The sequence below is a fragment of the Cucurbita moschata genome, unplaced genomic scaffold (genome assembly GCF_002738365.1).
Source record: "Cucurbita moschata cultivar Rifu unplaced genomic scaffold, Cmos_1.0 Cmo_Scf00076, whole genome shotgun sequence".
Taxonomy (NCBI): Eukaryota; Viridiplantae; Streptophyta; class Magnoliopsida; order Cucurbitales; family Cucurbitaceae; genus Cucurbita; species Cucurbita moschata.
This window is the reverse complement of record NW_019268592.1, coordinates 642,630-714,718: the sequence shown is the minus strand read 5'-3', so window position 1 is coordinate 714,718 and position 72,089 is coordinate 642,630. Positions and strand designations below refer to the sequence as shown.

The window sequence follows — 72,089 nt, the reverse complement described above, 5'->3', positions numbered from 1 at the left end:
TAAGGGGTTGATCATGGATTTATAAGTAAATAATACATCTCCATTGGTATGAGGCCTTTTGGGGAAACCAAAAGAAAAGGCCACGAGAGCTTATGCTCAAAAGAACAATATCATACCATTATGGAGAGTCTTAGTTCTTAATTAGGTTCATATTAGCAAGAACAACGGCTTCTTTTGAAACCAAAAGAAAAAACGCGAGAATTACCTGATTGTTATTTGGAGTGTCTATTATTTTCTTTAACAACTCTAAATCGTAATCAATGAACATGCCTTCACTGAACATTGATGGGAACCATTTCTGCTTGGTCCACCAATAGTATATCCAAGGTGTGTAATGCGCAATTCCATATGTGAACTGGAATAATAGAGGAAGCTTCCTAAATGACTGTTTTGCTAGAGCCGATGGAATGGAAGGCCACCAATAATTCACGAAAGGAACTACCAGGCAAGCTCCTACGAGTCTGTAAATTATATAACCAATTAGCTCACCCAAAAACAATAATTCATGATCCTTTTGAAAACAACATATTAAAATACCTGTGTGGAATGTATTTTAGACAGCTCCAAATTGGGTACGCTCCCAATGAAAATCCGATTACGTAAAATTTGCTGTCGAGCTCTAATTTATCGGCTAATTCTTCAATGTCAAATGCTTCGGTCTTTGCGGAGCGTGATGGATATGGATCGCTCTCTCCGTAACCAGCTCGATCGTATAATATTATGCATGCGTTGAGCTCCTCCATAAGTTCCTATAACACAACATGATTGAATACAATTTTTTTAAAAAAGAATGAAAGTTGAAGAAGAAGAATAACAATGTCGTACTTGAGAAGCAGCTAAGTACATATGTCGGGAGTCATAATAGCCATGAGAAAGAATGATCTTGTGTTGAGCCTTTTCCTTAGGAACTCCGAACTCTCTGTAGGCCAAATGTCTTCCATCATTGAGTTTGACTCTACGCGAAGTCAGTGGAGGACCATTTGGGGATCCACATATCTTTGGAGGCGGCGGTTTCAGTGCTTGATAAACCCAGCCAACTAAACCGGCTGCAAAAGCTACCACTATTGGTGTAATCATTGTCTGAAAAAAAAAAAACGTTTAACATGGTTGGAGTCCCATATTGGCTAATTAAGAAAAAGATCATGGATATACAAGTAAAGGACGCTATCTCCATTGACATGGATTTATGAGAGAACCAAAAGCAAAAATATGATGAGAGCTTATGCTCAAATGGATAATATCGTACCAATGTAGAGGTTCATTGTTCTTATCAGTGGTATTAGATCCATTCTCTTGTCTTCAATTAGTCATGTTAAGAAAATCTTCAAGTGTCGAACAAAAAAGTTGTGAGTCTTGAAAGTGTAGTCACATTGACTCAGTGTCAAATAAAGAAGTTTCGAGTTGCAAAAGTATAGTCATAGTAAAGATCTATGGTACTCTACTCTAGGTAAGAAGAGTAGTCTAAGTAATATCAAACAAATAGATATGACTGGTTAAGAGGAGTCTCGATGTGTAATTTGTTCGAGGACTCTAGAGAAGAATGTCCCTTCAATATTTTCTTCGAAAAGAGGATTGTTTGAGAATCATTCAAGTCCAACATTGATTAATTATGGAGAAGTTCATTAGTATACAAGTAAGAAATCCTATCTCCATTAACATATTATATGTGTATAACAATGACCCATAATCAAAACGCTCAGAAAACTTAAATAATCAAAAGAAGAAAATGAATAAGATTAAAAAGGAATAAAAGGAGGGAATTGAAACGCACCCGGACGAAGTGAGGAACGTGGAAGGGCAGCGCGATCTGTGTGGAGTGACAACCAATGGTTTGGTTCCTTTATAGCCTGAATGGCATAATCCATATCATATTCTCCATTCATTACCAAGAACTCAATAGCAAATCCTAATAAAGGCAATTCCATGTATGCCAATTTAAGAGAGTAAAGTATATACTAAAAGTATATAAGCAATTAGTTACGTATTTATGCAAACAATATTTCTTTCCTCTAAGTGTTGTTTTCGTTACTTACCTTGGCGTTTGCCATTTATGGGAAAGGAAAACATTTATTTTGCATGTAACACATTTTTTGAAATCGGATTGGTATGTGATTTGTACCTATATTTCAACATGACCCTCAATTACGACCCATTGAAGATAATAATTGGAAAAGTAACGAGAACATTGAATTCAATAATAAATCATGTAAGATAAGTGTAATACTTCAAAAACAAAAACAAAAAAGAGTTGGTCAGTCATTAGACCCAAAATATAAATCGAGTTTGACATAAATACTTGGTGTCCTTGATTGTAATGTCTGACGGTCACGCAACGTCTTCGACACTAATTTTCGGCGAGCACACCGCGATTCCAATGTCGACAACGTTACTTCTACTCGGTTCTTCCTTCGAAAACCACGATTCTAACGTTCTGAGAAACCCTCCAAAATACCAAATGAATCGACCCACTCAATTTTCTTTCGAAGGCTATCGGTTTTCAGCTCTCTCAGACACACTTGAATGCGAAGATAAATTCGGGAGAAAATTGTTTCAAGGGTTGCAGCAAAGTTGTGCATGGAAGAATATAAAAGATTTGTGAACGTTTTTCATTAAAATAATAATTGTCTCGTCGGATTCACGTATATATCCCGACGAGAATAAATGCTCCTGTCATTTTTTGAAATAAAAATAAAATCTTAAAAATAAAGAAAATGTGAATCAATTCCTACACATTCATAATACGATTTTCAACAAGTTCAAGACCTTGAAAAGGCTTAAAAATGGCTAAAATATATTTACCAATTTGAGTTTTGATAGTTCCAAGGTCCAAAAAGGAACTTTGTTGAATGCCTCTAGATAAGGAGAATTTGAGGAAATTTGAAATCGGGCAAGTTGAATTTGGGGAGAAATCAATGATTTTGGTTCAAACCAATTTCTTTAATTTGGTGGTGACTAAAGGATAGATTTTTTTTCAATAAGGAAATTGGGGGATTAGGAGACCTAGAACGTCCTAACCATTTGCACAAAATTCGTCCTAGACCCAGGGACTCAAGATTTTGTCCCTCAAATTGGAGAGTGAGGCACATATTTGTTCCTTAAGGCCTATCTAGATAGTTCAAGGGGAAGAACAGAAAGATCTCTAGAAATACCTACACTGAGCAACCGAGGTCTCAAACCCAACTGAGCAAGATCTTTCCTTAAAAATTACTTGTAAGGTGTTTTTCGGGAGAATCACAAGTTATAAAGTTAACCTACTAAATGGCATTTCCTAACTATGAAATTTTAATGGATGCTTAATACCATAAAATAAGGTGTATGCAAAGTTTTACAAACCTAGGAGCATATATAAGCCCTGAACCAAACATAAGGAAAAAATGACCAAAATGACCCAATGCCAGTATGTACATGACCAAGATGGTCTCCAAATTACTAAAAATTTATATGAGCCCTATTTATAAGATTATGGATGACTACACTTGATTTTAAAGTCATTGGAGTATGTTTACTCGATAGAAAAAAACTAAAATATCTACTATGTTCTTATAATATTTGGATATAAAATTTTATATGAGACTTATTTATGCTATTATGAATGACAATGCATCGTTTAAAAGGTATTTGATTATGTTTAAGGTATAAACCAATATTAGAGTAGAAAATTAAAAAAAAAAAAAAAAAAAACCTAATGAATCTTGTATGAAAATTCATAGTTGTGACGAATTCCAAATGACATTATATTTTTCATGACACTCATTCATTATGGATTTATAATGTTTCTATAGGGTTAAGAACTAAATAAAGTAGGCTAGTTCCTAAAAATGCACACCCGTACGACTCTATTCAAACCTATCTTATCCTAAGTCACCCTAAATGTAATAACAACCAACAAAAAAAAATAAATAAATAAATAAAATTAGAAAACAAAATAGGAAAATGAAAATTTTCTCTCATATTACTTAAAGCTGAGAGGTTGATTTCTATTATAAAAGGGAGGTCCCTCGCTTTATTTTATCATCTAATTTCTACGGTTTGAAGCCAGTCTAAGAATACATTGTCTGACAACTCTAAGTTAGCATTTTATTAGGTTTGGTTAGATTATATTATATTAGGTGAGCTAATTCACATAGTAGAATGTCAATCTATCATCGTGGAACTCCTTAGGTATAATTAAATTTCAGATAGAAGCTAGCATCAAAGGGTCGTAGTAGCTTTATCCTAAGCCAACCAAGTAAGTAGCCCTACCATTGATTTGGTTATAATTGTATGCTGAATGATGAAATGTGCCCGTGGCTTCGCACGTGTCATATACTCATATAAACTATTATGATATGATATGTGTATCTGAATATTATGTTGTATGTGATGAATTGATATGGTTACAATGTAATATATTTGAAGACATGCTCAAGTTATGTTATGTGACTGTTATGATATATGATATGATATATGTATAATATATGATATGATTGACATGAATGATATATGATATGATTGACATGAATGATATATGATATGATTAGCATGCAAAATAACGAATTAGCATGAGATACAACACTGATATATGCCTGGAAGATACGATAAAAATGATATAATAAATGATAAGATATGAAGGAAAAAGCAAGAGGGGTTGTGATACATGATAACGAAAAAGAAAAAAATGTTGGGACCTCATGCATTGTTGTGTGTTCATGCATCGGAGGATACCCCTTACTCTATTACGATAGTACGAACGCGTATGTTACGAGGCAAGGAAATGATCATTATGTTTCATGTGTAGTAAATTAAATACACATCCAATTGTTGGCTTATGATAGTCGTCGTAGGAAAATAGGTAGATATAATAAGTCTCATTCATGAATTGTATGTGCTTGCAATTAACCCCAATAGGGGGTTGCTTACTGAATATTTCTTAAAATACTCAAATCATGTGTTACTCTTATTTTCAGGTAAAGCCAAGACTCCTCTATATGGCTGATGGTGGCATCGCAACCTAGGAGACCGTGACACATGCATATGGTAGTTGTACTTATTTTCTTAGACTTAGGTTAGAATAGACTGTTTTAATTTTAACGCTTATTCATTTCATTTACTATTTCGTTGTGTTGTTTTAAAAATATTTTCGAATGCGTAAGTCCATGACAGTATTTTAAGATGAAGTTTATGTTTTATTATAAAGTTTAAACGCTTATTTGTGCACAAAATGATTGCATTATTGTTGGGATTTATGCCCTAAAGCTTCGCAATTAATTATTTAGTTGTTAACAATAATCTACACTATTTTATTTGTAATTTAATTGTTATCCATTGTATGAAAATCCAAGGTTATTAATGTAATCTTGAACAGTATGTGGTTGACATACAAGAGGATCGTGTTCAAGTAATAACCTAAAGAGTCTATAGTATATGGATAAGGTTGGGTGCCTTATCCTGGTAACACTATTGATACGGTCCACTTTGTAATCGTTACAAATGATTTGATTCAAATCATTCATGTGGAGACATGTAAGTGGGGGTATCCTAGACAATGAGCTTATATAAGACTGAATCAAAAAATATTTATACAATGAGCTTATATAAGACTGAATCAAGAAATATTTAATCTCTCTTTATAAATCCGTTAATTAAGAAGATTAATATTTCACATGATGATCATATGCGACTCGATCTTAATCCTGAGTGAGTTATGAACTCCTTACTGTGAGAGCTTGTCTTTAATTTACATGGGTGAGAATGGCTCTTTTAGCCGATTCAATATGCCTACTATTTTGGGGACTGGACCAAATAGAGAGTTGGGGACATAATATCATGAGATAAATTCACTCCTTTAAGAAAAGTAGATGAGTTGTTCTCTTAAGTACTGATTTCGGGATTTGAACAATGAGGCCCCACCCTCTCATTGGTCCGAGAGGGACTTGGTTTTTGATTGAATCATAGACAAATTGTTCATTAGAGAATCAGTGATACTTTAGATGAAAGATGTAATTACAAGGGTAAAATGGACTTTTGACCCAGCTGTAATTATGAACAACTCGTGAAGGATTGACTAGCTTGTAATGGTTCTGTCAATGGACATAATTTGTCCTACAGTGCATAAGAGTGCAACTCTAGGTCTATAGTGTAGTGACCTATAGTTAATGAATGAAAATTGATTAACTAAAGAGTTTAATTAATTAATTTTATATTATTGGAGCTTATAATTAGTAGGTTCCTAAGGTCATCTTGCTAATTCATAGTAACACTAAAAAGTTCAATTTATTTGAAAGAAAATTTGAAGGGTTCAAATTCATATTTAATATATTTGATATATTAAATATAAAAGAGAAAATAAATTTAATTTGAGATGTTAAATTAATATTTAATATATTAGATATATTAAATAAATAGAGAAAATATATATAATGGAAGTGTTCAAATTAATATTTAATATATTAGATATGTTAAATATAAATGGAGAAAAATATATTAATTTGAAGGATTCAAATTATTATTTAATATATATATATATATATTTATTTATTTTATTTGATACAATTAAATATTAAATCAATTAATGTATTATGATACCTTAAATAAAAATATATTTGAAAGTTGAATTAGATTCAAATTAATTAAATATATATTATGATATTTTGTAATATCTAAATATGATTTGTATAAGATATTATTTTATAATATATTAAATATGCAAATATATTATTTGGCAAAGATTCTCCAAGAGTCCCCGTAAATAAGACCCTCAGGGTTGAATCAAAATATATCACTCTCTCCCACTTTCTCTCGAGAATGAAATTACATCTCCAAAAAATTCTCGAAACTATTCTTCTCCAATCCTTTAGGATTTTCATTCAAGAGGCTCCCACAAGCCTTGAACTTGTGTTCGAGTCATAGCAAGAAAGATCTCGTGGAATGTTGAAGAGCTTTTGCATGGTTGGAAATCTTTAAGGACTTGAAAGCTAGGGTTTCTACAAAGGTAGAGTTTTTACTCTCGTATTTATTACTTTTGTTTTAATTCATAATAAAAATCAAAACAGTTCCTAATGTTTTCGTTACGTGGATGAAGAATTCATTCCCTTCCGTTGTGATGATTGTAGCCCCACCAGGTAAATAGAAATCTAGGGTCCCAACACTAGACCTCTAGATATACGGTACAACATGATCATATATTTTTCCTCACCAAGGTAAGGTATCTTACGTAACCATCGTAAAAATAAATTATAATAATAATTAAGAAAAGGGTAACTTATCCAACCTTTCACATCTCCCCAGAATCCCTACAATAGTAGAACGATCAACAATTAGTTAATTTTGGATTAGAGATTAAATAAAAAGAATTTTGCATCAGATTGACCAAAAGTAACTGTGAAAACGAAACAAAGGGAGATAAACAGAAGATTGTGAGTATAGTTAAAAGAAAGAGAAAAAAATGAAATACACAATAAGAGAAAAGAAAATACATGGAAAATGTAAAAAAGGTATTAATTGGTTTGTATGAAAATAATAATATAACAAACATATATAAACATTTCAAGACTTCACTCATCCAAAGACTCTAATCGTTAGCATGAAGTATAACACATGGACCAATGTAAATCTGAGAAACAATTTTATAAAAGTGAGAACTTGAAACTGATGTCATGAGCTCACATAGATTGACTTGGATTTCAATGAACGGAATCGAACTTTCATTGAGGATAAATTCGTGACAACAACGTAAGCTAATTAGGTAAGTGCTCTTACCATCGACATGCTTATATTTGATGATGACACGTGCTTTGTAGTTCCACACGTGTCATAAATTTGATATGTGTGAATTGTTATGAATCGATATGACTATGATATGTTATGTATGTATTATGATATGTGAATAATATGATAACTCTTACATTATAATGTGTTCAATGATATGTTTGAGATAAGATACGAGAAGGATGAAATAAACATAATATAATGATATGACTAAGATATAATTGATATAACGATATGGTTTTGTTATGTATAAAAAAGAATATGATTATGATAGATTGATAGAATAATATGGTTAGGATACGTTCTTGTAATGGTATGACTAGGATACATTCATAAAACGATATGGTTAGGATGCGTTCATATAATAGTAAGACTAGGACACATTCATGACATGATATGATTTAGGAACGTTGGAAGACGATATGACTAAGGATATGCATATAGAACGATATGACTGCAAGGATATGGTCATGATAGACTGATAAAACGATACGATAAGGTTATGTATAGAAAATGTTATGGTTATGATAAATTGATAGAAAAATGTTAGTTCATGATAGACTGATAAAACGATACAATAAGATTATGTATAGAAAACGTTATGGTTATGATAAATTGATAAAACGATACATAAGGTTATGTATAGAAAATGTTATGGTTATGATAAATTGATAAAACGATACGATAAGGTTATGTATAGAAAACGTTGTGGTTATGATAAATTGATAAAATGATACGCAAGGTTATGTATAGAAAAATGTTATGGTTATGATAGATTGATAATACGATACGGTAAGGTCAAGTATTGCAAAGGATTTGATTATGATGAACTGATGAAACAATATGGATAGGATAAGTTTAGGAAACAATATGACTAAGGTACGTTCAGATATGACTATGGTATGTATAAGAACGTTAAGACTATGATAAGTTAGAGATCGATATGACCACGAAGTATTTATGAAATGATATGATTATGATAGGTCATGGGAATGACGAATATATATATATATAGTAAAATGGTATGAGGATGATATGATATAGTTTATGGTACATAATATGTGATTATTGAAATGTTTATGATATGACACAATGTGAATTGATATGTTAGGAATATGTTACGTGATGTTATGATATACGATATGATATGATACGTGCATGTTGAGAATTGTTATCTTAGGAAGTATGAAAACGTTATGATATGATATATGTGCGACATAAATGGTATGATATGATTGACATACAAAACGACGAACTAGCATGAAATATAACCCCGACGTATGAATGAAAGATATGATAAATGATATGATAAACGATATGAGACATGATATGAAAGATGATATAATATGTACGAAACGCTAGCGGTGTTGTATTAAATGATAATGAAAATGGAAAAATGTAGGGACATCATGCATTATTGTGTGCTCATGCATTGGGGGATACCCCTTATCCTTCACGATAGTACGGACGCGTACATTACGAGGCAGGAAAACGATCATTATGCTTATCATAATGTTGCAATAACCAAGCAGGAAACTGATCATTATGTTTATCATAATGCTGCGATGGTCAAACAGGAAAACGATTATTATGTTTAACATAATGTTGCCGTGACGGCCGCTACTTCTAATGGGTATCCAACATCAAGAGCTACCAGAGAATGCTCGCCCAACAAGAAAAGGGGCCGAGGAGGTGTACGAACCAACTGGTGGGTCCATACTTGCATGTGTGGGCCGTGTGTAGGTACACATCCAATCTGTCCATTAAGATAGCAGGTGTAGGAAAATTGACTATTATGATAGATCACATTCATTAAATTGTATGGGTTTGCATTTAACCCCAATAGTGGGATCAAATACTTCTTATACTTAGCTAGTTCTAATTGAGGTGAAGGCAAGACATTCCTTTCCGACTGACAATGGTATCGCAACTCAAGACCATTATATATGCATACGGTAGTCGCATTTATTATTTTTAGATTTAGGCTAGAATACGATGTTTTTAATTTAATTATTCATTTATTTTATTTCATCCTTTGTTGTGTAGTTTTAAACATTTTTTCAAACAAGTAAGTTATGGGTGTGTTGTGAAATGAAAGTTATATCTTATGAAAGTTTAAATAAGGTAATTCCACATTCAATATTAATTATATATATTCGCTTCAATTGAGTAGAAAATTTAGGATCTATTACATCCTATTTCATAAAATTTCAGACTTAGACTACTGGAGATGCCAATGAATACTAGGGTCAACAAATGCAAAACTTGATATTGAATCTTGATTTGAATTTCAAGAATGAAAAATTTTAATTGTGTCGTAGGAGATGCGGTGAAATGTCGAAGAATTATGGGTCGAATCCTTGAGATGCGGTGAAATGTCGAAGAATTATGAGTTGAATCCTTGTCTGAATCTCAAATATAGGTTTCCATTCATGTTGTTTACCCCGTACCCTCTTCCAAGAGAGTTATTTAGGGGTAGGACTAGAAGTGGACAATTAGATGGGATGAAAAGTCATGACATGTTTTAGGGTTCGGATTAGAGTATGGTATCCCAACATCTATTATTGAGTTTTATACTCACTCTCTTTTTACATGTTTTTAGGTAATGACTAGATGCTAGTCGAGGATGGGAGCAAATGTAAAGCAGGTTCCATAGAGAGTCAAAACCTAGGGTCGAGAGCCTCCACCATTTTGTATCAGTTTTTGTCTCGATTGTTTTATGTCCCACTCCCCTATGTATTTAAACTTGTATTTGTAAGAATATACGTTGTATGTTGTATTTTTCAAAATCTTACAAAGTCTCTTGTTTTAAAAGCGAATTTTTTTTAACATATTTTTACTCTATCGTGTTAGCCCATGTCACGATTAGTGCTTCACGGAAATTTAAAAAATGGGTTGTGACATTGATTGATTAGAAAATTCAGAAGATCTAAAGACATCGGGAGAAAAACCTGAGCTTAAATCCATCCTCGCCAAAGATATTTTTAAATTGAAATTCGTAGATATCTAGAGATTTTTTTAATCCAGGAATTTTACTCAATAGGAAGTGAACCAGAGTTCTATTTTCTTCCATCCTCTAATTTAATCAGTTTAAGGGTCAAATACACTATAAGTGGAGCTAAAAACCATATGATTGAAGGAGAGAACAAGGGCATGCTCTATTTTCTTAAGGAAAAAGACAAAGCTAATATGGTCGGTCCACTTAAATTAGCCCCGAACCATGATTTACGGTCTTATTTGGTTGAATTAACTCGATACTATAACATTAACAAATATGTGTTTATCAAATCAAGTCACTAAAATTTATATGCTAAGCGTGTAACGATGGAAATGGACTTTTCAAAATTTTCTTTAGACTAAATTTAAGTGTTATCATGATAATATAAGCTCCAATAACATAAAATTAATTAGCTCAACTCTTTAACTAATCAATTTTTATTCATCAACTATAAGTCACACCACTATAGACTTATTGTTGAAATCTTATGCCGTGTATGTCAAGCATGTTCGTAGATATAATCACTACATACAGTAGTTTCTTCCTGAGTTGTTCATAGTAAATTGGTGAAAATTTTGTTTTACTCCTATAATCTTATCATATTTATTAAGTGTCGTTAATTCCCTAACGAACAATTTTTTTATATGATCTAACTATAAACTAAGTTTCTTAGGAAAGTGAGAGGGTGAGACTCTAATGCTCAAGTCCCATGATCAACACTTTTCACAATCCAATTTTTTAAACTTCAAATCACGAATCTCGATGTGGACTGACAGACAAGTACAATAAATTTTCACAAGTTTAAAAACAACACATCATTTAAACGATGAAAACAAAAACATTTGTTAAAGAACAGTTCTATATTTATAAAAAAAAAAATGGTATTAAAGAACGTTCATGCCCTAGTAAGCTACTAATGAGTTCAATTTGGCTAGGATGTTCAGACCTAAGCTATGCAGCTATCTAAGGTTCTAGGAACCTTGAAGTTTTTGAGGTAGTTCTCATGCATCATAAACCCAATTAGGTTTGGAGGTTGTTCACCTATTTTAATACCGATGTATCTCTTAAAAGGCTTAACAGAGTTCTGGAGTGAATCAACATTTTTATTCTTCTTAGCTAGCATACATTGGCTAGAGAGTGAATCATTAGTATCTTGAGTATGAGAGATGCGACTTCATCATAAATCCTGAATATGATTTGTATAAGGTTAGCTGACAACCTTTCCACAGGACCATAAGTCACGATAAATCTAGGAGAGCGACACCTTGTACTAGCCAACTCCTTCAGAAGGATTTTATTATTGAGGATTGCAGTGCCCTCATCATTCTGAACTACAACTTTAAACTCCTCAAATTTCTTTCTTTTTGTCGTGATGTCCTTCAAAAACTAATATAATTGGGCATTTGTTGTAGTGCGGCCACAAGCAAAATAGTGGTATGTATCTCGTTCAAAATGTCCATAAAGTTTCAATATTGGGTTTTTATTTTTCCCTTTGCCCGAGAATGGTGGTACACGATCTACTCACCTTTTAATTTTTTTTCTCTTTGTTATTATAGGATCCTTATCCTTATTAGACCTTTCCTCATCTTGTTCCGTTGCATACTAATTCTTAAGAAAATATATAATATGGGGAAAGCCTCTTTCTTTTTCTTTCTTTCTCCGCCATATTATTAAAAGCTTGTTGGTTTTCGAATTAAGGTAATTTCATTTTCCTGACGAGGGATAATACGAATGGTGGGTAATAAACAATGTATATTACACAGAATAAAGTAGATCCGCCACACCAAAAAGACCAAAGGTGCCCCACTCCAAAAAGAGGATATGCCACTCCAAAAGCATGAATCGGTGCTGTACACCACTCCATAAGCCAGATTCGTCGCAGCTATCTTACTCAGTTCCGGTTCTATAACCCTTGTTCTATGGTTCAATCAATTACAATTGAACCTATGGTGTAAAGAAAGAAAAGAGGTTCTCAATCTTTTCCTTTTCTTTCTCTACGAAGTCTCCGAAGGTCGATAACTCACCTGTGTGATTCTCATCATTCTCATCCAATGGAAGGTAAAGCCAAAGACAAAGAGGATAACTCCCTGTGTCATTCGCATCCAATGGAAGATAAAGACGATAAGTCACGCGGACAGAATTTAAGCCCTGGTGTAAAACCATGTGTGATCCTGTCTCATACCTCCAGCATTTAAGCCCAGGTGTAAAACCTACTCTGATCAAATGCTGGAGGTATGAGACAGGATCACACATGGTTTTACACCTGGGCTTAAATTCTGTCCGCGTGACTTATCGTCTTTATCTTCCATTGGATGCGAATGACACAGGGAGTTATCCTCTTTGTCTTCGGCTTTACCTTCCATTGGATGAGAATGATGAGAATCACACGGGTGAGTTATCGACCTTCGGAGACTTCGTAGAGAAAGAAAAGGAAAAGATTGAGAACCTCTTTTCTTTCTTTACACCATAGGTTCAATTGTAATTGATTGAACCATAGAACAAGGGTTATAGAACTGGAACTGAGTGAGATAGCTGCGGCGAATCTGGCTTATGGAGTGGTGTACAGCACCGATTCATGCTTTTGGAGTGGCGTATCCTCTTTTTGGAGTGGGGCACCTTCGGTCTTTTTGGTGTGGCGGATCTACTTTATTCTGTGTAATATACATTGTTTATTACCCACAATTCGTATTACCCCTCATCAGGAAAATGAAATTGCCTTAGTTCGAAAACCAACAAGCTTTTAATAATATGACGGAGAAAGAAAGAAAAAGAAAGAGGCTAATTCTGAAGAAAATATATAATATGGAGAAATACCTTCTTTGTTCTCTTCTTGGCAGTGTCTATTGCTAGCTTCTTTGGCCTTTGCTAGCAAGTCTAGTTCTTAATTCATATGCCAACTGACCTGCTTGCACCTCCAAAGTAGTAAAGATGTTTGCTGACTTTTGAATTACTACATAATGTTTCGACATTTATTCTTTTATCAAGCTTTTTAATGATGACCTGTACATTAGACTACGCTTCATAAGCCTCATTATAAGCTTTTGATAGGATTGCTCTACTTGCAAATGCATCTACAACTTGTTTGGTTGCGTTGCTCACTTTATTGTAGAATGTTTATATTTGCAAACATTTTGTGTGCAATGAGGTGTATCGGGATGAGGATATTTTTTCAGTAATTCCTTGAACATTTCTCATTCCTCACTCAAAGGTCTCATCATCAAATTGTTCGGAATGCTACTAGTTCATATATGAATTTAACATTCTTGTGAGTGAGAAGTACTTAAATTAACAATTTCTCAGCCAATGTGTTCCACCAGTTGATTGTTCTAGTAGGCACAATGTTTAACCAAGATTTTGTTGCATTAATAAATAGTGATATACTTAATCTTATTACTTTCTTGTCAATTATTTGAAATCTAAAGGAGTCACTTACACCCAGAAATGATTTTAAGTGTAAACGAGGATCCTCATAAGACAACACATGAAATTGTCTAATTGTTTGATCATTTAGAACATTACTAGTTTTAATTCGAACATGGTATCTGGCGTGATTATGCATAGATTCAATTCTTTCACTATTATAAATTTCCGCTCTCAATTCCTTCATCAAAGTTACTCAACGTGACCCTCTGAAGCTTAGGGAATTTTCAATTTGAAGGAAAAGAGACTGTAGATAGGAATTCGTCAATTATCCCCAATTTAAGTCCAAAATCGATTTTCTTAAAAATTAAGGTCCCACGCTCAACGTCGTTCCTACAAACAAATTTCTATAGCTTGAGGAAAGGATATCGAAGAGGTGACATGAAGGAATCAGGCCTTCCCAATAAGAAATCCTCTATTTTAGCTCCGGCGAGAAAATTAATTTTGGACAAACTTTGGAAGCAAATATTTTAGGCTATGATTCACAATAAGGTATGAAATCAATTCGAAGCTCTTCCTTGTAATACTATCTTTAAGTTTCATGAAGAAATCAAGGGGAGAAACTAAGCGATCAGAGCTGTGGAGGGTCATTTTCAGATGGCAGTGGCAACAATTGTTGGTGTTAATATAACACATGCGGAAGCAATTTGGATCTTAGGCACTTTTAGAACATCAATTATAGTAACTAACTAGCATGTTCATAAGTATTAAAACTTAATGAGTTTAAATACTAAACTTTTGTAGTTCAAACTCCTTTTTCCTCACGAATCGGTCTCGAACCACCACTAATGTCTTCTCCACTATCCTCCGGCCTTAGAATGGTTTTGTGGAATCCGGTGAGTGACTAAACTTGGGAGGGTTTTTGTATATGTGAATAGAGTGTTTGTGAGAGGTTTTTCTCAAGGTTTTTCACAAAGAAGAAGAAGACCTTCCATGTACCATAATCACTCTATTTAAAGAGTCATGTTTGCATGTTCATGCAAATATGAGATCACCAAATTTTGACACTTAAAATTCCACTCAAATGTTTCTGATTATGTGGCAAGCATGCATGTTTGAGTTAACCAAATTTTGACACTCAAAATTCCACTCAAACTTGTGGGGTTTATTTGCATGTTTGGTTAAACCAAATTTTGACACCTCAAAATTCCACTAACATTGATTTTTCCATTAAATGAAGTCACATTTTGACTTTCTTCATTTTAATTCAACAATTAACTTGAATAATGAATTTCAAATTAAGGTAACATTAAATGATTAATTAAACTATTTAATTAATATTTAATATTAATTCAAATGCCAATCCCAATCAATTCCGACACATAATTGATTAAGATATTTAAATCTTATTTAAATTTCTCAGATTCTCTCTTTTTGTTTAATTCGTAAATAAAACAAAAATGCGGTTAAATATATCGTATATATGTAGTGCATATTCCCAAATTTGAATTCGAACACTTCGAACTCACTCGTCACACTGTTCTATGGTTTAGTCTGATATGAGCTAGCAGAGGGACCTAATGGACCTATAGATCATGGGCTCCAATGATCCAAGATTAACTGGCTAAACTCATTAACCTTGTTAACCAACATTCGTTAACTACTAGGACACTTCACTATAGCCTAGTAGTTGCACTCCCCTCACTATAGATATATTTCTGTCCATTTGATATAACCATGATTAGTAAGTCGATCCTTCACAGGTTGTTCGTAACTAGAGCTGGGTCAATTTACCGTTTTACCCCTAAAGTTACTTCTTGTTCCTTATGTCTCACTGATCCTCTAATGAACAATTGGTTTGTGGTCCAACCAATAAACTGAATCCCTCTCAGGCCAATAAGAGGGTGGGGCCCCTTGTTCAAGACCTAGAGTCAGTGCTTAAGGGAACTACCTCTCTTCTATCCCTAAAAGTGGGTAGGAGTGAATTCCATCTTGCACCCCATGTCCCAGCCATTCACCCAGTCTTACCCCTGAAATGGGAGGCCTATTGAGTCGGCGAACTAGAGCCACTCTCACCCATGCAAATCTAAGGATAATTCCGAATAAACAGGAATTCATGGTTAGCTTAGAATTAAAACCGAGTTACCTAGGTTATCGAATGAAAAGAAAATCAGTCTCAACAGTAAACGACATTATAAAGTGAGAGTGGTTTTCTTCATTGTCCGATCTTATGCAATACTCATTGCATAGGACGCCCTCACTCACATGTCTTCACATGTACAATTTAGTGATCACATTGTTTATATCATATACAAGAGTGGGCCGCATCCATAGTGTCCCCAGAATAAGGTACTGAGCCTTATCCTTATACTATAGATCATTTTGACTATATACTTGAACTTGATCCACTCTTATGTCTCTACATATAGTTCAAGTAATCATACTATAGCAAGAGTATTCTTAGTTTATTAGATTTAGATTAATGATCGTAAAGTTCACTTTATTCAATAACAATCTTTACTGAATAAACAACAATTGTAATACCCGAAGAAAGAGAAATAGAAATAGAAAAAGAAAAAAAAAATAGGAAAAGTCGAGAGAGGGGCCAACCACCTAAGGGGTCCAAATGAAACCCCATCCAGAGTCCTGCAAAAGAGAGATAGTGAGAGAAAGGAGTGGAGAGAACCTAGAGAGAGGAGAAGGGATGAACCGCCGGAAGACTCACCGAAAACTACCATCGGAGTCTATTCTGGTGAAGATCATAATGCATAGAGACGTTTTTGGAAGGGAAAAGAGAATGTGGATGGCCGGAGTCTCATTTTCATCAAGAAATCGGAAAATTAGCAAGGTAAGGATCTTCAACGTTTTATCAGATCTACGGTTTTCCTTTGTGAATCAAGATCTGAAATCTTGATATATTTATCTAGGAACAACTCTACGTATGATCCGTGAAGAAGTTTGGCCTAGATCTCAACATGAAGGCGGAGGTCCGAGAATCGTCCGAGAACGGTGAGCGAACTTCCGATGTTCTTAACTAGTCCAGTAGTCATGCAAAAATTACAAAAAAAATACTAAGACGTAGGCCGTAACACGATCTAAAACTTTGCCGAAGGAATCATGTCGATCCGATCTACGGATCAAAAGATATGAAAATCGGAAAAGAGAATTGTGTTTCGGTTTTCAGAGGGAAAAGAAGAAAGAAGAAAGAAACAGTCGGCCGCCAAGCGGCGAAGGGTGGCGACAGGCGCCGGACATGTGTCAACCATCCGTTGGAGCAACGCAGCTCCAGCGAGGCATCAACACGTGTCGCTTGCATGCTGGGCCGAACCGCAACGCGAGCCGAGCCGACTGGACCGGCCAGCCCGCAACTACGCAGAAGCGGGCGCGCGTGCAGCCTGCGACTAGCGCCTTCCCACGCGCGTGACCACGCATTCCCAGCGCGCATGGGACGGCCAATTTGTCCCAGTTGCTTTCTGTTTGCTCGATTTGTGTCCCGATTCCAGTTCTAATACTGTTTTTACGTGTATAGGAACCTAATTTAAAGAAATTAGTATTTTTGGACACCTCACGAGCAAAGAAATGCTAGAAAAAGGGCACACGTCAACCAGGTAAGTCATCACTCGGTATTTAGGAAGAAATACTTGTAGAATTCGCTTGGATTGCATGCATGTTAGTAGTTCTGCTTCAGATTAGCTCTCCACATAAAGTATTAGTCAGATTAATTGTTATGTTTGTATTGGGTGAATTACATGAGTGTTGCCTTTAAGCTTCCGCCGTATGTATGCATGCATTTAATTTATGTTAGAATTGTGTATGCCATGTTTCCGGTGCTTGATGGACGAATTTGCCCCATTGAGAGCGAACTTGTGCTCTGGGTGCTTGACGGAGGTCATTGCCCTGTTGAGCCAGTATGCCTAGTTTGCATGAATTACATACTATGATGTTAGGAGAAGGTTGCATGCACACTCTGTTAATTGCTAGGGCCCATTTCTATGATAAGCTTAAGAGAATTACTGTTAGGAGCGATATGTCGCTCTAGCCACCCTAGGAACTTAGTGGTTCACCACGGCAAGAAAGTATCTCAGAGTGTTCATAGATTGCTAGCGTGAGAACGGTATCTATAGCTTCGTGGGAGGACCAAGGGTCCCTGATCAGTCCTTACTGCTCTTAGCCATTTCGCATGGGAAATGTGTCCCCACGTCATACAGTCCATTAGCTGCATGGGAACGCGTTGGGTCGCGCCCTCCATAGTGGGACTATATGGGCGTAGGGGTATTCAGCACACCCCTAGGCTAGGTACCATGTAGTCCTAGATAGCCATGTAGAGGTAACGCCTCATAGAGAGATACAGACCATATTAGCTTGGCGTAAGGAACCTCTAGGCGTTTAATGAAAGGACGACGAACCGGTGTAGCCCAAGGGGCAAGCCCCAAGGTACTAAGATTAGAACCAGATGTCCTAGAACTGAAGTAGGAAATCGTGGGTATTCTGTTAAACTAAGATGCGAAGAGAGCCTACAAGTAGGTGGCTTAGTGGGTATAATTTTTATACTCATTCCTTTCTACTTTTTTGTCAGGTGCTGGTCGAGGTGGAGGAGCGTTCGAGAGCTGTGCAGTCAAAGAGGGGTCGTTCCGGAGCGTCAGTCCCTTTTCGGTCTTTTGAAGTCTTTTGCTAATTCCTTTTATATTTATATTTTATTTCTTTTTTTGTAAACTTAAATCATCTTTTGAAATATTTTAATTTTATTTGATTTTCATCTTTTTATTTCACTCTTCCTTTTATTTTATTTTATTTTCGTTTGTTTTCAATTTCATCTTTTTAGTCACGATTCAATTTTTTGAAGCCTCAAAAATTGGGTCGTGACAACAATAATAACTTTACTGAAAATAGAATATGTTTTTGTTTACAAACTATGAGTTTTAGGACATAAAACCTAACAGAAGTGTACCACGAGACCCTTATTCCTCTTTAGGTGAGATGCCCTACTATATGTACCATGGGCAGGTTGCCATGATGGACTTATTATTTTCCTCACCTAAATGAGATGCCCTGCATCATGATTTGTCAGCAGGATGTCACAATTATGATAATGCCACCTATGCACTCATGGGGAGAAAATTAAGGGTTACTTTGGAAGAGTTTTCGGGGCTAAAACAAAAGGCATGATATGACAATCCCTAAGGCTTAGTTCCTGAAAACAAAACAAGAAGTCATATCCTAGCTTAAGGTCTAGACATGCTCCAAATTACCAACTATTCTCTTTAAGGCCTACTCTATATGACATGAGAATAAGTTACAGATTACAAGATGGTTGGAGCAAGTTTGGAATCTGAACTAAGATGGAACTTTAGTGATATGAACCACGACCAAGGAATTTCTATACCTCAAGGTCCAATTACAAGGACAAGAAACAAGAAGCTACAACAAACCTTGTACAATTATATTCAAGCTATGGTGAGCTCATCAAAGGAAATTCTAGAAGACGCTGGAGACCTCCCTTATATGTTGTGCAAAGTTGAGGTTCAAGAAAGAGATGAATTAAATGCACTTTAAGTTGCATTTAATGAACTCCCCTGAATTTATGAAACTAGTCCAAGGATGACTAATAAGCACATTTTATTAATTACATTATTTAATTATAGTTTAACTATTTGTTTGTCATATTTAAGCTAGTTTAACATATAGGAGTTAAAGGTTATATTGTAACCCACATAGGTTACTATATTCCACCATTAAGTAGCCATTTTAATATGGATGTTATGGGTATTTCTTATTTACTAGTCCATTTAATTTGGGAGTTTTGTATGACATAGGTTAAGGTTGTAAAGACTATATAAAGCCTTCTTTTCTTTGATTAGACATCAGATTTTGGAATTAAGAATAGAATTTCTATTTTAGCTTTGTTGAGAGCTAAACTTTCTTTGCAAATTCTTGTATTTAGAACTTGCTGTAGAGTCATTCAAATGGTATTGATCAAACCTCTTGTGGAGTGATTCGAATCATGAGATTAGAAACGAGTTTTCTTTGCTCTTGATCTTAATCATCAAGGTAATCCGTTCCATACCTTTCCTTGGGTTGATTTCTATATCATTTAGAAACACCTAAAGGAAACATGTCAAGATTCAAGACCCTTCTAGAACCCTCTAAGGAGTCCATTATGAACTTATGACCTTCTAGAATACCTCATGCTAGTTATTATGATGGGTTCATATGATCATGAATGTATATAACAACTTATGTTTCAAGAAAATAAGAACCTTAAAAACGTACAAGATTAAGAACCAAGAACATTACCAAACAAGCTTTATAACTACCAAGATAAGAAGATTGCTAGATACCACTCAAAGATGAGCAACCAAAGTCCTCACACACGAAAATTCAAGAATGCTAGGTAATACTCTAAACATCTTCAATTGTGACCCATACCTCCCACCAGGCGGAGCTTTCTAAGGAGGCCTTGTTTCCTCTTCTAGGTAGGATGTCCTGCACTGTGTTTCCTTAATAGAATTTCATGTTTGGCCTCATTCTCCTCACATAGATGAGATCCCTGCTTCATGTTATGATTTGTAGGATGCCATGTTCATGTATGCACCGATCACGTGACCTATATGGTCTACGTCAGATCACGCGACCTTTATGGTTTATGCCATGTTCATGCATGCATCAGTCACGTCATCTTTATGGTCTATGCCATGTTCATGCATGCATCGATCACGTGACCTTTATGGTCTATCATGGGGAGTAACCTATGGCCACGATGGAGCAAGAAGAGAGTAAGTTACCCTAGCCATGAATCAAGAACTTCCTAAGACCTCCCACAGTACATCATGCTTATGACTTTGACTACGCTGCATGGAACGTATGAAGCCTTGAGCGTAGGTATTAACACTACGTCGTTTGGAACGCGTGAAGCCTCAGGCACAGAATGACAAGTTTATGTCTAGTACCGTAAGTCCTAAGAGGAGTGTCTTGGAGAACGAATTAAGAAACATAACAAAAACTTACAACAAAAACAAGAACCAGAAAAAAAAAGTGTGGTACCCTAGCATATCAAGGACACGATTAAGAGACTACAAGTAGGTTGCTTACTGAGTCTTGTACTCATTCCTTATTATCCATTTTTTTTTCAGGAAATAAGGAACTGGTCGAGGTCGGAAGCGGACTCTGGAGCAGGTGACATAGACAAACCTCACCTGTCGTCCTCAACTCTTTTTGTGTCATCCCTTGTGTTTTAACAATTGTGTTGTGTTTTAAAATATTTTGTATAAACTTTATTTTGATATAATACAAAGTATAATGTATATTAGGATTTAAATTTGGTTTGTTTTATTTTGGAAAAAATTTACCATATTTTAAGTCTTTCATAATTACTTGCTATTTTGAATAGGATTATTGTTTTTATACCGGTGTTAATTGTCAATTTTAATTGTTCCTATAAAGTTTGATGATATGAAAAATTAAGCATACTTAAATAACTTTTTATTTTAAACACTACTCACCCTTTCTAGGGTTGCTATATCAATCCGACAAACTTACTTTTGCTCCAATCTGTCTCATTCATCTTTCTTACTTACAGGGGCAGGAGAGGAAATTAATTAGCAGCAGCTTTACTAATAGAATAGGTTCAATCAGGGACAGAAGTAATAGTCCAGAGCCAGGAGGTTACAGTGAATGAGAGAAGGTTAATGAGCGAGCAAGCAAATCCTTTCTTTCATTAGTTTGGTCTTTCAAAGCAGCTAAGGAGTGAAAGAAGGTTCGTTCAGTAGTTCATGAGTTTCCAGTTCATAAATAGGGTCGGAGCACATATTGTGTTTTCTGGATTGTGCTTCTTAGCAGCTATCTGGCATTGGGTTTCCAGAGTGGTATCTCACTGATGGCTCGGGCCCCCCCGGAAGGGGGCCTTCTTCGCCCTCCACCTAAGCTGCGCAGGAAAGGTCCAAAGCCAATAGGTGAAGGAGGTTTCTCTTGCTCAATTCGGCGTTGTTCTCTTATACTTCTGTTGTGATCGTCCTAGGAGCTCTTTTCTGCTATGGTACCTTTCAACCTCCCTTACATCTTTGCAAAGTTGTAGTGGAGATCCAAGTACATAGATATTAAAGCTTTCTGATGTAATATGGGCACTTGGAAAAGCTTAAAATAAGAACTTCATTCACAATTCTTCCCAAAGAATGTCGAGATAATAGAAAGAAGAAAGTTAAGAGAGCTAAGACATATTGGGAATATCTGAGACTATGTGAAACAATTTTCTAGCTTGTGTTGGATATTTATGACATATTAGAAAAAGACAAGGTCTTTAGTTTTGCTGAGGGGTGGAAGCCATGGGCGAAAGCTAATCTCTATGAACAAATGGTCAAGGACCTTTCCATGACCTCTTCTTGTGCCAAACGACTATTTGACCTTCACGATGATCAATCTCAACATGAAAGATTGAACCAGGCTTCCTAAAGTTGGGGTAATAGAAATTACTGACCAACTTCCCCAAAGGTGAGGGAGGTGATAGACTTGAAGGCAAAGGAGGGGAATGCGAGTCCCTGCAATAGAGCGGTAGAACTCCATGGCGGAGACGTCATAGCCTAAATAGTCATAATCAAGGCCTCTCGTCTTGCTTCATATGCAAGAAGACCCACCAAATCACAATGTATACAAAAGGCAACACTTTATGTCTTCCAAGCAGAACTTGGAGTTAATTAAGAAGTTGAGTATGAGACGACAACAGTTGAAACACCACTAGTCGAAAGCAATGTCACTCCAGATGGAGTCTTGAAGTATGTATCGCTCCTTAGGAGAGAGTGGGAGGGATAGAAGAGTTAGTAGAACATGATCGTATGTATGTCAAGGCTTGGGTTAACCATAAAGCGACCAAAATACTATTGTCAACTTTGGAGCCACCCACAACTTGATAATAGAAACTTAGAAGAACCTCGAGGGAGTTAGAGCACTCTCTAATCAAGGAATGTATGGGGTTTTGGTACACACGAGTCTAACAAGGTAATGCAACAAGTAGCTTAGTGTTCCTAGGCTAGGTAATATACTTCTAACCTAAGAGAGGGGTGTGAACAGGTAGTCTACAATTCAAGGCAGTTCTTGCCCGATACTTACTAGGGATAGCTTTCTAGTTAAAACTCAGTAGGCAGACATGTGTCGAATATGGTGACCGTTTTAAAAGTAAAAGGCTCCTCCATATTTGAGATTTACCCTAGGTTGTTTCCATGAGCCACATTTGATCCTACCCCAGTTCTTATACAATCTTATTGGTGAGGGTTGAGAGTAACTAGATCCTATTTCCTCAATCACAATAGGCATTAACAATTGAGGAGAAAACTCAAGATTTTAATCTGCACCTATACAAAAGTTTGTCTCGATAAAATTAAAGATTTTCATTGTTAATTAACAATATCATTAGCTTCGAGACTAAAATGAACATTATCTAGGAAGTAGTCAAAGCCTAAGGAGGTCAAGATTGAGCGAAAGAGAAATGGGCCAATTGGGTGCAAAGTTTGACCTCAAAATTAGGTACTTCAACTACAATTGGTGATCAAACCTTTAGCTTTTTAGCTTGAGGGAAGGGAGGGGAAGAGAGTTGGTAAAGAAATTGCGGCTTGAAATGGTCTAGAATTGCCCAACAAATAAGGTCTTCAAGTGGGTTTGCACTAATCATAAAACGAGTTTTCAATAAACATTGATGGCTAATAGCTTATGCCGCAGTCGGTCAATGAAAGGTATGAGTTCACTCGTTATGTTAAAATATCATCACTAGTCCAATAGGGTCAAACACAACAATTGTATGAGTCCATTTTATATTTATTTTAATAAAATAAGTTAGATATTTTAGAATAAAGATACCTATATATTTAGGAGAAAGATCTAGATATTTTAGGAAAAAAATTGCCTACCTATATTTACATCCCAAGAAATACAAATCAGTGCAGTAGTATTCTATAGTGTTTTATAATCTCCTCTCGATTGGTCTTAATAAAGAGTGCGAGTGTTTACCATGAAGAATTGTGTTCAACACCTTCTCTTTCTAGGAACACTATACAGGGCTAGAGAGCTTCGTTCTCAAGGGTACGAGACATCGATTTCACGTCTTCTTCCTCTATCCAGAGGAAGAAGATGATGTGGTCGGCTCATCTAAACCAACCAAATTCACCCCTACACTAGATCAACCTTGTTATTCTTTACTTTATTTTTTTTATCTCCTTCTCAATGATTGATAATTTTTTTTTGTTTCTAAAAATAGACTACATTAGGGTCTTACACAAGAAGATTCAGAGCAATTTGAATGCTAGAGGATCGAGAATCAAGGTCCCAAACACCCAAAGCTAAGGTAAGCAATTTTCTAGGCTTGTGTTGGATATTTATGACACGTTAGAGAAAGACAAGGTCTTCAATTTTGTTGAGGGGCTGAAGCAGTGAGCGAAAGCCAATCAGTACGTACAAATGGTCAAGGACCTTTCCATGACCTCTTATGCTGCCAATTGACTATTTGGCATTAGTGACGATCAATTCCAAGACGAAAAATGAAACCAGACTTCCTAAAGTGTGAGTAATGGAAATTACTGTCCCAACTTCCCCAAAGGTGAGGGAGGTGTTACACTTGAAGGTAGAGGAGGGAATCAAGGCCTCATAGCCTAAATAGTCACAATCAAGGTCCCTCGTCTTGCTTCATATACAAGGAGATCCACTAAATCTCAATGCACACAAAAGACAACACTTTATGTCTTCCAAACACAACTTGGAGTTAATTAAGCAGTTGATTATGAGACCGTAAAAGTAACCCCACATTGGGGTCTTGAAGTATGCATCGCTCTTTAGAAGAGAGTGGGAGAGATAGAAGAGCCAGTAGAACGTAGTCGAATGTACGTCAAGGCATGGGTTAATCATAAAGCGACAAAAAATACTATTGTCGACTCTAGAGCCACCCACAACTTCATGATAAAAACTTAGATAAACTTCAAGGGGGTTAAAACAATCCCTAGTTGAGGAGTGTATAGGGTTTTGGTATGCACGAGCCTAAAAAGGTAATGCAACAGGTAGCTTAGTGTTTCCAAGACAAGTAGTATACTATTCTAACCTAAGAGATGGGTGTGAATAGGTAGTCTACCATTCAAGTCTGATTAGGTGGAGTAAGGAATAGGTAGTCTACAATTCAAGTCTGATGAGGTGAAGTAGCAGGTCATTTAGTATTCTTAAGGATAGGTAGTTCTTGATACTACTAGGGATAGCTTTCTTGTTATAAACCAATAGGCAGACATGTATAGATTATGGTGACCGTTTTAAAAGTAAAAGGCTCCTCCATACTTGAGATTTACCTAGGTTGTTTCCATGAGCTGCATTGACTAGAAGCGCATGTAGCACAAAATTGATGATGGACCTAGGTAAATGTAGAACATGAAGCTAAGAGTACTCGAAAGCCTCTAGTTATGGACCCCGAGGGGTTAGAACACTCCCTAGAAGAGTAATGTAAAGGGTTTAGGTGCGTGTTAGCCTAAAAATACTCGTACATGCTAGAGATACGTTGTTGGCTAAGTATCATTGTTGAGCACATTGCTTAAGTATATGTTATATGGTATAAGTACGATGTGAGCCTACAAGTAGGTTGTTTACCAAGTATTTTTAATACTCACTATTGTTACATTTTATTTTTTCAGGTGGACAATAATGGCTGGTCATGGTAGGATCGTATTATGACGTGCGACTATGGAGGAGACCCATCGACCCAATCTTGTAGTTTTTTATATATAGCTTTTGAGAACTCAATATTGTTACATTGTTACATTATATAACTTTGTATTTAATGTCGTATGTGCACATGTATATTTAACTTGTTGTATTTACTTTTAATGTGTTTTATTTTTTGATTTAAAAGAGAAATTGTTACCATCTTCTAATCCTTTTGTTATTGTAACGGTCCGTGATTGAATGTTTCAAAAAAATGGGTTGTTACAATCGTTCATGTTAAAGGTACACAAGGTTCTTCCTTTACTCTTCTTTGTATCTTCCTTAACTTGAGAGGTTGAAGATGATGATGTGACTAGTTCAATTGAACCACCCGTGTCATCCAAACTAGACCACCTCCCTATTTTTTCTTTTAGGATTTTAGCTCCTTTTTACAAATTCCTAAGCTCACTTTTGAAGCTTATGCAAGATGATTACTTCTATAACGATTTTGTAATTTCTATTCACAATATTTAACTAGAATTATTCATTACCCTACAATTATCTTCAAGTATGCTTACAGCAGAACTAGAGTATTAAAGAAGATTTATTTGCTCTCCCTATTCTTTCGAATAAGAAAAATAACTAGGTATGTAAAGTGACCAATTAAACAAATATGTAGATTATTAATAACAACTCTGATATAGAAATCAACCCAAGGGAAAGTATGGAACGGATTACCTTGATGATCAAGATCAAGAGTAAAGAAAACTCGTTTCTAAACTCGTGATTCGAATCACTCCACAAGAAGTTTGATCAATACCACTTGAATGACTCTACATGCAAGTTCTAAACACAAGAATTTGCAAAGAAAGTTTAACTCTCAACAAAGCTAAAATAGAAATTTTATTCTTAGTTCTAAAATCTGATATCTAATCAAGGAAAAGAAGGCTTTATATAGTCCTTACAACCTTAACATATGTGATACATAACTCCCAAATTAAATCGGCTAGTAAATGAAAAATACCCATAACCTCCATATTAAAATAGCTAGTTAATGGTGGAATATAGTAACCTATGTGGGTTACAATATAACCTTAACTCCTATATTTAAAACAAATAGTTAAACTATAATTAAATAATGCAATTAATAAAATGTGCTTATTGACTCATCCTTGGACTAGTTTCATAAATTCAGCGGAGTTCATTAAATGCAACTTAAAGTGCATTTAATTCATCTCTTTCTTGAAGCTCAACTTTGTACAACATATAAGGGAGGTCTCCAGCGTCTTCTAGAATTTCTTTTGATGAGCTCACCATAGCTTGAATATAACTGTATAAGGTTTGTTGTAGCTTCTTGGCTCTCGTCCTTGTAATTGGACCTTGAGGTATGAAAATTTCTTCGTCGTGGTTCATATCATTCTCCCCCTCTTGAGAAGGATTCGTCAAAAGGACTCAAATCAACAACATTAAAAATTGATACTAACATCGTACTTACTTGGTAAATCAATTTTATAAGCATTGTCGTTGATACACTCAAGAACTTGAAAAGGTCCATCTCCTCCTGGTAAAAGCTTAGATTTTCTTTAAGTAGGAAATCTTTCTTTTCGGAAATGCACCCAAACCCAATCTCCTGGCTTGAAGATGACAATCTTACGTCCTTCATTAATTCGGGTGGCAACCTTGGAATTTTGTTTCTCAATTTGTTCTTTCACTTGCTTGTGCAGTTTATGAACAAACTCAACCTTGGCACTTGCATCAAAATTCACGAACTCTTTTGACGGTATGGGTAACAAGTCAATGGGGGTTAAAGGATTAAAGCCATAAACAATTTCAAAAGGTGTGCATTTAGCAGTGCTATGAACAACCCTATTATATGCAAATTCTATAAATGGCAAACAATTCTCCCAAGTCTTAAGATTCTTATCAATAATAGCCCTAAGCACAGCAGTCATGGTTCTGTTAACAACTTCAGTTTGTCCATCCGTTTGAGGATGACAAGTAGTTGAATATACTAGCTTAATTCGTAACTTACCCCATAAAACATGCCAAAAGTGGCTTTAAAATTTTACATCACGATCACTAGCGATGCTTTTAGGAATGCCATGCAATCGTACAACTTCCCTAAAGAACAGGTCTGCAATATGTTTTGCATCATCAGTTTTGTGACAAGGAAGAAAATGAACCATTTTACTAAATAGATTAACCACAACAAAGATGCTATCATAACCTTTCCTAGTCCTAGGTAAACCTAAAACAAAATCCATTGATATATCAATCCAAGGACCATTAGGAACCGGTAATGGGGAGTATAAACCATGTGGTTGAAGCCTAGACTTAGCTTGTTTACATGCTATGCAACGAGCACAAACTTTATGAACATCATGTCTCATTTTAGGCCAAAAAAAATGTTCAGAGAGCATATCATAAGTTTTAGAAACTCCATGGTGTGCCATTAAACCACCTCCATGAGCTTCCCTCACAAGTAGCTCACGGATGGAACAAGATGGTATGCAAAGTTTGCCTTTTCGGAACAAAAATCCATCTAACAACAAGTAATTATCCACAATGAGTCCTTTTTCACAAGATTCAACAAAAGGAGTAAAGAACATGTCATGTTGATACAAATCCATTATGTGTTCAAACCCAACAACCTAGCATTCAAATTATTGAGGAGGACATACCTTCGTGATAAAGATTCTGCAACAATGTTCTCCTTACCTTGTTTATATTTTATGACATACAGGAATGTTTCAATAAATTCTAACCACTTAGCATGTCGTCTGTTGAGTTTATTTTGTACTCTCAAATGCTTTAAACTTTCATGATCCGTATGAATAATGAACTCCTTAGGCCAAAGATAATGTTGCCAGCTTTGCAATGCACGAACCAAAGCATAAAGCTCTTTGTCATAAGTTGGATACCTCAAAGATGCACCAGTCAACTTCTCACTAAAGAACATTAAAGGTCTTTGATTTTGCATTAATACAGCACCTATCCCTACTCCTACTCCACTAGCATCACATTCAATTTCAAAAGTAGACTCAAAATTAGGTAATGCAAGCAAAGGAGCAGAACTCAATTTTTCTTTCAAAATATTAAAAGCAAGTTCTTGATCTTTTTCCCATATAAAGGATACATTTTTCCTAAAATTCTTAATGAACCTACAGTAGAAACTTGCAAGACCATGAAAACTTCTTACCACACTTACATTTTTAGGTGTAGGCCAATCTTTTATAACCTTCACTTTCTCCTCATCAACCTCAACACCATTAGATGAAACTACAAACCCAAGAAAGTTAACTTTTTCCATGCAAAAGCTACATTTCTTTAAATTTACGTCCAAACATTCGTTTCTTAAAGTAGTCAAAACATTGCGTACATGGGTAATATGATCATCTAAAGATTTAGAGTAAACAAGGATGTCATCAAAATAAACAACCACAAACTTACCTAAGTATTCTCGTAAGACATGGTTCATTAGTCTCATGAATGTACTAGGTGCATTAGTTAATCCAAAAGGCATAACCAATCATTCATAAAGACCATACTTGGTTTTAAAAGCTGTTTTCCACTCATCCCTAATATGCATGCGAATTTGATGATAACCCGATTTTAAATCAATCCTAGTAAAGACTACATCCATGCAATTCATCAAGCATATCATCTAATCTGGGAATTGGATGCCTATACTTTATAGTTATCTTGTTTATAGCCCTACAATCAACACACATACGCCAAGAACCATCTTTCTTAGATAGAAGAATAACTAGAACAGAACAAGGACTCAAACTTTCACGTACATACCCTTTAGCAAGGAGTTCACTTACTTACCTTTGTATCTCTTCAGCCTCCTTTGGATTAGTCCTATATGCTGGTCGGTTTGGAATGGCCGCGCCAGGAATGAAGTCAATCTTGTGTTCAATCCCTCTAAGTGGTGGTAAACTACTAGGCATCTCCTCGAAAAATAAATCTTCAAACTCTTGCAAAAGCACAACAAAATCACTAGGCAAAGAAGGGTTAAGCATGTTAGTAAAGTAACAAGATCCCTTGCACATAAGTACAAGAATAGTCTGGTTAGAGAGCAAAACATTCCTAGCCTCACTTGATCTAACATACAAGCTTACTGATTTAGCTTTTTTCTCTTTTTTTTCTCTAGACTGAGTGTTACTCGCTTGCTTTTCACTCAAGCTCTTTTTTTCACTTGATTCTTTTTCAATCTCTGCTGTTGCATCAGCCTCTTGCCTTTTTTTTTTCAAGTTTGCAATGATCAATAAATACATCTTTTGGAGACAATGGGATAAGAGTAGTTTTTCTACCGTTGTGAGTAAAGGAGTATCGATTTGCATACCCATCATACATTACCCGACGATCAAATTGCCATGGCCTCCCCAGTAGTAAATCTCCAACATGCATGGATACAACATCACATAAAACATCATCAACATATTTTCCAATAGTAAAAGAAACAAGAGTTTCTTGAGTTACCCATACTTCCCCACAATCATTCAACCATTGAAGCTTGTAGGGTCTTGGATGTGGTTGTGTCTTTAAATTAAGTCTTTTGACCATAATGAAACTCACAACATTGGTGCAACTATCGCTATCAATGACAACACTACAAGGTACAGATTGAACAAGACACCAAGTTTGAAACAAGTTCTCCCTTTGGTCTAGGCCGTCCTCTTTAATGTGGGTGTTTAGAGCTCGTCGAGTAACCAAAGATATATGTGTAGGGTCCTCTTCACTAAACTCCTCACTCTCATCAGTTTCCTCATTTATGTCGTCATGTGCCTCGTCATCCGTAACAATTTCTCCCTCCTTGATGGTCATAATTCTTGCATTTGGGCAATCTCGACTATAGTGTCCTACCCCTTGACATCTCCAACACTTTAAATCTCTATTTCGAACATTAGACTTTTCTACTTTTTCTTTCCCTGTTCTAGAACTCTCCCCTTTCTCAAATTTAGCTTGAGGCTTCTCATTAATCTCTTGATTTCTATGCTTATAATCAATGTTCTTACTATCCTTTTTCCATGTAGGAGTAGAATTGGGAAAAGTTTTAGAAGAATACCATTGAGACCTTCGTTGGATTTGCCTCTCGATCTTAATTGCAATGTGCAACAACTCCTCAATATTAGAATAAGGCTGTAAATCAGTCTTGTCCGCAATCTCTGTGTTTAACCCATTAAGAAACCGTGCCATGAGAGCTTCCATGTCCTCATCGAGTTCAAGTTGATCCATCAATGTATCCATCTCCTTGTAATAATCCTCCACAGATTTGCGTCCTTGTTTCAATGCTTGAAGCTTTTGCGCCATGTCCCGTTGAAAATATTGTGGAACAAAACTCTTCTTCATGGACTCTTTGAACTCGACCCATGAATCAATTGGTGCTTCAAGATTTCTTCTCCTACTTGACATCAATTTATCCCACCAAATTTGAGCAGATTGTTTGAATTGAGCAATGCATAATAGTACCTTCTTTTCATCACTAAAATTATGACAGTTGAACACCGACTCCACTGTTTTCTCCCATTGAAGGTACTTCTCTGGATCGGTTTTGCCATAAAACTTGAGAAGTTTTAATTTGATGCTCTCCACGTTATGATCAATTCTATCATCATAAGGAACACGTTGTTGTAAATTATGATACCTTCTTCCATGGTCTCTCCCTCGCATCAAGCCATGACCAACCGCATGTGGATTATCCTCGTGGTGATCAGAATTGTCGCCCTCATATGTATCGGTTGAGGGCGTAGGTAGTGGAACCCTCTATCAAGCTTGATTTTTAATCTCCAATCTTCCTATTCGATCAGTCAACTCTTCTATTCCTCGAATTAGTCTTTCCATGGTTCGTTGTTGTGCTTCTCTCAATCGTGCATTAGTAATGTCAGTATTGTCATCTGAATTTTCCATGCTACAAAAGAAAGGTAAAAGAAAAAAAAGACCTCACAAGCGCTCCCTCACGTGTATTCACTCGTAAATGTAGTTCACTCGTGTTTAGCACTCAACACTCGAATCAATGTGTCACTCCCTTGCAAACTCACCCTCACAATTGAGCACACACAAATCACACTCCAAAAAACAAATTGGGATGTGAGACAAGCTATGTTACAGAGCTAAGTGCAATTCAAAGTGAATAGACAACACACTCAACACATAAACAAGGGTATTGAAGGAGCAATCCGAATAACAACAAAGAAACGAATTAAAGAAAGGAAATGATTAAGGACTAATTTAGACGTAGTAACATATGAGATATATAATAATCAAGAGGAAAAAGAAAGACATTTAACATCAATAAGCTTTCTTTCTTTCAATGGTTTTTTTTTTTTTCTTCTGATTGGCAAAATCTAATCAATTTACCAACAAGAAAATTGATTTAGAAGATCTTAAGGAAGAACAAAGTGTTGATAAGATACATATCTAACACTTTAAAGAACATAAGATTTTTTTTTTTTTTTTTTGTTATATATTTTTGTGATAGAACATGAACATTCTACACAGACTGAGAAAAAAAATTATAAGAGAATTAAAAGAGATAAGCGCAATGAAAAATATATCCGATCTTGAGCCTGAAGCTCTGATACCAAAATGATATGAAAATCAACCCAAGGGAAAGTATGGAACGGATTACCTTGATGATCAAGATCAAAAGTAAAGAAAACTCGTTTCTAAACTCGTGATTCGAATCACTTCACAAGAGGTTTGATCAATACCACTTGAATGACTCTACATGCAAGTTCTAAACACAAGAATTTGCAAAGAAAGTTTAGCTCTCAACAAAGCTAAAATAGAAATTTTATTCTTAATTCCAAAATCTGATGTCTAATCAAGGAAAAGAAAGCTTTATATAGCCTTTACAACCTTAACCTATGTGATACATAACTCCCAAATTAAATGGGCTAGTAAATGAAAAATACCCATAACCTCCCTACTAAATTGCTAGTTAATAGTGGAATATAGTAACCTATGTGGGTTATAATATAACCTTAGCTTCTATATTTAAAACTAGCTTAAATATGACAAATAGTTAAAGTATAATTAAATAATGCAATTAATAAAATGTGCTTATTGACTCATCCTTGGACTAGTTTCATAAATTCAGCGGAGTTCATTAAATGCAACTTAAAGTGCATTTAATTCATCTCTTTCTTGAAGCTCAACTTTGTACAACATATAAGGGAGGTCTCCAGCGTCTTCTAGAATTTCTTTTGATGAGCTCACCATAGCTTGAATATAATTGTATAAGGTTTGTTGTAGGTTCTTGGCTCCCGTCCATGTAATTGGACCTTGAGGTATGAAAATTCTTTGGTTGTGGTTCATATCAAACTCTTTAATAAACTAAAACCACAACGTCAACCTGTATTAACTACATAAAACTCTCTCATCTCCCTTATAAATTTTAGCTTCTCCATATACACCGATTTACACAGACCAATAAAAAATCTCCCATAAGTCCGTCCAAGTTTATTCCTCTAGTTTGAAATGAATATAAAGAGAAATACATTCATGATACGTAGGTCCTTAGTATTTAAATTTATCGGGTACATTTTACACTTCTTTGCCACAAGATAAATGACAGCAAAACAAATAAACTTATCCACTTAGAGGTGACCTTATTATGGCTTCAAAGTTTTCATGGTCATGAACTAATAAATGGTCAGCATTAAGAACCTCATGATACTGAATCCATTAGATTAAATTCATTGGGAAGAACACGGTCTGCACTACCTTGCAATATATGAACACACCCTTCATTCAATTGATTGGTCAATTCCATGGGGCCAAACTCCCACTTTTCAAAAGCAGCCAGAACATCTCGTGAAGGGATTCTTATTCACCTTGTTATGTTATTTCATCCTGGAATTGGTTGCAAAAGAACTGTCAGAACATACAAATATTCAGATTTGGCAAACCAACTAGCTTAAACATATGTTCCCCCTGCCCTTCAAAATACGCCTTCTAGCTAACGATGGATGGTTAACAATGGCTTTTATGGGTGGTTTTTAGTAAATGATGCGGAGAAGGCTAGTGACATTGGTGTTGAGGATCGTTGGAATAGGAGTCCCATGTCGGTTAATCAAGCTGTTGATCATGAGTTTATAAGTAAAGAATACATCTCCAATGGTACGAGGTCTTTTAGGGAAACCAAAAGCAAAGTCATGAGAGATTATGCTCAAAGTGGACAATATCATACCATTGTAGAGAGTCGTGGTTCGTAACATGGTATCAAGGACATGCCCTTAACTTAGCCATACCATTGTGAGCCTCGACGTGTAGTGATTAATGAGTCGAATAAATTGTGTACTTCGTTCGAGGGTTCCAAAGAAGGATTCGAAACTCAATTAAGGGGAGGTTGTTCAAGGACACCATAGGGCTCAGGGGAGGGTTTATGGTGTACTTTGTTCGAGGGGAGGATTGTTGAGGATCATTTGGGAGAGGAGTCCCACATCGGCAAATTAAGAGGTTGATCATGAATTTACAAGGAACATCTCCATTGGTATGACTATTTAAGGTTTAGGGGCAACCAAAAGCAAAGCCATGAGAGCTTATTTTCAAGGTGGAAAATATCATACCCTTATGGAGAGTGGTAGTTCCTAATTAGGTTCATATTAGCCCAACCAAAAGCAAAATCACGAAGATACCGGACCATTTATTGGAGTGTCCATTATCTTCTTTAACAATTCTAAATCGTAATCAATAATCATGTCTTCACTCAACATTGAAGGGAACCATTTCTGCTTGGTCCACCAATAGTATATCCAAGGTGTGTAATGCGCAATTCCAAATGTGAACTGGAATAATAGAGGAAGCATCCAAAATGACTGTTTTGCTAAAGTCGATGGAATGGAAGGCCATCAATAATTCACGAAAGGAACAATCAGGGAAGCTCGTAAGAGTCTGTAAATTATATAACCAATTAGCTCACCCAAAAACAATAATTCATTATCATTTTGTAAAGAAGAAATTAAAATACTTGTGTGGAATGTATTTTAGACAGCTCCAAATCGGGTACACTCCTAATGAACATCTGATTATGTATGCTGCCAAGCTCTAATTTATTGGCTAATTCTTCAATGTCAAATGCTTTAGTCTTTGCCGAGTGTGATGGATATGGATCGCTCTCTCCGTAACCAGCTCGGTCGTATAATATTATGCATGCGTTGAGCTACTCCATAAGTTCCTATAACACAACATGATTTAATACAATTTTTTTAAAAAGAATGAAAGTTGAAGGAGAAGAAGAACAATGTCGCACTTCAGAAGCAGCTAAGTGCAATGTCGGGAGTCATTATAGCCATGGGAAAAAATGATCATGTATTGAGCTTTTTCCTTGGGAACTCCGAATTCTTTGTGGGCCAAATGTCTTCCATCATTGAGTTTGATTCTACGTGAAGTAAGTGGAGGACCATTTGGTGATCCACATATCTTTGGAGGTGGCGGTTTCAGTGCTTGACAAACCCATTCAACTAAACCGACTGCAAAAGCTACAACTATTGGTGTAATCATTGTCTGAAAAAAAAAAAAAAAAAAAATCATGTATTCTACCCTAGTAAGAAAAGTAGTATAATAATGTCAAACAAATAGATATGACTACTTAAAAGAGGAAATTTAATGTGTAATTTGTTTGAGGACTCTAGAGAAGAATGTGTCATCAATATTTTCTTCGAGAAGAGGATTATTTGAGAATCGTTCAAGTCCAACATTAATTAATTAAGAAGAAGTTCATTAGTATATAAGTAAGAAACACTGTCTCTATTAACATATCATATGTTTATGACGACCCATAATCCAAACGAAAACCTCAAAAAACTTAATAATCAAAAGAAGAAAATGAATAAGATTAAAAATAAATAAAAGGAGGGAATTGAAACGCACCAAGACGAAGTGAGGAACGTGGAAGGGCAGCGCCCATCTGTGTGGAGTGACAACCAATGGTTTGGTACCTTTATAGCCTGAATGGCATAACCCATATCATATTCTCCATTCATTATCAAGAACTCAATGGCAAATCCTAATAAAGGCAATTCCATGTATGCCAATTTAAGAGAGTAAAGTATATACTAAAAGTATTTAAGCAATTAGTTACGTATTTATGCAAACAATTTACGTATTTCTTTCCTCTAAGTGTTGTTTTCATTACTTGCATTGGCGTTTACCATTTATGGAAAGGGAAAACAACATTTATTCTGCATGTAAAACATTTTTTGACATTGGATTGGTATGTGATTTGTACATATATTTCAACATGACCTTCAATTACGACCCATTGAAGATAAGAATTGGAAAAGTAATGAGAACATTGAATTCAATAATAAATCATTTAAGATAAGTGTAATACTTCAGAAACAAAAACAAAAAGGTTGAAAGTTCGAGGGGTTTCATTGGTCGATCATGAGAACGATCACTAGAGAAGAGTTGGTTTAATTGTATGTCCAAAAAAGACCCAAAATATAAACCGAGTTTGACATAAATGTTTGTTGTCCTTGATTGTAATGTTTGACGGTGGCACAGCGTCTTCGACACCGATTTTCGACAAGCACACCACGATCTCAATGTCGACAATCTTACTTCTACTCGGTTCTTCCTCCGGAAACAGCGATTCTAACGTTTTGAGAAACCCTCTAACATATCCAGTGAACCAACCCACTCGATTTCCTTTCGAATACTCGGTTTTCAGCTCTCTCAGACACACTTAGACGCAAAGATAAATTCGAGAGAAAATTGTTTCATGGGTTGCTGCAAATATAAAGGATTTATGAACGCTTTCCATTAAGATAATAATTGTCTAGTTGAAATCGTATATATATTCTGGCGATGAAATCTTAAAAATAAAGAAAATATGAATCAATTCCTATATATAATTAACTTAAATCTGAATCAATCCTAAGAACCAAGAACCACAAATTAAGAACCTAAATCAAATGTTTTTTTCCCGAATCACAAGTTATAAAATCACCCACTAAATGGAATTCCCAAAATATGAAATTTTAATGGATACCTAATACCATAAAATAAGGGTGTATGCAAAGTTTTACAAACATTGGAGCATATCTAGGCCCTAAACTAAAGATAAGGAGAAAATAACCAAAATGCCCCAACGATGCCCGTATGTTCATGAACAAGATGGACTCCAAATTACTAAAAATTTATATGAGTCCTATGTATAAGATTATGGATGACTACGCTTCATTTTAAAGTCATTGGAGTATGTTTAAGGCATAGATTAAGACTCGGATACAAAAAACCAAATATCCCTACTATGACATAAAATTTTATACCAGGCTTATTTATGCTATTATGAGTGACTATGCATGGTTTTAAAGGTATTTGATTATGCTTAAGGTATAAACCAATATTATAGATTTATAATGTTTCTCTAGAGGTAAGAACTAAATAAAGTAGGCTAGTTCCTGAAAATTCACAACCCGTACCACTCTATTCAAACCAATCACCCTAAATGTAATAACAAAAACAAACCAACAAAAAAATAATAATAATATTAAAAAATAATAAGAAAACAAAATAGGACAATGAAAATTTTGTCCCATATTACTCAAAGCTGAGAACTTGGGTTGGTCTCTTCTATAAAACGGAGGTCCCTCACTTCATTTTATCATCTAATTTATACAGTTCGAAGCCAGTCAAAGAATACATTGTCTGACAACTCTAGGTTAGCATTTTATTAGATTTAGTTAGTTTATATTAGGTGAGCTAATTCACATAGTAGAATATCAATCTATCATTGTGAAACTCCTTAGGTAGAATTAAATTTAAGATAGAAGCTAGAATCAAAGGGTCGTAGTAGCTTCGGCCTAAAGTCAACCAAGTAAGTAGCCCTACTATCGGTTTGGTTATAATTGTATGCTGAATGATGACACGTGTCATATACTCATACATGCAAACTATTATGATATGATATGTGTATATGAATATTATGTTGTATGTGATGAATTGATATGGTTACGATATGATATGTTATGATATGATATATTCGAAGACATGCTTGAGTTATGTTGTGTGACTATTATGATATATGATATGATCTATGCATAATATATGATATGATTGGCATGCAAAATAACGAATTACCATGAGGTACAACTCTAATATACGCCTGGAAGATACAATAAAAATGATATAATAAATGATAAGATATGAAGGAAAACGCAAGAGGGGTTGTGATACATGATAATGAAAAAGAAAAAAAGTTAGGATTTCATGCATTATTGTGTGTTCATGCATCGGAAGATACTCCTTTTTTTATGATAGTACGGTCGCGTATGCTACGAGGCAGGGAAATGATCATTATGTTTACCATAATGCTGCCATGACGGCCTCTATTTCTAATGGGTTTCTGGCATCAACAACTACTAGAGAATGCTCCCCCGACTAGAAAGGGGCCTAGGAGGTGTGTGAACTAACTAGTGGGTCTATACTCACACGTGTGGACAATGTGTAGTAAATTAAATACACATCCAATTATTGGCTTATGATAGCCGTCGTAGGAAAATATGTTGATGATAGGTCTCATTCATGATTTGTATGTGGTTGCAATTAACCCCAATAGGGGGTCGTTTATTGAGTATTTCTTAAAAAGCTCAATTCATGTGTTACTCTTATTTTCAGGTAAAGGCAACGCTCCCTATACGACTGACGGTGACATCGCAACCTAGGAGATCGTGACACATGCATATGGTAGTTGTACTTATTTTCTTAGACTTAGGTTAGAATAGAGTGTTTTAATTTTAACGCTTATTTATTTCATTTAGTATTTCGTTGTGTTGTTTTTAAAATGTTTTCGAACGCGTAAGTCAATGACAATGTTTTAAGATGAAGTTTATGTTTTATTATAAAGTTTAAACGCTTATTTCCGCACAAAATGATTAAGTTATGATGACTGTAGCCACTCTAGGTAAATAGAAAAATAGGGTCGTAACACTAGACCTCCTGATATACGGTACATTATGATCATATATTTTTTTGTCCTATATATCCACCGTAAAAGTAAAAATAAAAATAAAAATAAGTTATAATAATAATTTTTTAAAAAATGGTAACTCAATCCTACCTTTCACATCTCCTTCCCTCTTCCTAACCCCAACACCTCCCTACACCAGCAGGATGATCAACAATTCTGCTAGAGAGAAAGAAAAGGAAAAAAATAATAATTCCTTCAAAATCAAATAAAAAAAGGTTTAAGGTGGATGGAGATATGTCATTTAAGAAGATTTAAGGAGATTTGTCAATCAGTTAGTTTTGTATGAGATTGACTAAAAGTAACTATAAAAAGGAAACAAAAAAAATAAAAATAAAAAAGGGGAAGATCTTGACTACAATTAAAAGAAAGAAAATAAAAAAAGAAATACGGAATAAGAGAAAAGAAAATATATGGAAAATGTAAAAAAAAGTATTAAATGGTTTGTATGAAAATAATACTATAACAAACATATATAAACATTTCAAGACATAGCTCATTCAAAGACTCTATCATTCCAGTATAACACATTGACCAATGTAAATTAGAGAAACAATTTTGTAAAAGTTCGAATTTGAAACTGATGCATGGGCTTACATAGGTTGACTTGTATTTCAATTGATAGAATCGAACTTTCATTAAGGATAAATTCATGACAACAACATAAGCTAATTAGGTAAGTGATTTTACCATCGACATGCTTATATTTGATGCTGACACGTGTTTTGTGGTTCTGCACGTGTCATAAATTTGATATGTGTGAATTATTTATGAATCGATATGACTATTAATGTGTTCAATGATATGTTTGAGATAGAATACGAGAAGGATGCGATAAACGTAATATAATGATATGACTAAGATATGATTGATATAACGATATGGTTCTGTTATGTATAAAAAAGAATATGATAGATTGATAGAACGATATGGTTAGGATACGTTCATAAAACGATATGGTTAGGATGCATTCCTGTAACAGTAAGACTAGGATACGTTCATGACATGATATGATTTAGGATATGTTGGGAAATGATATGACTAAGGATATGCATATCGAAACGATATGACTAAAAGGATATGGTTATTATAGACTGATAAGATGATACGATAAGGTTATATTTAGAAAATAATATGGTTATGATAAATTGATAGAAAAACATTATGTTCATGATAGACTGATAAAACGATACAATAAGATTATGTATAGAAAACGTTATGGTTATGATAAATTGATAAAATGATACGATAAGGTTATGTATAGAAAAATGTTATGGTTATGATAGATTGATAATACGATACGGTAAGGTTAGGTATTGCTAAAGATTTGATTATGGTGGACTGATGAAACGATATGATTAGGATAAGTTTAAAAAATGATATGACTAACGTACGTTCAGATATGACTGTGATATGTATAAAAACGTTAAGGCTATGATAAGTTAGAGAATGATATGACCATGAAGTGTTTACGAAATGATATGATTATGATAGGATATGAGAATGGCAAATATATATATATATATATATATAGTAAAATGGTATGAGGATGATATGATATAGTTTATGGTACCTAATATGTGATTATTGGTATGGTTATGATATGAAATAATGTGAACCGATATGTTAAGAATATATTATGTGATGTTATGATATACGATATGATATGATACGTGCATGTTGAGAATTGTTATTTCAGGAAGTATGAAAATGTTATGTTATGATATATGTGCGACATAAATGATATGATATGATTGACATGCAAAACGACGAACTAGCATGAAATACAACCCCGACGTATGCATGAAAGATATGATAAATGATATGATAAACAATATGAGAAATGATATGAAAGATGATATAATATGTATGAAACGCTAGCGGTGTTGTATTAAATGATAATGAAAATGAAAAAATGTAGGGAAATCATACATTATTGTGTGCTCATGCATTAGGGGATACCCCTTATCTTTCACGATAGTACAGACGCGTAGTTACGAGGCAGGAAAACGATCATTATGGTTATCATAATGTTGCGATGACCAAGAAGGAGAATGATCATTATGTTTATCATAATGTTGCGATGGTCAGCACGAAAACGATTATTATGTTTAACATAATGCTGTCGAGACGGCCGCTACTTCTAACCGGTATCCAACATGGAGAGCTACCAGAGAATGCTCGCCCAATAAGAAAATGGGCCCAAGAGGTATGCGAACCAACTAATGGGTCCATACTTGCACGTGTGGGCCGTGTGTAGGAAATTAATTACACATCCAATCTGCCCATTAGGAAAATATAATATTATGATAGCTCAAATTCAATAGTAGGATCAAATATTTCTTATAATTAAGTGATGTGCTACTTCTATTTTAGGTAAAGGCAAGACATTCCTCTTCCACTGACAATGGCATCACAACTCAAGACCATAATACATACATAGGGTAGTCGCATTTATTTTTCTTAGACGTAGGCTAGAATAGGATGTTTTTAATTTAATCATATTTATTTTATTTCGTCCTTCGTTGTGTAATTTTAAAGATGTTTTCAAACACGAATGTCCATGGCTGTATTGTAAAATGAAGTTATATTTTATGAAAGTTTAAATAAGGTAAATTCTATATTCAATATTCATGATATGTTTCCAGTAGTGTCCTTCGATTAAGTAGAAAATTTAGAGTTCTTACGTCCTATTTCATAAAAGGTCAGACTCAGACTATGTATTAGAGGACCCAAATGAATATTAGGGTCAAGAAATTGCAAAACGATTTGAATTTCAAAAATGAGACATTTTGACTGTGTCATAGGAGATACGGTGGGAATGTCAAGAATTGTGGGTTGAATCCTTGTCAGAATCTCAAATATAGGTTTACCAATTCATGCCCCCCACACAACCTCTTCCAAGACAGTTATTTAGGAGTAGGATTAGTGTCGAACTCTTGTGTTGGAACTAGAAGTGAACGATTAGATGGGATGAAAAGTCATGACATGATTTATGGTTCGGATGAGAGCATGGTATCCCAACATCCACTATTGAGTTTTATACTCACTTTCGTTTTTACATATTTTCATGTAATGACTAGATGTTGGTCGAAGATGGGAGCAAATTGTGGAGCAGGTTCCATAGAGAGAGCTAAACATAGGGTCGAGAGCTTCCACCATTTTGTTTCCGTTTATGTCTTGATTGTTTTGTGTTCAACTTCCTCATGCATTTAAACTTGGAATTGTAAAAATATACGTTGGATGTTATATTTTTCAAAATCTTACGATTCTCTTGTTTTAAAAGCAATTTTTTTTAACATATTTTTACTCTATCGGGACAGCCAATGTCATGATTAGTACACTTCGAGCAATTTAAAAAATCGGTTGTGACATTGATTGATTAGAAAATTCAAAAGATCTACGGAAATCGAGAGAAAAATTTGAGCCTAAACCCATCTTCGTTAGAGCTATTTTTAAATTGAGATTCGTAGATAGCTAGAGGTTTTTTTATCGAGGGATTTTACTCGATAGAAAGTGAATTTTCTTCGATCCTCTAATTTGATCGGTTTAAGGGTCAAACGCCCTATGAGCGGAGCTGAAAACCGTATGACTGAAGGAGAGAACAAGGACATTAACTATTTTCTTAAGGAAAAAGACAGCTAATATGGTCGACTCACTTAAACTAGCCCACTAACGGTCTGACTGGACCATCTTCCTACTTCTAGCTTTTTTGAACTATTTTCTAAGACCGTGAACCATGATTTACGGTCTTACTTGTTGAATTAACTCGATACTATAAAATTACTTATTGCGTACGTGTTTATCAAATCAAGTCACTAAGATTTATCCGCTAAGCATGTAATGATGGAAATGGATATTTCAAAATTTTCTTCCGACTAAATTTAACTTTTAGTGTTATCATAATAGTACGATAGTATAAGCTCCAATGACATAAAATTAATTTGCTCTAACTCTTTAATTAATCAATTTTTATTCATAACGGTAAGTCACACCACTATAGACTTATAGTTGAAATCTTATGCAGTGTAGGACAAGCATGTCCGTAGATATAATCACTACATACGGTCGTTTCTCCATAAGTTATTCATAGTTGTACGTTGGTGATAATTTTGTTTTACTCCTATAATTTTATCATTCTTATTAAGTGTCGTTAATTCCTTGACGAAAAATTTCTTTATATGATCTAACTATAAACTAAGTTTCTTAGAAAAGTGAGAGGGTGAGGCTCTAATGCTAGTCTCATGGTCAACACTTGTCACACTCCAAATTTTTAGACTTCAAATCACCGATCGTGATGTGGATTGACGGACAAGTACAATAAATTTTCACAAGTTTAATGTTAAGGATAGTTGACCGTCACTATAAGGCAAATATCTAGATATTTGCCTTACATTACGGGTTACCATATTTGCCCTCTTATTAAAGGCAAATATATTGCATTCATTTATTATTCTTTCCTTTTATTACTATTTCCATAATATTTGTAATTTACCATATTTCTGTATTCTGAAAATAATTATAAATAAGAGAACTCTCACCCCCATTGAGGTGTGGTGATTCAGCAAACATTCACATGGTATCAGAGCCCTTTCGGTTTAACAACCCTGATCCTTTCTTCTCTATGGCTTCCGAATCTTCTTATCATCTTCTTCCTTTCAATACTCTAATCCATATGATCACCATCAAACTTTCTTCCTCCAATTATCTTCTTTGGAAAAGCCAACTTCTCCCTCTTCTTGAGAGTCAAGACATGCTGGGCTATGTCGATGGAACCAGGGTTCCACCACCTCGCTTTGAACCAGAAACCTCTTCAACACTCAACCCCAAATATTTGGCATGGAGAGCAGCCGATCAACGACTTCTCTGTCTCCTGCTCTCCTCTCTCACTGAGGAAGCCATGGCTGTTGTCGTTGGTCTCCCTACTGCACGTGATGTTTGGCTTGCGTTGGAAACTACGTTCAGCCATCAGTCGAAAGCTCGTGAACTGAGACTCAAGGATGACTTGCAGTTGATGAAACGTGGCACCAAACCTGTTGCTGAGTATGCCCGTGCCTTCAAAAAAATTTGTGACCAACTTCATGCCATTGGCAGACCGGTCGAGGACATTGATAAAGTGCACTGGTTCCTTCGTGGACTCGGCACCGAATTTTCAGCTTTTTCTACTGCTCAGATGGCTCTTACCTCTATCCCCTGTTTTGCAGATTTAGTCTCTAAAGCTGAAAGTTTTGAGTTGTTTCAGCTCTCCCTTGAGTCCTCTAACTCCACTCCTACAGCATTCACAGTCACTAATCGTGGTCGCACCCATGGAAGCCACCCTGCTTCCTTTACCAACCAGCGAGGTCGTTCTTATTCTCACAAAAATAACTCTTCTAATCGAGGACGAACCCACTCAAGTCAAGGTCGTCGACCACCTCACTGCCAAATATGCCGCAAAGAGGGCCATTATGCTGACCGCTGCAACCAACGGTATGTTCGACCTGATTCTTCTCATGCTCACCTTGCTGAAGCCTTTAACACGTCATGTTCTATTGCTGGACCCGATACTGCTGATTGGTTTCTGGACACTGGAGCTTCGGCCCATATGACTGCCGACCCATCTATTTTGGATCAGTCTAAAAATTACACGGGTAAGGACTCTGTGATTGTAGGAAACGGTGCTTCCCTACCCATTACCCACACCGGTACTCTTTCACCTGTTCCAAATATTCACTTGTTAGATGTCTTGGTTGTCCCTCACCTCACTAAAAATCTTCTTTCCATAAGTAAATTAACGTCTGATTTTCCTCTCTCCGTTACATTTACTAATAATCTTATTACTATCCAGAATCGTCAAACAGGAAGGGTGGTGGCAACCGGTAAAAGAGATGGAGGGCTATATGTGCTGGAGCGCGGCAACTCTGCTTTTATTTCAGCCCTTAGAAACAAATCTTTACGTGCTTCATATGATTTATGGCATGCTCGTCTAGGTCATGTGAATCATTCTGTTATTTCTTTTTTAAATAGAAAAGGTCATTTTTCTCTTACGTCTTTATTGCCTTCTCCATCATTATGTAATACCTGTCAGCTTGCAAAAAGTCATCGATTGCCTTATTCCCGCAATGAACGTAGGTCGTCTCATGTGTTAGATCTTATTCATTGTGATCTTTGGGGTCCTTCTCCCGTCAAATCAAATTCGGGTTTCCTTTATTATGTTATTTTTATTGATGATTATTCTCGATTCACTTGGTTTTACCCTTTAAAATTTAAATCTGATTTTTTTGATATTTTTCTTCAATTTCAAAAATTTGTGGAAAATCAATATTCTTCTCGTATCAAGGTATTTCAAAGTGATGGTGGTACCGAATTTACTAATACTTGTTTCAAAACTCATTTACGTAATTCTGGCATCCACCATCAACTCTCTTGTCCATATACACCTGCTCAAAATGGTCGTGCTGAGAGAAAACATCGTCATGTGACTGAGACTGGCTTGGCCCTTCTCTTTCACTCTCATCTTTCTTCTCGTTTTTGGGTTGACGCCTTCAGCACTGCAGCTTATATTATCAACCGGTTGCCTCCTCCACTTCTTGGAGGTAAGTCACCCTTTGAACTCCTTTATGGCTACACTCCACATTATGACAATTTTCATCCCTTTGGTTGTCGTGTTTATCCTTATTTGCGTGATTATATGCCTAACAAGCTTTCTCCCCGCAGCATTCCTTGTATTTTTTTGGGTTATAGTCCTGCTCATAAAGGGTTTCGCTGTCTTGATCCGGCCACCACTAAGCTATATATCACCTGTCATGCTCAATTTGATGAAACCCACTTTCCTGCTATCCCTAGCTCCCAGACCCAACCTCTTTCCTCTATTCCTATTTCAAATTTCTTAGAACCACATTTTCATCATATTGATTCATCCCCCCCTACCACTTCATCACCGCAAACTCCTCGATCCAGTTCATCCCCGTGTGATATTTGTTCTGACCTTGTAGATGAGTCTGTGCAGGTTGATACTTCTCTTGCAGGTTCCACTTTGCCACCTTCGACTTCTAATTCGACCTCTATTGAACCTCCTGTTGATTTCTCTTCTTTGGGCACTCATCCTATGATCACACGAGCCAAAGCTGGTATATTCAAGACTCGTCATCCAGCAAATCTTGGTATTTTGGGCTCATCTGGACTTCTTTCTGCTCTTCTTGCATCCACTGAGCCAAAAGGATTCAAATCTGCGGCTAAGAATCCTGCTTGGGTGGCTGCCATGGATGAAGAAATTCAAGCATTACAACAAAATGATACTTGGACTTTGGTTCCTCGCCCTGCTAACACCAACATCGTGGGCTCTAAATGGGTGTTTCGTATTAAATATTTGCCTGATGGATCTGTCGAGCGTTTCAAGGCTCGTCTTGTTGCCAAAGGTTATACTCAGGTTCCTGGTCTTGACTACACTGACACTTTCAGTCCGGTTGTCAAAGCTACCACTGTCCGTGTTGTGCTTTCTATTGCAGTCACAAATAAATGGCCTCTTCGACAACTTGATGTCAAGAATGCTTTTCTCAATGGAACTCTTATTGAACGTGTTCATATGGAACAACCTCCTGGGTATATTGATCCTCGATTTCCCACTCATGTTTGTCTATTAAAGAAAGCCCTCTATGGTTTAAAGCAAGCTCCTCGTGCTTGGTTTCAGCGTTTTAGCTCATTTCTTCTCACACTTGGGTTTTCTTGCAGTCGCGCTGACACGTCCCTTTTTGTCTTTCATCAGCAATCTAACATTATCTATTTGCTTCTTTATGTTGATGACATTATTGTTACCGGCAACAACTCATCTCTTATTGACAGCTTTACTCGCAAGCTTCATTCTGAGTTTGCTACCAAAGATTTGGGTTCTCTCAGTTACTTTCTTGGTCTTGAAGCTTCACCCACTCCTGATGGTCTCTTTATTAGTCAGTTAAAATATGCTCGAGATATTCTTACTCGTGCTCAGTTGCTCGATAGCAAACCAGTTCACACTCCTATGGTTGTTTCTCAACACTTGACTGCTGATGGTTCTCCTTTCTCTGATCCTACTCTCTACAGATCTCTTGTTGGCGCCCTTCAGTACTTGACTATTACGCGTCCAGATATTGCCTATGCTGTCAATTCTGTCAGTCAATTCTTGCATGCCCCTACTGCAGATCACTTTCTTGCTGTCAAACGTATTCTTCGCTATGTCAAAGGAACACTCCACTTTGGTCTTACCTTTCGTCCATCCAATGTTCCTAGTACGCTAGTCGCTTATTCGGATGCTGACTGGGCTGGTTGTCCCGATACTCGTCGTTCTACATCCGGCTATTCTATTTATCTTGGTAACAATCTGGTTTCTTGGAGTGCCAAAAAGCAACCTACTGTCTCACGCTCCAGCTGTGAATCTGAGTATCGTGCTCTTGCCACAACCGCTGCTGAACTTCTTTGGGTTACGCATCTTTTGCATGACCTCAAGGTCCCTATTTCAAAGCAGCCCTTACTCTTATGTGACAACAAAAGTGCTATTTTTTTGAGCTCTAATCCCGTTTCTCACAAGCGGGCCAAACATGTTGAACTAGATTATCATTTCCTTCGAGAACTTGTTATCGCTGGCAAACTTCGCACACAATATGTACCCTCTCATCTCCAAGTTGCTGACATCTTCACAAAGAGTATTTCTCGACCTCTCTTTGAATTTTTCAGATCCAAGCTTTACGTTCGTTCAAATCCGACGCTCAGCTTGCGGGGGGGTGTTAAGGATAGTTGACCGTCACTATAAGGCAAATATCTAGATATTTGCCTTACATTACGGGTTACCATATTTGCCCTCTTATTAAAGGCAAATATATTGCATTCATTTATTATTCTTTCCTTTTATTACTATTTCCATAATATTTGTAATTTACCATATTTCTGTATTCTGAAAATAATTATAAATAAGAGAACTCTCACCCCCATTGAGGTGTGGTGATTCAGCAAACATTCACATTTAAAAACAACACATCATTTAAACAATGAGAACAAAAACATTTATTAAAGAACAGTTTTATATTTATAAAAAAAATATTGGTGTAAAAGAAAATTGGGGATTTGGGTGCGTAATACAAACAAACGACAATCTAAGTATAAAGTGGATTGACACCCTAAGATACCCCCTCTGCAACCACATAGTTCTCGAACGCTTCTCAACTCGACTAGTAAATAAAAAATCACTTGAAAACGAAAGGTAATATCTTGTGAGTATAAAAATATTGAGCAAGCAACCTACTTGTAGGCTTTATTCACGTTCATGCCCTAGTAAGCTACTAATGAGTTCAATTTGGCTAGAATGATCAGACCAAAGTTATGCACCTATCTAAGCTTTGGGGAACCTTGAAGTTCTTGAGGTGGTTCTCATGCCTCATAAACACAATTAGGTTTGGAGGTTGTTCACCTATTTTAATATCGAAGTATCTCCTAAAAGGCTTAATGAGTTCCAGGGTGAATCAACATTTTTATTTTTCTTAGCTAGCATACATGGACTAGAGAGTGAATCATCAGTATCTTGAGTCTGAGAGGTTCGACTTCATCAGAAATTCTGAATATCATTTGTATGAAATCCTGAATATCATCTAGGAGAGCGACACCTTGTGCTAGCCAACTCTCTCAAAGGGATTTTATTATTGAGGATCGCACTGCACTCTTCATTCAGGACTACAACTTTGAACTCCTCAAATTTCTTTATTTTTGTCGCGATATCCTTGAAAAGCTGATATAATTGGGCATCTGTTGTAGGGCCTCCACAAACATAGAAATATAGACATTCTACAAATATAGATTGACTTACCTGATTAGCTTACTTTTCCCACGCCTCACTCCATGTCTCATCATCAAATTGTTGGAAGGCTACTATTTCATATATGAATTTGACATTCTTGTGAGTGGGAAGTACTTAGATTAACAATTTCTTAGCCAATGTAGGCCCAATGTTTAACCAAGATTTTGTTGGATTAATAAATAGGGAAATAGACTTAATCTTTAAGGAGTCACTTACACCCAAAAATGATTTTAAGTGTAAACGAGGATCCTCATAAGATAACCCATGAAATTGTCCAATTACTTGTAATATTTAGAACATTACTAGTTTTAATTCGAACAATGTATCTTGTCTGATTATACATGGATTCAATTATTTCACTACCGTGAAAACATAGATTATAATAATAATAATAATAATTACAAAAATAAAAATAAAAATAAATTATAATAATAATAAAATAAAAATGGTAATTGATCCTACCTTTCACATCTCCTTCCCTCTTCCTCAACCCCAGCACCTCCCTATAATAGCACAATGATCAACAAAAAAAAATTTATATGAATGAAAAGAATTTTATATGAGCTTTACTAAAAGTAACGGTTAAAAGGAAACAAAAATAAAATAAAAAGGGGAAGATTGGAACTATAATTAAAAGAAAGAAAGAAAAAATGGAAATACACAATAAGAGAAAAAAGAAAATATATGGAAAATGTTAAAAGAGGTATTAAATGATTTGTATGAAAATAAGAAACAAAGCATAACACATGGACTAATTTAAATTAGAGAAATAATTTTGTAAAAGTTCGAACTTAAAACTGATGTCATGGGTTCACATAGATTTACTTGGATTTCAATGGACATAATCGAACTTTTATGAAGGAATTCGTGACAACAATGTAAGCCAATCAGGTAAGTGATCTTACCATCGACATGCTTATATTTGATGCTGACACGTGCTCTGTGGTTCTTCAGATGTCATAAATTTGATATGTGTGAATTGTTTATGAATCGATATGACTATGATATGTTATGTATGTATTATGATATGTGAATGATATGATAAGTTTTAGGTTATAATGTGTTCAATGATATGTTTGATATAGGATACGAGAAGGATGCAATAAACATTATATAATGATATGACTAAGATATGAGTGATATAACGATATGGTTCTGTTATGTATAAAAAAAATATATGATTACGATAGATCGATAGAACGATATAGTTAGGATACGTTCTTGTAACAATATGACTAGGATACGTTCTTTTAATACTCACTATTGCTATATTTTATTTTTCAGGTGGACAGTAACAGCTGGTCATGGTAGGATTATGTTGGGTCGTGCGACTATGGAGGGGACCCATTCACCCAATCTTGTAGTTTTTTTTGCACATGTATATTTAACTTGTTTTGTTTTAATGTATTTACTTTTAATGTGTTTTATTTCTTTATTAAAAGATAAAATTTTCCCATCTTTTAATCCTTTTGTAATTATATCGTTCCGTGATTGAATGTTTCGAAAAAAAATAGGTCATTACAACCGTTCACACTACAGTACACAAGGTTCATCCTTTCCTCTTCTTTGTATCTACCTTTACAACTTTTCAAGTGGCATGGAGGTTACAAAATTATCATTTCCCCATTAGAGGTTCAAGATGATGACGTGGCTAGTTCCCTTAAACTACGCACATCACCCAAACCAGACCACCTTAGTGTTTTTTTTTTTTTTTTTTTTAACTCATCTTTATATGGGTACTCATCAATTTCTTTTTTGCTCCATAAAATAGGCTCTCTGAGGTCCTAGAAAATTCTAGCATTTTGGATACTCCAAGTACGAGAATTGAAACCCTGGTCCACATTCAACGATAAAATCAATAATAACAAGGAAGTTTCAGCTAAAATAGCTTAAATAGATAGGTGGTTACACTTTGGGGTGAACTTTAACTCATTTTTACAAATTTCCAAGCCCACTTCTACAATTATCGAAGGTGATTACTTCCGTATTAATTTTGTAATTTCTATTAACGAACAATTATTCTTTAACCTTCGATTATCTTCGAGTATCCTTACCATAGAATTAGAGTATTTCCTTCCTCTCCCTCTTCTTTCGAATAATAAAATAACTATGTAGGCAAAGTCACCAACTAAGCAAACATGTAGATTACTAATAACAACACTTTAATAGACTAAAACCACACGGTCAACATGCATTAACTACATAAAACTCTCTCATCTCTCCTATAAGTTTTAGCTCTCCATGCACACTGATTTACAAAGACGAATAAACATTTTAATCATACAAAATTAGTAGAATAAGAAAATAGAGTAAGGGATTAGAGAATAATCACTCATAAAGCTCCCTTCATTTGAGCTCTCTCATCTCTATCATTGTCTTAAGCTATCTTTCTTCGTCCATTTTTCCTTCTACTGTCGTTATCTACTGAATTAGGGTGCTTCTTTTTTCTTCCTCTCTTATTTTTAGCTACGGTAGCCGCCACCTCAGTTATTTCTTTCTTTCCATTAGGATTGAAAAGGAATTAGTCATCCACGCAACTTTTCTATTAGGTTGTCAATAATATGTGTGTCGTGCTTATTCGAACTTAAAATTTGCTTGTGATCTCCAATAAATTTTTTTGCCAAAATTGTTAGAGCAAATATGTAATATCGGAGGATAACAAGGTCTCCAAAAAGGACAAATATAGTTCTAATGAGTTGTACCAGGTTTTAAATGAAAATAATAAAGAAATGTTGGAAAATATGGGGAAATGGATAATTTTCTAATTTTTAAACAACTTGTCAGATTTTTAATTTATTATAAAGAAACAATCTCGAGGTGCTTGAGGAGGGAAAAGTGACAAATAAATAAATAAATAATATTATTAAAATGGCAAATTACCAAAATGCCCCTAAAGATTCAAGGAATTACGATTGCCCTTGTTAACCAAATTCGATCCTCTATTCTGCACATAATCTATCTCATACCTTGAAATCTATTAGGTGGATCTGATTTCAATATTTGAAATTTTCATAGGTCAGGAATGTCCTGATCGAAATAAATTTTCCAATGAAAAATCTTTAAACATAAAATCATGATGTGTTCTAGACATTTCAAAGGCGGTGATCCTTCGTCTATAAATTATGAACTATGGGCAATCGTTTGGAGCAAGAAGCAAGCAATATCAAGCATTCAATGGAGAGTTACAAGCTTTTCATTTCTGGATATTGAGTTCTCGAGTTCAATTCAATTCGAGAGCTATAGCTCACCATTCCCTCCAAATTTTATCTCACACCTTTTAAATAAGATTACCCACAAGTTCGATGATTAAAAGAAGTGCTGCAAACATCCCAATCTTGTTTTTCATTTCTTTCGCCATTAAAGAAGCTCGAAGAAACTAGAAAAAAAAGTAAATTCGAGGCTATGGGAAAATTCATCATGTGAGACTCATTCCAATCAATTTTTACCCCAAGGGAAAACTACGAAGAAGATTTGACCCCAAGAACATGCCTAATTGGAAAAAATCAGTACCAGGTAAGTTTTGCGATCAAACAAAAACTCTTGTTTATCGCAATTATTATTCAAAATTAAGATTTCTATTAGTCATAGGAAAACAAATTAATCATATAAGATAAAAGGGTCGAGTGCTAATTCATTCGAAATAAAGCTGCCCAGAAGGATCAAACTCTGCATTTTGAGTTGAGTTCCCGAACGAAGGTGGAAATCTAGAAATTGGCCGTGTCCATGCCAAGTCGTCCTTCCAAGTTTATTCCTCTAGTTTGAGATTAATATAAAGAGAAATATATTCATGATACGTAGGTCCTTAGTATTGAAACTGATCGAGTACATTTTACACTTCTTTGCCACAACAATAAATGACAGCAAAACAAATAAACTTATCAACTTAGAAGTGACATCATTGTGGCTTCAAAGTTTTCATGGTCATGAACTAATAAATTGTAACAACCTAAAATAATGCTAATATGTATTTTGTATGTATGGGTTGTGTGTTTGATGATAATAATAATAATAATAATAATAATAATAATAATAATAATAATAATAATAATAATAATAATAATAATAATAATAATAATAATAATAATAATAATAATAATAATAATAATAATAATAATAATAATAATAATAATAATAATAATAATAATAATAATATAATAATAATAATAATAATAATAATAATAATAAATAATAATAATAATAATAATAATAATAATAATAATAATAATAATAATAATAATAATAATAATAATAATAATAATAATAATAATAATAATAATAATAATAATAATAATAATAATAATAATAAAATAATAATAATAATAATAATAATAATAATAATAATAATAATAATAATAATAATAATAATAATAATAATAATAATAATAATAATAATAATAATAATAATAATAATAATAATAATAATAATAATAATAATAATAATAATAATAATAATAATAAAATAAATAAATAAATTAATTAATTAATTAAAAAAAAAAAACGACGAAAACGAAGCAGCTGCGTCAAGCAGCTGCTGTAAAGGAGGATGAGGGGCGGCGGACGCGTAGACTGGAGGCGTGGGATGGATGAGTGGATGATTAGGGGATGTGGAAGCGTATTAGAGCTGGATTAAGCTTTAAAAAGGAAGAAAAACGAAGATTTGTGATTCGCGAAAAACCCAGAAAACAGAGGAGGAAACTTTCTGAGAATTCGAGTTTTGGTTGCTTAAAATTGGACATCAATCGAGGGTAAAGGAAGAGGGGTTGTTGCTGAGGAATCGTTTGAGGAAGGGGATACAGCCACGAGCTGAATCGGACGGTAATTCGAAGGTAACGAAAAACCCACATCACCGAACCTTTAAATCTCGATATCTTGATTCATACTGCATAATAAATTACGAAATAAGGCTTGTTAGAACCGTAGTTAGGAGATCTATAAAGTTGTAGAAGAAATCAGCAAGAAATTCGAGCTGTAGAGATGAAATTTTTGCTTCGGGACACAACGGGTATTAAGGAAAAAGATTGGAAAAAATTGCAGGGAGGAGAGGTTGAAGACGAGCGCGTGAAGGACACGCGAGGCGCGTGGGAGGCCGCGAGTGGAAGTGCGACTGTGCGAGGATCAGGCGCATGAGAAAACTAACATTGACCTTGTGTTGGCACGTGAGGGCGCGTGCGAAGGTATTTTTGCTCCCGGTTTGTCCCGTTCGACTCCTTTTGACCTATCCTATCAAAATTGGTCTATACTTATGTTAGAATTGATAAAATATAGGTCTAATAGGAAGGAATTGTGTTGAAATACTATTAAACGTACATTCAAGGGGGAAAAGGAGTTCGCAACCAAGTAAGTAGCGTATCGATCTTTGAACTAGTTCTTAACTTGTTTTACAACATGTGAGTATGTTGTTTACCTGATTAAGAGCTTAATATGTTATGATGAGCTTTGATGATATTAAGTGTTTATTGTATATTGTGACTGCTTGCCTGTGATGTAAGCATAATATAAATGATTGTCAGAATGTTCTATGTGTTGATCATGATACATGTATGGAAGCATGCAGTAACTGTGAGTATGTTATGCATGTTAATGGAAAGGTTATGACTCTAGATATGCTTATTGGTGGTTGAGCTATGGCTTATTTATATGAGTATGATAATCTACTAATTCCCGCGGAGTTCCTGGCCAACGCGCTGTGTGCTAAGTCAGGGAGCATGAGTACTCCTGACCGTTGGTATATGAGATAAACAGGCCACCAGAGCAATTAGTAGACGGGCCGTATTTGACCGAGAGCGAGTCTTACATACGAGTCCGAAAATTCTAAGTAAGCATATCGAAGGAGAGTCAGTAACCTAGCTGGAGGTAGCTGAGATACCTCATTAACGAATAGATGACCCTAGTAAGAGAACTAGGAGTCAGTGATGAATAAAACGTAAAAACACCTGGAAAGATTAGTTATGAACCCGTGAATGATAAGCTAGCTACTTACTGAGTAATCTAATTACTCATCAGAATTATTATAACTTTTCTTTCCAGATGTAGATGCTGCAGGCCAGCCGAGGACGAGACCAGCGGGCTAGAGACTACTGGGAATCCATGTCTGGGTCTGTTATTATGTTTCCGTTGTCAAGAATTTACCTTAGTCGTTTTAAGTTTTTTAAAAGTACTGTTTTTTTTTAAAATATTTTACTGGATGTTTTTTTTGAAATACTTGAAATTTTATGATTGGATATCAGAGTCTCTTAATTATTGTCGATGTTAACTCCTGTTAATCGTTGACGATAAGCGGGTGTTACATAAATAGTCAATATTAAAAACCTCATGATACCGAATCCATGAAAGTTTCAGTACTATATAATGATTAAATTCATTGGGAAGGACACGGTCTACACTACCTTGCCATATATGAGCACACCCTTCCTTGAATTGAGTGGTCAATTCCATGGGACCGAACTCCCACTTTCCAAAAGCAGCCAGAACATCTTGGTGAAGAGATTCATATTCACCTTGTCATGTTATTTCATCCTGGAATTGGTTGCAAAAGAAATGTCAGAACATACAAATATTACAGCTTTGGCAAACCAACTAGCTTAAACATATGTTCCCCTGCCTTTCAAAATACGCCTTCCGCTAATGATGGATAGTTAACAATAGTTTTTATGGGTGGTTTTTAATAGCTTTTATGGGTGGTTTTTAGTAAATGATGGGGGAGAAGGCTAGAGACATTGATGTTGATGACATTGATGTTGAGGATCATTGGGAGAGGAGTCCCACGTCGGTTAATTAAGCTATTGATCATGAATTTATAAGTAAAAAATACATCTCCATTGGTACGAGGTCCTTTATGGAAACCAAATGCAAAGCCATGAGAGATTATGCTCAAAGTGGATAATATCATACCATTGTGGATAGTCGTGGTTCGTAACATGGTATCAGGGACATGCCACTCACTTAGCCATATCACTAGAATACTTAAATGTTGAACAAAGAATTTGTGGGTCTCGATGTGTAGTCAAGAGTGACTAAAGTGTCCAATAAAGGGTGTACTTTATTCGAAACTCGATTAAGGGGAGGTTGTTCGAGAACTCCATAGGGCTCAGGGAGGCTTTATGGTGTACATTGTTTGAGGGGAGGATTGTTGAGGACCGTTTGGGTGTGGAGTCCCACATCAGCTAATTAAGGGGTTGATCATGAGTTTACTAGGAACATCTCCATTGTTATGACCATTTAGGATTTAGGGTTTAGGGTTTAGGGAAACCAAAAGCAAAGCCATGAAAGCTATGCTCAAAGTGAACAATATAATATCATTATGGAGAGTCGTAGTTCCTAATTAGGTTCATATTAGCAGGAACAACGGCTTCTTTTGAAACCAAAAGCAAAATCACGAGAATTATCGGACAGTTATCTAGAGTGTCTATTATCTTGTTTAACAACTCTAAATCGTAATCAATGAACATGCCTTCGCTCAACATTGATGGGAACTATTTCTGTTGGTCCACCAATAGTATATCCAAGGTGTGTAATGCGCATTCCAAAGGTGAACTGAAATAATAGAGGAAGCTTCCTAAATGACTGTTTTGCTAAAGTCGGTGGAATGGAAGGCCACCAATAATTCACGAAAGGAACTATCAGGAAAGCTCCTAGGAGTCTGTAAATTATATAATCAATTAGCTCACCCAAAAACAATAATTCATGATCATTTTGAAAACATCAAATTAAAATACCTATGTGAAATGTATTTCAGATAGATCCAAATCGGGTACGCTCCCAATGAACATGTAAAATTTGCCAAGCTCCAATTTATCAGTTAATTCTTCGATGTCAAGTGCTTCAATCTTTGTCGAGCGTGATGGATATGGATCACTCTCTCCGTAACCAGCTCGGTCATGTAATATTATGCATGCGTTGTGCTTCTCCATAAGTTCCTAAAACAGATTGAATACAACTTTTAAAAAAAAGAATGAAAGTTGAAGAAGATGAAGAACAATGTGGTACTTGAGAAGCAGCTAAGTGCATATGTCGGGAGTCATTATAGCCATGAGAAAGAATGATCTTGTGTTGAGCCTTTTCCTTAGGAACTCCGAATTCTCTGTGGGCCAAATGTCTTCCATCATTGAGTTTGACTCTACCCAAAGTCAGTGGAGGACCATTTTGTGATCCACATATTTTTGGAGGTGGCGGTTTCAGTGCTTGATAAACCGATCCAACTAAACCGGCTGCAAATGCTACTACTATTGGTATGATCATCTGTCTTACAAAAAAATAAATAAATAAATACATTCAAGATTGTTAGAGTCGTACGTTAGCTAATTAAGAAGAAGATCATAAATATACAAGGAAAGATTGCTATCTCCATTGACATGAATTTCTAAGGGAACCAAAAGCAAAAGTACGATGAGAGCTTATACTTAAAGTGGGTAATATCATATCAATGTGGAGGTTCATCGTTCTAATTAGTGGTATTAGATCCATTCTCTTGTGTTCAATTAGTCAAGTTAAGAAAATCATCAATTGTTGAACAAAAAAGTTGTGAGTTTTGAAAGTGTAGTCACATTGACTCAGGTGTCAAACAAATAAGTTTTGATTCTCAAAAGTATAGTAATAGTAAAGATTCGTGGTACTGTACTCTAGGTAAGAAGAGTTGTCTAAATAATGTCAAACAAATAGATATTATTGGTTAAGAGGAGATGTGTACTTTGTTCGAGGACTTTAGAGAAGAACGTGTCTTCAATATTTTCTTCGAGAAGAGGATTGTTTGAGAATCATTCAAGTCCAACATTGATTAATTAAGGAGAAGTTCATTAGTATATAAATAAGAAACACTATCTCTATCAACTATCAAATGTTTATAACAACGTCCCATAACTCAGAAAACTTAAATAATCAAAAGAAGAAAATGAATAAGATTAAAAAGGAATAAAAGGAGGGAATTGAAACGCACCAGAACGAAGTGAGGAACGTGGAAGGTCAGCGCGGATCTCTGTGGAGTGACAACCAATGGTTTGGTTCCTTTATAGCCTGAATGGCATAACCCATATCATATTCTCCATTCATTATCAAGAACTCAATAGCAAATCCTAATAAAGGCAATTCCATGTATGCCAATATAAGAGAGTAAAGTATATACTAAAAGTATTTAAGCCATTAGTTACGTATTTATGCAAACAATTTACGTATTTCTTTCCTCTAAATGTTGTTTTCATTATTTGCGTTGGCGTTTACCATTTATGGTAAGGGAAAACAACATTTATTATGCAGGTAACACGTTTTTTTAAATTGGATTGGTATGTGATTTGTACATATATTTCAACATGACCTTCAATTACGACCTAAGAATTGGAAATGTAATGAGAGCATTGAATTCAATAATAAATCATTCAAGATAAGTGTAATATTTCAAAAAAAAACAAAACAGTTGAAAATTCGAGGGGTTTCATTGGTTGGTCATTAGAGCGATCCCTCAAGAAGAGTTGTTTAATTCTACGTCCACATAAAACCGAAAATATAGACCAAGTTTGACATAAATGTTTGGTTGTTCTTGATTGTAATGTTTTACGGTCATGCAGCGTCTTCGACACCGATTTTCGACGAGCACACAGTGATCCCAACGTCGACAACCTTACTTCTACTCCGTTCTTCCTCCGGAAACAGCAACTCTAACGTTCCGAGAAACCCTCCAAAATACCGAATGAATCAACCCACTCGATTTACTTGTAAGGTGCTTTTGGTACTACCCTAGAAACTTAAAGATAACGCAAAATCAAGTAAAAATGTAAGGATTAGCCCAAGGACCACGAATTAAGAACCTAAACATAATATTTTTCTCGAGAATCACAAGTTATAAAATTAACCCACTAAATGCCATTTCCTGAATATGAAATTTTAATGGAGGCCTAATACCATAAATAAGGGTGTATGCAAAGTTTTACGTACATAGGAGCATATCTAAGCCTTAAACCAAAAAAGAGGGAAAAATTATCCAAATGCTTCAATGATGCCCGTATGTTCATGACTAAGATGGACTCCAAATTACTAAAAATTTATATGAGCCCTATTTATAAGATTATGGATGACTTCACTTCCTTTTAAAATCATTAGAGTATGTTTAAAGGCATAGATTTAAACTTGGGTAGAAAAAGCCAAAATATCCCTACTATGTCAATAATATTTCGACATAAAATTTTATAGGAAGCTTATTTATGCTATTATGAATGACCCTAATGAACCTTGTGTAAAAATTCATAGTTGTGAAGAATTCCAACTGACATTATATTTTTCATGACACTCATTCATTATGGATTTATAATGTTTCTTTACGGTTAAGAACCAGATAAAGTAGGCTAGTTCCTAAAAATGTAAAACCCGTACCATTCTATTCAAATCTGTCTTATGTCCTAAGTCACCGTAAATGTAATAACAAAAACAAACAAATAGAAAAAAAATAGAAAACAAAATAGGAAAATGAAAATTTTGTCCCATATTACTTAAAGTAGAGAGGGTTGGTCTGTGTATAAAAGGGAGGTCCCTCACTTTATTTTATCATCTCATTTCAATGGTTCGAACCCAGTCAGAGAATACATTGTCTAACAACTCTAGGTTAGCATTTTATTAGGTTTAGTTAGTTTATATTATATCAAGTGAGCTAATTCACATAGTAGAATGTCAATCTACCGTTGTGGAATTAAATTTTAGATAGAAGCTAGCATCAAAACATCGTAGTAGCTTCGGCCGAAGCCAACCAAGTAAGTATCCCTACCATAAGTTTGGTTATAATTGTATGCTGAATGATGAAACGTGCCCGTGGCTTGGCACGTGTCATATACTCATATATGTAAATTATTATGATATGATATGTGTATATGAATATTATGTTGTATGTGATGAATTGATATGGTTACGATATGATATGTTAAGATATGATATGTTCGAAGACATGCTTAAGTTATGCTATATTACTGTTATGATATATGATATTATATGCATAATATATGATATGATTGACATGAATGATATATGATATGATTGGCACGCAAAATGACGAATTAGCATGGGATACAACTCTAATATACGCCTTGAAGATACGATAAAAATGATATAATAAATGATAAGATATGAAGGAAAATGTAAGAGGGGTTGTGATACATGATAATGAAAAAGAAAAAATGTTGGGACCTCATGCATTATTGTGTGTTCATGCATCGAAGGATGCCCCTTCCTCTTTTACGATAGTACGAACGCGTATGCTACGAGGCTAGGAAATGATCATTATGTTTTCCATAATGCTGTCATGACGGCCTCTACTTCTAATGGATTTTCGGCATCAACAGCTACTAGAGAATCCTCGCTCGACCAGAAAGGGGCCTAGGAGGTGTGCGAATTGACTAGTGGGTTCATACTCGCACTTGTGGACCATGTGTAGTAAATTAAATACACATCCAATTGCTGACTTATGATAGCCGTAGTAGGAAAATAGGTTGATGCGATAGCTCATTCATGATTTGTATGTCCTTGCAATTAACTCCAATAGGGGTCACTAAGTATTTCTTAAAATGTTCAAGTCATGTGTTACTCTTATTTTTAGGTAAAAGCAAGACTCCCCTATACGGCTGACAGTGGCATCTTCAACCTAGGAGACCGTGACATATACATATGGTAGTTGTACTTAATTTCTTAAGACTTAGGTTAGAATAGAGTGTTTTAATTTTAACGTTTATTTATTTCATTTACTATTTCGTTGTGTTGTTTTAAAAATGTTTTCGAATGCGTCAGTCCATAAAAGTGTTTTAAGATAAGTTTATGTTTTATTATAAAGTTTAAACACTTATTTCCACACAAAATAATTATGTTAGGATGACGGTAGCCACTCTAGATAAATAGAAATCTAGGGTAGTAATACTAGACTGCCCCATATTTAAAACAACTTGATCCTATATTTTTCCTCACCAAGGTAAGGTGTCCTATGTAACCACTGTAAAAATAAAAATAAAAATAAATTATAATAATAATTAAAAAAAAATTGGAAGGCCTCATTCCTTTCATCTCACCACTCCTTTCCTAAAATCCTTAAAAAAACAAATAAAAAAAGGTTTAAGGTGGAAGGAGATATGTCATTTAAGAAGATAAGGCTAATCGGTTAATTTTAGATTAGGGATCAAATGAAAAGAATTTTGTATGAAATTGTATAAAAATTATGAGAAGGAAACAAACATAGATAAAAGGGTTACATTGTGATTCTAATTAAAAGAAAAAAAAAAGAAATACACAATAAGAGAGAAGAAAATATATAGAAAATGATAAAAAATGTATTAAATGGTTTGGATGAAAATAATACTATAACAAACATATATGTATAAACATTTCAAGACATAATTAATTCAAATACTCTATCGTTCTCATTAAGTATAACACATGGACCAACGTAAATTAGAGAAATAATTTTGTACAAGTTTGAACTTCAAACTGATGTCATGGGCTCACATAGATTGACTTAGATTACAATGGACAGAATCAAACTTTCAATAAGGATAAATTTGTGACAACAATGTAAGCTAATCAGGTAAGTGATATTACCATCGACATACTTATATTTGATGCTAACGTATGCTTTGTGGTTTTGCATGTGTCATAAATTTAATGTGTGAATTGTTTATGAATCGATATAACTATGATACGTTGTGTATGCATTATAATATGTGAATGATATGATAACTCTTACGTTATAATGTGTTCTATGGTATGTTTGAGATAGGATACGATAAGGATGCGATAAACGTAATATAATGATATGACTAAGATATGATTGATATAATGATATGGTTATGTTACGTATAAAAAAGAGTATGATTATGATAGATTGATAGGACGATATGGTTAGGATACGTTCTTGTAATAACATGCCTAATTGAAAAATTTAGTATCACGTAAGTTTTGGGATCAAACTCAAACTCAAATTCTTGTTTATCGACCATATTTTTCAAAATTAAGGTGTCTATTAGCCTTAGGGAAATAAATTAAACATATATGATGAAAGGGTCGAGGGCTAATTCGTCCAAAATATAGCTGCCTAGAAGGATCAAACTCTACGTTCGAAATTGGCCACATCCATGCCAAGTTGTATTTTCCAATTTTATTCATCTAGTTTGAGAGGAATATAAGGAGAAATACATCTAGATATGGAAGTCGTTACATTAACCTAAGAAATTTATCTAGCTAGAAGTGACCTCATTATGGCTTCAAAGTTTTCAGGGTCATAGACAAATAAATGGCCAACATTAGGAACTTCATGATACCGAATCCATGGAAGTTTCTGTACTACATAATGATTAAGTTCATTGCAGATGACACGGTCGGCACTACCTTGCCATAAATGAACCGACCCTTCCTTGAATTGATTGGTCAATTCCATGGGATCGAACTCCCAGTTTGCATAAGCAACCAGAACATCTCGGTGAAGAGATTCATATTCACCTTGTTGTGTTACTTCCTGAAAATGGTTGCACCCCAAATGTTAGAACATACAAATATGAACTAGCTTAAACATATGTTCTCCATCAAAAAAGCCTTTTTGAGAATATGTCTTACGGCTAATGACGAATAGTTAACGATAGCTTTGATGGATAGCTTTGTTAGAATATGTAATAATGAGGTCACTATTTTAGTAAATGATGCGTAGAAGGGTAGTGACATTGATGATGAGGATCGTTGGGAGAGTAGTCCCACATCGGCTAATTAAGGAGTTGATCATGAGTTTAGAAGTAAAGTCCATTGACATGAGGTGTTTAGGAAACACCAAAAGCAAAACCAAGAGAGCTTATGATCAAAGTGGACAATATCATACCATTATGAAAAATCATGATTCCTAACGTGGTATCAGAGCCATGTACTTAACTTAGTCATGTCAATAGAATCCTCAAATGTCGAACAAAGAAGTTGTGAACCTTGAATGTGAAGTCAAAAGTGACTAAAGTGTCGAACAAAGGGTGTATTTTGTTCGAGGGTTCCAAAGAAGAAGTCGAACCTCAATTAAGGAGAAGTTATTCGAGGGCTCCATAGGCCTCTAGGAAGGCTCTATGGTGTTCTTTGTTCGAGGGGAGGATTGTTGAGAATCATTGGGAGATGAGTCCCACATCGGCTAATGAAGGGGTTGATCATGGATTTATAAGTAAATAATACATCTCCATTGGTATGAGGTATTTTGGGGAAACCAAAAGGAAAGCCACGAGAGCTTATGCTAAAAGTGGACAATATCATACCATTATGGGGAAACCAAAAGGAAAGCCACGAATTCTTAATTAGGTTCATATTAGCAAGAACAACGGCTTCTTTTGAAACCAAAAGAAAAAATGCGAGAATTACCTGATTGTTATTTTGAGTGTCTATTATTTTCTTTAACAACTCTAAATCGTAATCAATGAACATGCCTTCTCGGAACATTGATGGGAACCATTTCTGCTTGGTCCACCAATAGTATATCCAAGGTGTGTAATGCGCAATTCCATATGTGAACTGGAATAATAGAGGAAGCTTCCTAAATGACTGTTTTGCTAGAGCCGATGGAATGGAAGGCCACCAATAATTCACGAAAGGAACTACCAGGCAAGCTCCTACGAGTCTGTAAATTATATAACCAATTAGCTCACCCAAAAACAATAATTCATGATCCTTTTGAAAACAACATATTAAAATACCTGTGTGGAATGTATTTTAGACAGCTCCAAATTGGGTACGCTCCCAATGAAAATCCGATTACGTAAAATTTGCTGTCGAGCTCTAATTTATCGGCTAATTCTTCAATATCAAATGCTTCGGTCTGTGCGGAGCGTGATGGATATGGATCGCTCTCTCCGTAACCAGCTCGATCGTATAATATTATGCATGCGTTGAGCTCCTCCATAAGTTCCTATAACACAACATGATTGAATACAATTTTTGTAAAAAAGAATGAAAGTTGAAGAAGAAGAAGAACAATGTCGTACTTGAGAAGCAGCTAAGTACATATGTCGGGAGTCATAATAGCCATGAGAAAGAATGATCTTGTGTTGAGCCTTTTCCTTAGGAACTCCGAACTCTCTGTAGGCCAAATGTCTTCCATCATTGAGTTTGACTCTACGCGAAGTCAGTGGAGGACCATTTGGTGATCCACATATCTTTGGAGGTGGCGGTTTCAGTGCTTGATAAACCCATCCAACTAAACCGACTGCAAAAGCTACAACTATTGGTGTAATCATTGTCTGAGGAAAAAAAAAAAATTGATGATGGTGGGAGTCCTGATTAATTAAGGAATGATGATGGATATACAAATAAATGAGGCTATTTTCATTGACATGGATTTTGGAAAAACTAAAGCAAAACTACGAGAGTTTATGCTTAAAGTGGATAATATTATACCCATGTGAACGTTCGTTGTTCCTATTAGTGGTATAGATCCATGGCCTTATCTTAAATAAGTCATGTCAAGAAAATTAAACAAAAAAGTTGTGAGTCTTATACCAATGTGAATGTTTGTTGTTCCTATTAGTGGTATCAAATGCATGACCTTATCTTAAATAAGTCATGTCAAGAAAATTCTCAAATGTCGAACAAAAAATTGTGAATCTTAAAAGTTTAGTCAAATTGACTTAGGTGTCAAAGACAAGTTTTGAGCCTTGAAAGTGTAGTCATAGTAAAGATCTGTGGTACTCTAGGTATGATTGTTTAAGACGAGGCTGAATGTGTACTTTGTTTGAGGGCTCTAGAGAAGAATGAGTCTTCAAGGGAGACTCAATAGTGTACTTAGTTCGTGGGAAGGATTGTTTGAGAATTGTTGGACTCTTAATCAAGGAGAAGATCATTAATATATAAGTGAGAAACAATATTTCTATTAGTATGAGTTTTGCTCGAGAACACTAAAAATAAAGCTATGAAAACTTCTCGAACAATAGCATGTTTAATATGTTTAATAGTAAACACAGAATCTCCTATATACAATAGCATGTTTAATAGCATATTTAGTTTATGATTATACTCTACTTAATCATTTTTCATATTGTTTAACAAAAGTAGCTTTTCACTTGCTGAAAAATGTAAAATGCTGCAGAGTACCGAAAGAAAACACTCAACCAAGATAGGGAAACTTAGGGTTATCACGGTTATGCTTGTCTAAGGCGTGTTGCCTCAAACTCTCGCCTTGTACTACTTTATCGCTGTCTTTTACTACTTTCATGTTGATAATTTCCTTCTTGTTTTTTCTAAGAGTATGACGTTTCATCATATCTATACCTAATAGATATGAAATGCCTCTGATTGTACTATGGAGAGACGTGACTAGTTGTCAAATTCTCCCTACCAGAAAAGTTATATACTACGTAAGCCACCGTTGTTTTTTTTACTTGTACGCTATATAACAGCGTTTTGAATCTCTCTTTCAACCTTGCTTTCAAACTCACTTCCAAAATTTCTCTACCCGCTTTCTAAAACCTTCTTCTCAAATCAAGGCCAAAGGCTCGAGCATACGTTGTCCAGTCATAAGCTATGCGATCCAAAGTCGGCTTGATCACTCAATGCTAAGAGTGAGTGCCGCATAAACATGAAATTCGCGGTTAAGAAAACGGCGATTGTGACACATAGCAATCTATAATCAAAACAAGAAACTCACAAACTTAACCAAGAAGAAAATGGAGAGAAGATTAAAAAGAAGGGAATTGAAACACACCAAGATGAAGTGAGGAGCGTGTAAGGGCAGCGCCGATCTGTGTGTTGTGACAACCAATGGTTTGGTTCCTTTATAGCCTGAATGGCATAACCCATATCATATTCTCCATTCATTATCATGAACTGAGTAGCAAATCCTAAAAAGGCAATGCCATATATGCTAATTTAACATAGTTAAGTGTTTTGGTTACTTGCGTTGGCATTTTCCATCTATGGAAATAGAAAGTCTATTTTTCGGCATGTAAGACACTTTTTGAAATTGGATTGGTAAGTTGCTGTACATTATTTGAACACAACTTCAATTACAACCCATTGAAGAAAAGAATTGGAAAAGTAATGAGAACGTTAAATTCAATAATAAATCATTATCTAGATAAGTATAATACTTCAAAAAAAAAAAACCAAAAAAAAAAAGTTGAAAATTGAAAATTCGAGGATTTATTGGCCGGTCATTCGGTAGGGAAGAGTTTCTTTAATTCTATGTCCATAAAAGACCCGAAATGTAGACCGAGTTTGATATAAACTCTTGGTTGTTCTTGATTGTAATGTCCAAATAAGATTGTAAAAGAAATTAGAAGGAAGAAATTGGGTTTCAACCAATTAAGCTCGAATCAATTCCTACGTATTCATAAATGGATTTCCAACATGTTTTCTTGAAGGCTAAAAATGGCTAAAATATATTCCCAATTCGAGTTTTGATAGCCCTATTCGATGGAAGAAAAGGAAATTCAATTCTTCCCACGAAGTCTTTCCTATTTAGTTATGAAGGTCCAAAGAGGAACTTTGTAGAAGCCTTGAAGAAGTTGAGCTCTAGACAAGGAGAATTTGAGGAAATTTGGTATCGGATAAGTTTTTAGTGAATTGGGGGAGAATTCAAAATTCTTCATCTAAGTTCAATTCAAGTCAATTTCGTATATATCACAAGTAGCAAGAAATAAGTAAATTATCGATTCCGTCGAAAACTTATCTTTTTGTTAATTTTATCGTTGAAAATTGAGTGAATTTTTGGGTAACATTCAAATGGGTGTCGACGATTTTAACTAATTAAGCAAAACTAATACAGAGTGTCACTACTGTCGAATAACAGGAAAATGATGAGAAAATCAACTATAATGATTAAGGTTCGGTAAAGAGAGATTAAATAGATAAGTTGTTGAGTTTTGTGTAGACTTTGGTTCCTTTTAATAGATTCTCAAGCCCACTTCTGAGTGCATGATGATTATGTCCATAATCATTGTAATTTCTGTTAACAGGGTTTTTGGATAAAAAAAATTTCGTAACCCTTCTATTACCTTTCAAGTCTCCTTGCAATAGAACGAGAGTAGTAAAGAGAATTTCATTGTTCTCTCTTCTCCCAAATAAGAGAACAACTATGTATGTAAAGTAGCTAATTAAACACACATGTAAATCATTAACAACTCCTTAATAAACTAAAATCATACCATCAACCTATTTAAATCGTATAAAACTCTCTCGCCTCTTCTATAAAGTTTAGCTCTCCATGCAAACTGAATTAAATATAGGAACCCATGTCTTAATCATATAAAATTGATAGAATAAGAAAAGAGAGTAAGGAAATAGAGAGTTATCCAGTTTTGTTGTCATTCTTCAATGGAAGTTCTCTTTCCTTAGCTCTCACATCCACCCCTTTGCGCTAATCTATCCTTCTTCGTCTTCTCTTCCTTCTGCTATCAAACAATTGGATTAGGGTTTTTATTCTTCTCTGGTCTCACAGCAGCGGAGACTCTACTGTCTAATCCGATTTTTTTCTCCAAAGTGTGTGCCCCTCCTCTTGGTTTTCTTTTTCCTTTTATATATTGAGCATGAGTTCCCCTTTAGGGCTGAAAATGAATAAGTTATCCATCCGTTCCTCATTGGAATAACCCACTTGGACTACTGATGTAGATTTAAAATTTTCATGTCATCTCCCATTTGTTTCCGAATTTGCTACTCCTTCATGGTTCAACATAAATGTCTAAAATTTTACCACATAACTCAATTAAATGTAAAACTAAGATCGATTTATGCCAAATCATATTTTTTTCACGTTAGACCACAATAAACGATTTCATGTGAGTAGAATAAATGGGGTAATAAATGAGAAAATAGTGAATAAGAGGGTAAATATTAACTAAAAAAAGACTTGATATGACTCTACTCTTAGAGAGTTACGAGTGACTAAAGGATGTTTTTTTTTTAATGAAAAAATTGGAGGCTAAGGAGACCTAGAACGTTGAGCTATGGACCCAATAAAGGTTCAAGTGACTCCCAGTGATTCTCTTTTGTTTTTTAGACCTCTTCTAGACCAATTCTCAAAACTCCTTGATTCCTAACTTTATGTTCCTACAAGTCCTATGTAACAACATCGAGAGAGATTTGAGCATTTAGAGTGCAAGAACGAAGGTCCCAAACTGAATTGAGCCGCAGCTACTTTGATATCTCTTTGAGAATCATTTATAAGATGCTTTTGGTACTCCCCTACAAACTTAAGATAACACAAAATTAAGTAAAAAGGTAAGGATTAAACCAAGAATCTTGAGTTAAAAATCTAACCAAACGTTTTTCTTGAAAATTACAAATTATAAAATTAATCTACTAAATGGCATTCCCTCCATATGAAATTTTAATGGAAGCCTAATACCATAAAATAAGGGTGTATGCAAAGTTTTACGAACATAGAAGCATATTTAAGCTCTAAACTAAAGATAAGGGTAAAATGACCAAAATGCTCTAACGATGGCCATATGTTCCTGACCAAGATGGACTCCAAATAACTAAAAATTTATTATGAAGTCTATTTATAAGATTATAGATGAATAAGCATTGAAGTATGTTTAAGGCATAAATGAAGACTCAGATAGAAAATACCAAAATATTCCTATTGGTCTTTATGATGTTTCAAGGACTAAATGGTCTCCAAATGACAAAATTTTATATGAGGCTTATTTATGATATTATAGATGACGGTGCATAATTTTAAAGGTATTTTACACTCAGATTAGAGCAGAAAATAACAAAAATGTCCCTAATAAACCTGGTATGAGAATTCATGGTTTTAATGAATTCCAAATGGCATTATATTTTTGATGAGATTCATTATGGATCTATAATGTTGCTCTAGGGTTAAGAGCCAAACAAACCCGCCTTATGTCTGAGACACTGAGACACTCAAACTACTGTGTAGCACTCCACTCAAACCTGCCTTATGTCTTAAGTCAGTCTATACCTCAAGATATGCAGCACATCATGATCATATATTTTTCCTCACAAAGGTAAGATGTCCTATTTCATAGAATGCCAAATTTAGACTATGTTTTAGGAGATTTAAAGGAATACTGTGGCCGAATAATGCAAAATTTGATATTAAATCCTGATTTGAATTTCAAAGACATTTTGATCATGTGTAGGAGATGCGGTGGAATGTCAAATATAAGATTTCAAGTTCACGTTGTTTACCATCTACATGACTTAGTAAGCCCTTCCGAGGGAGTGATCCAAGGAAGTGATTTACGAGTAGGATTAGTGTTAACTATTGTGTAGGGACTAGAAGAGGACAACTAGAAGGAATCTACTCTACTCTCCTTAAATCTATTCAAGGACGATGGATCATACAAGTGCATGAACTAGGGCAAGGCAACAAACTGACCAAAATAAAGAACTCCGAACCAAGAACTTAACAATTATGCTTCTATTTTATAAATTTACGACCCTAAGACTAGAACCTAAGGATCAAGGTTCTTAAAAAAAAAGTCATGACATGTCTTATGGTTGGGATTAGAGGAGGGTACCTATAACGCCCCTAATTTTCTAAACCTGCTTAGTGACATCACCCATGCATACAATAACTCATTATGCTGAAGCTCATCGTAAATAACCTTGGAAAACACAGCAAAGTATTTCATAAAGGTCAAAAAAATCCAAACATACATATCTCTGAAAATAAAACCTTCTTGAATTCAGAAACTCTAAATAAAAAGAATGTTCAATACTATAACTTAAAAACAGTTAAACAAACGTAAACTACTAATAATGCACCCTCTTCAACTACCATGGTGTCCTCAGCTCCACCGTCAGCCGTACATTGGTGTCTTGCCTTTACCTGAAAAATGTAGGAACCTTTCATAACAAACCTCGGCTAAACCTCATGCAATTTATCAAAATAAACCCCAACACAATCTTTCTTTGACGGTTAGGAACTATACTGGCCTCAGATTATAAAAATAAGGGCAGAAACAGCTTCAGAAGGGCTGAAAACCTAGGAATTGATATATTATAGAGATACCGAGCCGATAAGCCGAGCCGTCGAGTCGACCAACTAAGCCGCCAAGTCGAGCTGCGGGAATTGACGGAGCCGAGCCGACGTACACGCCAAGCCAAGCCGAGAGGAGCCGCGCTGACACCTGATTTGGGTGGTGCGAGCCCGCGGTACACAGACGTTGAAACCCGACCCGATCCAATCCCTCTTCTTCCTTACCCGAAAGACACAAAAACCCTAAATGCGATTTTCCCTTTTCGATTACGACAAGACTTCGACGCTTACGCTCATCCCTGCTGTCGTTTCGTCTGCCACTCCTCATTGTGCAACGCTCATGACGTTACTCCGCTTCTATGCAAAAATCCTCACTGAAAACTCGAAGCCTTGCGTACGTCTCATGATTTTCCATTATTCCTTCGAGTTTCTTACTTGGATTGTTTTGCACGTCTACTCATTGATAATTATTTGGTGATATCCTCTCCAAAAGTTTATAAACCTCAACATAATCTTTTGACAGGATGGCTCCATTTGCAAATGCATCGACGACTTGCTTGGTTGCGTTGTTCAACCCATTGTAGAATGTCTACATTTGTATGCAATGAGCTATACCGGGATGAGGGTGTTTTCAATCTTTCCCACTCCTCGCACTCAATATCTCATCATCAAATTGTTGGAAGACTACTATTTTTTATATGAATTTGACATTTCTTGTGAGTGGGAAGTATTTGATTAACAATTTCTCAGCCAATGTATTCCACGAGTTAATTGTTCTGGTAGGCAGAATGTTTAACCCAGATTTTGTTGCATCCCTTAATAAACAGGGAAACAGACTTAGTCTTATCACCTCATTCTTAACTCCTTGAAATCTAAAGGAGTCACCTGCACACAAAAATGATTTTAAGTGTAAACGGGGATCCTCAAAAGACAACCCATGAAACTGCCCAATTATTTGTAATATTTAGAACATCACTGGTTTTAATTCGAACATGGTTGTTAGTAAATCTGACCTGATTATGCATATATTCAATTCTTTCACTGTTATGAAATTTTATGTTCTAATCGCTCTTTTTTTTATCATTTGTTAGAGTCGGAGCGAGCAATACCTAGCAAGGACAAATACTATTCACCTTTGTTCTCGTCATCTATGTTGCAATGTTCTTTCCATTTTAGGATCAAATGAAAATTCTTGTCAATGTATCGTTCATACACTCCCCAACTTCTGTTTTTTGCTATCAGCCGTTGTGTTGTCTCTCCTACCTAACTTGCAGTTCTACAAAAGAAATTGAGGAAAAAAAAATCAATTAAACTCTCCATAATAATGCCAAAAACTTGATTGCTTGTAAAGGTATATAGAAAATGGTAATAAGTAAATTATCAATTCTACGTGTTAGATGAATTCTTACTAAGTATGAGTAAATGGGTGTTGTTTGATGATAACCATTACCCTTAATTACTAATAATTTTGTGTCTAAAGTGTTCATAATATAAAGCCTGGAATAACGATTTCTAACACTTTTTGAATCACTCAAACAGAAGCTAAAATGAAAAATTTAGAAAATATCTAAGATGAAATTGTTGGATCGGTATGGCAACCCTAGAGGGGGGGTGAATAGGGTTTTAACGATAAAAGTGTTTAAACTTGATTAATTTTTTCTAATTATAAAACTTTTTACAAATAAGTAGAAGATGATAATTACTCAAACAAAATAATTCAAGTCAAAACAATAATCAAGTAGAACATGCAATAAATCATAATAATAATCTTGAAATTAAATAGTAAAGAGTTAGAGAAAATGACACCGTAATTTTATAGTGGTTCGGTCAAACTCGACCTACTCCACTCCCCAAGCGCCTCTTGGGAATTTGAATAAAGAACTTTTCCGACTCTTTCCACGGATCAGAGCCAAACTGGTACACCGCTCTTTTTACGAGTTCAAGAGCAAACTCAATCCTTTCCACGGCGTAGGATCAAACCGATACAAGTATTTGAGTTTGATAATAACACACCACAAGTCTCTCAAAGAGTAGATTTACAATTTGGGATACTCACAACTATTTCCTCACAATATAATAATAATCCCTCTCAAGAATAAGATGAAAAGAAATAAACTTGTAAGCTTGGAGAGAGCAACAAACAATGGAGACTTTGAACAAATGAGGATTGAAGAATGTATGTAAGTTGTGTGTTTTAAAAATGTGGGGAAGATGAGTTTATATAGAGGAGAAAAGTGGCAAAAGGTAGGATTGAATATTGACCATTGGATTGTGTTAGGAATAATGGAAGGTGGGGATTAAAAGTAATTAAATAAGAAAATTTTCTAAATTCATTTATTTCAAAATTTTAATATAATAGTAATATAATATAATAATAATAAAAAGTTATGTGAGTAACGGTAAAATGAAATTCAAAATTTATTATAAATATAATAATATAATAATAATAAAAATGATGTGAGTAACTACCAAAATTTTAAAATATAATAATATAATAATATAATATAGTAATAATAAAATTCGATGTGAGTAACGGTTATATTCAAATTTATATTTTGTGAAAATAATTTTATTTAGAAATATAATAATAAAAAAAACTCCACCATTTGTTACT

The 72,089-nt window shown here is 35.0% G+C and overlaps 3 protein-coding genes across 3 annotated transcripts in view; all 3 read right to left on the bottom strand.

The window, feature by feature from the left end:
• LOC111438510 overlaps window positions 1-2,048 on the bottom strand; it is a 2,984-nt gene extending 936 nt beyond the window's left edge. The window contains exons 1-5 of the mRNA XM_023076422.1: window positions 2,034-2,048; window positions 1,887-1,955; window positions 826-1,080; window positions 538-749; window positions 206-461 (exon numbers count right to left, since the gene is read on the bottom strand). Coding sequence (XP_022932190.1) covers window positions 206-461; window positions 538-749; window positions 826-1,080; window positions 1,887-1,955; window positions 2,034-2,048 — 807 coding nt within the window. The remainder of the gene's footprint in view (window positions 1-205; window positions 462-537; window positions 750-825; window positions 1,081-1,886; window positions 1,956-2,033) is intronic.
• Window positions 2,049-56,101: 54,053 nt separating this feature from the next.
• Window positions 56,102-56,784, bottom strand: LOC111438509. The gene is made up of 3 exons (XM_023076421.1): window positions 56,533-56,784; window positions 56,301-56,462; window positions 56,102-56,185 (listed from the first exon to the last, which is right to left on the bottom strand). The coding sequence occupies exons 1-3, from the start codon at window positions 56,782-56,784 to the stop codon at window positions 56,102-56,104; spliced, it is 498 nt and encodes a 165-aa protein (XP_022932189.1).
• A 4,954-nt stretch (window positions 56,785-61,738) lies between these two features.
• LOC111438508 lies at window positions 61,739-65,305 on the bottom strand. The gene is made up of 5 exons (XM_023076420.1): window positions 65,228-65,305; window positions 63,513-63,767; window positions 63,225-63,436; window positions 62,893-63,148; window positions 61,739-62,020 (listed from the first exon to the last, which is right to left on the bottom strand). The coding sequence occupies exons 2-5, from the start codon at window positions 63,762-63,764 to the stop codon at window positions 61,739-61,741; spliced, it is 1,002 nt and encodes a 333-aa protein (XP_022932188.1). The 5' UTR covers window positions 63,765-63,767; window positions 65,228-65,305.
• Between the last annotated feature and the right edge of the window lie 6,784 nt (window positions 65,306-72,089).

Excerpts from the sequence above, each read along its gene's own strand:
- LOC111438509 (XM_023076421.1), bottom strand. The coding sequence starts at position 56,784 with ATGATCATACCAATAGTAGTAGCATTTGCAGCCGGTTTAGTTGGATCG. Across the intron at positions 56,463-56,532 it reads TGCACTTAGCTGCTTCTCAA|GAACTTATGGAGAAGCACAA; the intron begins GTACCACATTGT and ends AATCTGTTTTAG. Across the intron at positions 56,186-56,300 it reads TTTACATGTTCATTGGGAGC|ACTCCTAGGAGCTTTCCTGA; the intron begins GTACCCGATTTG and ends TATAATTTACAG.
- LOC111438508 (XM_023076420.1), bottom strand. The coding sequence starts at position 63,764 with ATGATTACACCAATAGTTGTAGCTTTTGCAGTCGGTTTAGTTGGATGG. Across the intron at positions 63,437-63,512 it reads TGTACTTAGCTGCTTCTCAA|GAACTTATGGAGGAGCTCAA; the intron begins GTACGACATTGT and ends GTTGTGTTATAG. Across the intron at positions 63,149-63,224 it reads CTAAAATACATTCCACACAG|ACTCGTAGGAGCTTGCCTGG; the intron begins GTATTTTAATAT and ends TATAATTTACAG.